This window comes from Arachis ipaensis, chromosome B5 (genome assembly GCF_059453495.1).
Source record: "Arachis ipaensis isolate K30076 ecotype BB chromosome B5, ASM5945349v1, whole genome shotgun sequence".
In the NCBI taxonomy this organism is placed as follows: Eukaryota; Viridiplantae; Streptophyta; class Magnoliopsida; order Fabales; family Fabaceae; genus Arachis; species Arachis ipaensis.
Window position 1 is genome coordinate 4,155,022 of NC_142440.1, and position 69,339 is coordinate 4,224,360.

The window sequence follows — 69,339 nt, forward strand, 5'->3', positions numbered from 1 at the left end:
TAAATATATTTTTTTTGTGTGTTTAACAAAATTTCAGTAGTAAAAATAAAAAAATTAGAAAAATATAAATATTTTTAAAAAATTACAATTTACATTTTTTAAAGGTCTTTTTTACTTAAAAAAAGAAAATATCTTTAATATAATAAATAAACAAAGAAGTACGTTTATATTATTGTACCCAAAATTGTTGAGAAAATTTTGCGTTAGACTTACAGGTAGATGATGAAAAAAGGGTTCTAAGTAAATCCCTAGAAATTTACAATAATGAATTTATAGATACTTTTCTTAATGGTATAGAAGATAGAAGGATAATTATGTCCAATATTATAATTTTTAATGATCTTTAAGCGTAACAATTTATGGATGAAAGACTAAAGAAAAATGAAGAGTAAAGACTTATGGCAAGGAGAAATAATTAGGTGTTTTTGGAGCAGTGTCACGTATAGGAAAAAAAAATAAGATTGGATGACAATGATAAAGATGATGATAATAATATAAAGGTAAAATTGAAAAAGAAAAAGAAAAAGAAAAGGTTAACCATTTGTTGATTATAAAAAAAGGTTAATGATAAAGTCATAAAGGTATTTCAATATCACTCTTGAAATTGAATCAAGTTAAATCTTAGAGTTATTTTGAAAATTTTTCAAAAACAAAAAAAAGAGTTGAAGTTAAATACTTAATAGTCTTAAATAGTGATAATGATGCATAAGAGAAAATAAATATAATTAACTAAAACCAAATTCACGTATTAATAATATGAATATATATCATTGAAGTGACATTTCATATTTCACATTCAATGCAATTTGCAACCATGATAATGTTACAGGATATATCCTTTTGGCTATAGATTACATAGATGATAATGTTAAAGCAAAAAATGAAAGTTACAAACATATGTTCACCTTTGTTCAAGTGTAAAATCAAAATCAGACAAGGTTCCTCTACCACTAGCAAATTTCTTCATGGTGCCCAACGTTGGGGTGGCTGATTCTTTCTCTTCCAATGCAAAAGCTTTCCCACTTTGCTTTGATCCCTCGTTACAATTTCCCTTGGCAATCCACAGCAGAATCTTCTTTTCAGGGCTTAGAACAGAGTCGATATTCTTATGTATCTGGTTTTTTTGTAGGTTCTTCTGGTTCTTGTTTTTGTTCTTGTTCTTCTTCTTGCGCTCAACTTGTCCAATGCATGAGACCTTGGGAGAGGAGGGTTCCTTAGCACTGAAGCTTGTACCCCTTTTGTGGTTTCTTCGAGCTTCCTTCGGAATTATAGAAACTGGCGATCGACGAGGACTCAGACTCGGATTGCCCATTGAGGCTACAGGTTCTTTTGGAAGAAACTTTAAGAATTTGTTCTTAATTTGAGATAGTTTCTCCATTTTTTTTAAAACTGGAATTAGAACTTAGTGCTCCAACTTTCAATGGCACTTATATATAGTGTCATGATGCTAGACAACATAGCAGCACAATATATAGACGTCTAAACAAACAGACAAACAATTATAATAGAGAAATGTTTTTAGAATATCTTAGTCATTTATGTAGAAATAAACTATCTTTAAATTTCGGTCTGACTCCTAATGTCATATATAGTTTAATATAACAAGTCCGGTAATAGCATATTACATAAGAAAAGTGGAGGGGAAATTGGAGAAAGACTGAGAGTATAGTTAGTAACTTTAATATTGAATTATTGATCACATATTCATATTAGAGAAGTGGCGTGCAGTTATAGTAAAGTAATTAAGAGAAATGAAGGCTGCAGATCCTGTTGCCGGCAGCATAAAATATATAGCTTGGATTTTCTCTCATCTATAGAAACGCTCCACTTGTTTGGAGGCAGGAATTTAGGCATAATTAAACAAGATCTACAAGCATGTTATTACATTTTTTAAAATTGTGATGTGTTAGGGAATCGCAATCATATTTCAAAAGCACCATTTTTTTTTCGTGTTGTGTGTTCCTTCTCTTTGTTGTATAGAAAGTCTTGTGAGAATAGGTACAGAAGTCAGAACATCAGAAACGGTAAAAACTCCGATCTAAATCAGACAAATATTAATGTATCTCTTTCCTGTATGCCACTTCATAACATACCACTAATACTCTATTTAATCACCTTCCACTTGTTCTAAGAACAAGTAAAATAACTTGCACGATAGTTACTAAAATGATTATTATGCTTGCAGATAAAGTAGTTTCTTACACGTAAACATTACATTAATTATAACGATTATCATCTTTGTTTGTTCTCGCCATTTTTTCTTTAATCGATGACTTAGATCCACGACACAAGGGCTCTATGGAAAAATATGATCAACTGACATGACAACGGCCACTTGATTCAGTGGAAGATCAGAATCTGATTTATCGCGATCAGACAACGGACATCACTTTGCTTAAAGTCCGTATCTTACATTTGTTACAAACAGATATATTTTACAATGATCCACCATTAAAGGCTTAACATTGAACATGAACTAGAAGTGGTGCAAAGACACCAACAGAAAATAAAGCCAGGCTCAAAATGTTCAATTATAAAAGCAGAATTTGAAATCAGAGTTCCACAAACTGCTGCTAATTCTCAACAGGAAATCTAATACTTTAGGCAAATAAATACTATGAAAACCAAATAGACTTGATCATAGTCATTTCCTTGTTGCCTCGTGTTTCCCCGACCTCCTCATCCTTGGATATTTTTCCAGTGATGCTTGAATTTGCAGCAGTCACGTTCATATCACTATTCACAATTAGCCTTTTTAAATTAGAAAACTAGCAACAAGTTATCATTGATCCAAGGTTTTAAACCATGTTTTGGAAAATTGAAACATGCTTTAGCTAAATGTATTCTTAAACTAATGTCGAACTGGTGGATTTTCTGAATTATCAATAGACAGAAGTATATTTACTCCGCTTCATTTTAGCTGTGACAGTTTACCTCAGCGAGTGCTCCTATCATCCTTGTCACTTGTTTGTGGGGTGTATTGGCTGGTTGATGATGGTGAATAACCAGGTTGACTTGGTGAGTATCCCGTACTGGGGCTGCAAATGATAAAAAAACAGACACAGCAATAACCAACCAAGCTCAGAAATATGGCTCCGGACAATAACCAACCATGTTTGTATAGGTGCATACCTGTATTGTGGAGAGCTTGGGCTATAGTCCGGGCTTGCACCAGAATTATTATATGGGCTACAGAATATGCAAAATTATGAATAAGCCACATTAAGGGTATATACATATACAGAAAATAAAACTTCCCATTGGTTGAGTGGATACTAAGTGAAGTTCACTAACCTGCTGGGGCTGTATGTTGGGCTTGATGGAGAATAAGATGGAGATGTTGGAGAATATGATGGAGATGTTGGGCTGCAAAATATAGTTAATTGTTATGTATTTAGTTGGAGTAAACAGTTGTCACTATAGGATAAAATTTGTTTTAAATGTTTCCATTGCTTGACCAAAAAAAAATGTTTCCATTGAAAAGTTGCTGTCCAGAAAACCAGAACTGAAGTTTCAAGAGAATGACTCACCTGTAGTTTGGAGATGTTGGACTATACGGGCTTGACGGAGACAATCTAGGGCTACTTGGAGAATATGCCAAGGAAGGACTATACTTTGCAGACTGTGGATTGTAACTGGGAGAAGTAGGACTATAACTGGGAGAAGTGGGGCTATAACTAGGTGATGTGGGGCTATAACCAGGAGAGGTGGGGCTGTACGCAGGTGATGTGGGACTGTATGAAGGTGATGTAGGACTGTATGAAGGTGATGTTGGGCTATATGAAGGAGAAGTAGGACTATATGAAGGTGATGTTGGGCTATATGAAGGAGAAGTAGGACTGTATGCAGGGGATGTTGGGCTGTAGGCAGGTGAAGTTGGGCTGTAGGCAGGTGAGGTGGGGCTGTAGCTTGGTGAGGTGGGGCTATAGCTTGGGGAGGTGGGGCTGTAGCTTGGAGAAGTTGGGCTGTAGCTTGGTGAGGTGGGAGAGTATGATGGACTAGTAGGAGAATAAGCTGGACTTGTAGGACTATATCCTGGAGAACTAGGACTATACGTGGGAGAGGTAGGGCTGTAGCCTGGAGAGGTGGGGCTGTAGCCAGGCGAGGTCGGGCTGTAGCCAGGAGAGGTAGGGCTATATCCAGGTGATGATGGACTATATCCCGGTGATGATGGACTGTACCCCGGGGATGAAGTAGGAGAGAAAGCCATTCCACCAACATAAGGTGAAAACTGTGCATCACTAGTTGGTGACAGGCGCAGATTTGGGCTCAACAAATAACTTGGAGACATCAAGCCTTCATGATAGGGAGTTCCAGAAATTGGGGAACGAGCAGGCGTCATGCCAAAATCAAGACCATCCATATAGCTAGGTAGCTGGAGCTCAATAGCATTCTTAAGCATTTCATCATTTAGATACAGAGCACATTCTCCAGTTCCAATAGGGGCAAGCTGACCTAACATAATATTTTCAGTGACTCCCCTCAAGTAATCAGTCTCGGCATATACTGCAGCATCAAGGAGAATGTCAACTGTCTCTTCAAATGAGCATCTCATCATTGGCCCGGTATCATTCCTGTTGATACCATGACGTGTAATAGCCATCAAATGCCCCCGATAAGTCATGGTATCACAAAGAATAGCCAGATGCCTGTAGTTCACATAAGAACCATCAAAAGAAATGACAACACGCAGTTCATCAAGCAGAGCTTTTCGGACTGCCTCAATTCCAAGAACTTCGATAACTTCAATCAAATGGTTGCTTGTGGTCCTCTTGGCATCAACATGCTCATGGCACATCACAGCTAAAAGATTGACACCTTCTGTATCAAGTGCCCATTCCTCATGAGTTTTAAAACCTTCAATCTCGTCAAATTTCTGAACTTTGGTGGGTTTTATAAAAACTTTGTTGATGTCTGGAATGCCACGTAAGGTCATTTCAGTCAGCATGTTGCTTTCTATTTTCTTTAAGAAAACATCATCTTCAGCCGACTCATCCTGAATCTCTCCCTTGGGAGCTTCATCATTCATAATACGGATACGAAGTATAAGCTTTTCAGCATTGTCATCATTAAAAATACATTGCAGATCAGAATCAAATTCAAGGTTAATCTTCTCAGCAATGTCAGCCATACTCAACTTCTTATCCACCATCATTTCACGATTCAGTTCTATGCGAAGCAACCAAGGTGACATTTTATCAAGAGGAACTTCTTCATCGGGCATTTCAAAGTAAGACTTCACAAAATCAACATCTTCTTCAATTATTGTACTCTGGGGGTCTGGATCATACCAAACCTCTGTAGCCTGAGTCACACTCCTAAGAGTAGTATATTCTAAAGCACACTGCACACCCTTGGCCCTTTCTTTAGTCTTGCCAGTCTCGGGATTCAAAAATACCGACAAAGAAGGTGTTTTGATCCTCTTTGCAACATTAATGATTTCCCTTAACCTCGGAACACCAAGTGTAACGTTCTTAGCACTAACACCAGCATAGTGGAAGGTGTTGAGAGTCATCTGAGTAGCAGGCTCACCAATTGATTGCGCTGCTACACAACCAATCATTTCCCCAGAGGCTACAAGTGACTGCAGGAACCTTGATTCTATTTCTCCCACTAGCCACTCAAATGCCTCACGAGAGAGCCTATGTTCTTCCAAAACACGTTTACTAGCAAAAGTGCTGCGGAGCAAAATATTGAACAAGAGGGTAGCATTCTTCTGAGCTTCTTGACTCAAGGGATCTTCACCTGGAACAACCTTAAGTCTCTCTTGTAGCTTATCAATAGCTTCCACGACTTCCATTGGATGCATATCAGAAGGCCTTCGGAAGTCAACCTTGAACATCTTCTGAGCATTCCAGATAAGCCTCCTTAGATTAACAGGTAGTGGCAGAGAACTGTCACCAGTAGTGGCTATCTCAGTTGCAAGTTGAAGTCTATCATTTTCAAGCTTTTGAACTTCAGCCTCAAACACATTGCGAAACTCTCTGATGGTTTTCAAGTCTTCTATAGGCTCTTCTAGCATGTAAGTGGGCCTCCAGTTTTCATCATCAAACTCATACTTAAAGGCCCTCTCAAATTCTGACTTCTTCATTTTCAGTGAATCCAACTTCTGTGTTTCTATCCAAACTGCATCCATACCATCTTCTCCATAAAGAAATTGTATAACATCTCCCAAAGAGTTCCTAACTGTCCCATCATACTTAACCATGATGTCTTCCATAGCCTTCACAAGCCGTCTCTGGATGTACCCAGTTTCAGAAGTCTTCACTGCAGTATCAATAAGACCTTCTCGACCTCCCATGGCATGGAAAAAGAACTCCTGAGGGGTAAGTCCACGGAGATATGAGTTCTCCACAAAGCCACGACTTTCAGGCCCATAATCATCTTTTGTAAAGTGGGGCAGTGTCCGATCTATAAACCCATATGGAATTCTCTTCCCCTCAACATTCTGCTGTCCCACACAAGCAGTCATCTGAGATATATTGATAAAACTTCCTTTGGAGCCTGCTGTGACCATTGCTTTTAGATTATTGCTCTCGGATAAACTTCTTTGTGCACTGTTTCCAGCATCATCTCGAGCTTTATTCAGTGCCTAAAATCATCAACACAACATAAGATTCAAACAAAGCAAATTCACTGACATAGCAAAATGACAGCCAATATAATGGAATTACCTGATTCACTCTATTTTCAAAGGTATCCATCATTGTCCGACCAGGTTCAGGGTCCAGATTTTTTTCTTGAGCCTTCCTAATGAGTTGCTTCACTTCCTCCTTAGCCTTTGATATAGTCTGGTTAATAACCTCCATAGTCGAAGCATCAGCAATTGTATCACCAATTCCCATGCTAAACGCATTCTGCAAAAGCCAGTAGTTTACAAGCCACTGAGTATGGCCAAGAAATTTACGAGCTGCATCAGGGCCAACCTCTTCCCTGTATTCGAGCAGAGAGTCAGTTGCAGGGGAAAAACAAAAAGGAAAGCAATTGAATATGACAGTCTCCCCAGAGCCAAACAAAATTTTCATAAATATAGTTGGAACATTTCATTTTCACCCCTCTTTACAAAAAAGTTGAAAAGGTGCTTATTGATTGTTGTTAAGGTGAATGGGACACATGATATACCACAGCTAGTAATTTCAAAAGGCATATGTATCATTATTGTATGCTGGAGCTGCATACCAGATGACGTGAATTAGACTTCCAGTAGATGTACCAAGTGTCTTTTTGCAAAGAGTTCCAGTAAGTAATTCTCCCTTCTCAATTCTGACCAAGGTATCCCCAGGGGTTATGGATCCCCGTTCACTATCATTGTGCCAGCTTGAAACTCTTGTTAAATTTATTTGTTTAGGAATGATGAGATTGAAAACTTGTTTCCCAGTCCACAATGGCTCTGGCTTCAATATTGTAGGAGTCGGAACTTTCCCATCAAAATCTTCCCACCACATCAAAATGTTCATAAAAACATCCTGTAAAATAAAATCATGTGTCAGACTTCTGAGTTCTGAATAACTTGTACAACAACCACAATACTAAAGTCAATTGCAGCTAAAGAGAAATTCAATGCACATTACCTTTGTGATGAAGGTATCTCTCTTTGTGATTTTTCTGCATCCTAAGAGTGTATCTTGCACAATTCCCATTACAGGCCTGTTTGATTGAGGTGACACAATGCATTTAGGCACCATCATAAGCTCCAACACCTCTGCTCTTGTTTCAAATGACTGAGGAACATGCATATTCATTTCATCCCCATCAAAATCAGCATTATAAGGGGAAGTTACAGACAGATTAAGCCGGAACGTAGAATAAGGCATGATTTTGATTCTATGCCCCATGATAGACATTTTATGAAGACTAGGCTGACGATTGAAGAGAACAAAGTCTCCGTCATTCAAATGACGCTCGACCTGAGACCACAACATCATTATGACTATTAGAACACACATCAAATATTAACCAAAAAAAGCCTAGCATATAAAAAATTCTGTAGTCTATAAACAATACCTTGTACCCAAGCTCTAAATGATGATCACTACTTTTCTTCAAATATCTGAGATCAAGTCTTTGCCCATCATCACGAATGATGTACTTAGCACCAGTTTTTCCAGGTGGAGGATGGGGTCCATACTCAACAAGTTCCTTCAACCTGATTTTCAAGTTTCAAATAGGTTCCCTTATAAAATCCCCAAAATGCTTGAAACACAAGAAAATGGAAAAATATATCCAGATGACAACCTTTCAATGTTATATGGAGTCACAGTCTCAGGATAAGTAAGGTTCAGAGCGATACTCCATGGTACCCCCAATTGATCGATGTTAATGGTTGGATCTGGTGTAATCACTGTTCGGGCAGAAAAATCAACTCTTTTTCCCATCAAGTTTCCTCTAATCCGACCTTCCTTTGCCTTGAGCCTGCTACATATTGATTTGATAGGCCTTCCGGATCTCTGGGTAGCCTGCAAAGTAAAGGAAATCAACATATATGTAACTTCAAGCATTATCAGAAGTTTGAAATCAACTGAGATTAAAGGATGCATATCATGTCACTATTGAAAGGCAATCATACTCTTGGCAACCCAGGCAACTCATTGTCAAAATATGTGGCTATGTGGAACTGCAACAACTGAGCAAACTCAAGTATAATATGGGCAGGTGATCCATTCCTCTCTTGTCTCTTCAAATTCTCATTGTGCCTGATGATCATGGCCAACTGATGGGTCAAATCATCCTGTGGATATCAGAAACAAAAATGTCAGCATTAGAAACACAAGGATAATTGCAGCATAAGATTACAGTTTTCGAAACAAACATTATTGGTCGTACAATCAGTGGCAAGAGATAATTAGATAAAAAGGAGGAATTTGCGAAGACCACATAAAAAGTTGTTTGAAAACACTTGCCTCACTCCTTGAGGATGTGTCCATCATAACAGAAGGTCTCACAGGTGGAGGTGGAATTGGGAGAACTTGTAAAATCATCCAGTCTGGTCGGGCATACTTGGGATCCAAGCCCAATAATTTGCAGTCCTCATCACTTATTCTTTTTAGAACACCAAGAACCTTCAACAATATAACAGTCACCAACTACATAAGTCTCGGGCACCAACAGACACATCATATATTCACAATTTGAATAAATTACCCTTTCTGCAGTAAGAAGCTGCTTCCTTTCCCCAGGTTCAGGAAGCTGTTCCTGATCATCACTCTTCTTCCTTTGAGATTTGTACTCTGCAGTCATCTTCATACCATCGATGGTGATCTTAGGCTGCTGAGCACCACAGCCGCCACGGCTCTTTTTAACCGGCTCGTCTGTGTCGTGACCACCAGCAAGGTCAATCTCGTCACCACCTTCACACTTGCTTTTGTTCTTACAAGCATCCAAAATCTTCTTCAGCTTATTTTTCGGATTCCTAATCTTCGTAGCCTGTTTAAACTTATGGTCATTCTGCACCAAACAAAATATAAGCATCAAACATCATCTTCCCGTACACTCACAATAAAGATAACATTAAACAAACTTTCATATAAACATTCATATCTAATTCCAGCTATTAAACGTCAACAACAGTTCACAATCGAATTGGAACACAGCTTCAGTTAATAAAAGACCTCATCGGCTAAAATCTTGGAGCAGTTGAAGCAAACACAACGCATTATGGAGAGAACCGTCTTCATAAATCCAATGTGAAACATTGGCTTAGCCAGCTCCAAGTGACCGAAATGCCCCGGGCACTCGGCCATACCAGCCGTGCAAGTCTCACACTTCAACTTCTTATCAATGGTTCCAAGGCGAGGGTCGCTCAACCCTCCAACTTTGGGTTTCCCCCTCTCCGTAGTCTCGCCGTGCTCAATTTGCACCACAGACATTTGTCTCTGCAAAAAACAAACCAAGAAAATTTTTAAAAAATATATAATTATAGTAACAACAATATAAGCTCAAAATAAACGCTCTTTTCGATTTCTGAAATTCGCAGAGGAGAAATCAGAGTCAAAGGAAAACAAGTTTACAATCTCGTCGGGGCTGATAATTCCGAACTGAACCCTTCGGACTTTGGCGACCTCCGCCGGAGAATAAGGGAACCGAATATCCATGGCGGTGGTGGGGAATGTGGAATTTGTTGCTTCTAGGGTTTCAGAGGAATTGTTTGCTGATTAAACTTCGAATAGCGATGGTAATGATAATAGTGCAATAGCGCTCAGTCTTTTTCAGTTACTGGGTGTTCAAGGCGCGAATCAGATTTAGAGATCGCTGCGAAAACCCTCTTTCTCTCTCTATTGCAGATCAGAGGATTTCTCCTCGCATGGTAGAGAATGAAATTGGGAGCCCTAGCCCTGTATTTATAGACGGAGGGTCACGGTATCCTACGCGTATTTTCTATCGTGCGCTGCATTGCGCAGTTGACCGACTTTTATGTATCCCTTGTGGGCTACTGGGCTTGTGCAAATGGGTGTGTATAAAATAATTACAAATTTCTTACCAAAAAAAAAAATAATAATTACAAATTTGCAACTAAAACTTTAGTTAAGTAGCTATATATGCCTTGTTTTTTAATAGGCTGTATTTGGATTTAAATCTTAACAATAGTCAAATAATAAATAGAATTTTTTTGTGTGTGGTATATGTGAGTGTATCTTAAAATTAGAAATTGTCCAATTCATTCGTCAAAAAAAAATATTTAAACAAAATATTTTTCGAAAATATTTGGACTTGTATTAATAATTTAAAAATATCAAGAGTCAAATTCAAACTTTACCGTATTTTTATTAAACTTTAACATCAAAATAACAATTACATTCTGATATATTCTCAAATAATTTAATTGAAATAAATTTTGACCTTTTTTAAAATAAGATATGTAAGATACTGATATAGGACTATGATATATTTTAAATGTATGTTTAGACTAGTGATTATACACCAAACATATAATTATGTTCTACATTTCGTAGGAATTATTATGGTTTTTTAAAGGATGGCTAAATAAGATAATAATATCTTGTATATGAGTGTTGAGTCAAAAAGATAAAGCTTGAAAGAATATTTTAATGAATTTTTCATCTTTTTAAATTAAACTGAGATAAATTGACTAAATTTGAAGTATAAAAATAATTACAAATGTTGAAATAAATTAAATTAGATATATATTTACTAATGTCATGTGTAATGAGTTCTTTTTTAACACCTTTTAATAAAAAATGTTCGAGATATTGTTACTTTAACTTGTGTGATTCAACTTTATTTCTTTTATTATTTTAGCTAAAAAACCTTTAAATAAGGAAAATACCTAAAATTATTTCCAGAAAACCGCCCTCAAATTTATTAGTTTGGGTTCAAAAGAAAAGTAATTTTACTAGTAAACTCTCATCATTTTTTTTTGTTTTAGCTCTTACGAAAAAGATTGATAATGTTGCCAAATTGTTTTTTTTTTTAATGAAAAATTGTATTTGTTTTTATTTGTATGTAAACCATTAATTGTATGGTTTTGATAACCAAACAACTTATCCAATTGATAGTTATTTGATTATTAGGGGAATTTACTTATTTAAAATGTTTGGAGAAAAATATTATCAGATTATAACTTTTAAAGATTCAAACGCAAATACAACTTTTGTAATTATATATAAACTGTGATAGGATATTACGGAATAGGTTCCACATAAACTGCTACATCTTGACGCGGTTTAGTGGTTTACGTTGAAAGTGATGCGTAAAAAAATCGCGGCATTCTTTAGCAGTTTCTTCAAAAATTGGATGCCTATAAAATCTGCTTGAGGCAGTAGCGGATTATACATTTGGAGAATTTCAACCTTTTGTAGAAAGAGAAAGTAGTGAGAAGATAGAGAGAAAAAGTTGGAGATAGTTTGAGATTTTTGGAGCAATCTCTTCAAGTGGGACCATGGTGGACGAAGGGCGCTTATACTGACTCGATGGTGTTGCTCACTGTAAATCCCGAGTAATTAGTAAATAATTAACCAATAAATTAATTATTATTTAAATAAATAAAAAAATTAAATTTTATAGTTTTATGGAGTAAAAATAATTAAAATATGAATTTTAACACTAATTTTAAAAATTTTGACATAAAATTGGACCATTAAACCAAACTGATTTGACCGGATCCAAACCGGACCCACGGTCCAACTATATAAGACCATGAATCAGCCTTCTTCCCCATCACATAATGAAATTACGCTGAACTTGGGGTGGGAGTAACAAAGGAGAACCCTAACCTAATTCCAATTTCAAATTCACGTAACTTTCAATTCGGAGCTCCAATTGATGAGCTGTCAGCGGCCACGCGTTCGTCTCGGAGTTCTTTTCATTTTTATCCAAACAAAGTGGTAAAAAATTCTGTATATTATGTCCAGTTTCTTTCTCCCTTTCTAAATTTGCGCTTTAGTGTAAGTATTGAGTGATTTTGGTAATTTTGATAGTTTAGGGGTATTCTAGCGGTGAATAATTGTTGGGTTTTGTCCAATTAATCTGTGGGTAAGGTAAGAAATCATTACTTTCTTTCTAATTTGTCAATTTCATGAGATTATGGTATTGAAGATTTGTATGTATATGGAATTATATGATATTAGGTTGTATATATGTGAAATTGAAATCAAATTGGCGAAGTGGTATACTTGAATTGGAGCTTTTGGTGGTTGGAACCTATAGCACTTGATTTGGAACCTTGGAGGCTTGAATTGAGGTGTTTGAGTTTGGGGAGAAATCGGCTAAGGTATGATTTTGGTTTCTCGTAGATAATATATAATGTTTCGTGAAAACATAGACTAGATGACCATAAGATAAGTTGTATGATATGGAAGATTGAGGTTTAGTGACTCATTGTTGGAAATTGTTGAGTAGGTGGTTGAAATGCATGAAATTATAAAATTTTTATATTTGGTTATTTTATTTTTTATTTAATTCTTGTGTTATTCTATGAAATTATAAAAATTTAGTTAGTTTTGCACTTTAAATTATCTATTTTTTAATTTTATATAACATATATTTATATTTTTATGTATTTATTTATAATTTTATATATTATTTTATTATAATTCGATTATTTTAGTTAATTATTTTTTTTTGTGACTAGAAAATAATAACAAAATAAATAAAACAGAGAAAACAAAGAATAAGGAATTGCTTAAGAAGCAAGACAGTTTCGCTAAATGCTACTCTCAGGTTCCTTCTAAGGCAACGAAAATTTCACTTGGTGAGTATGAGTTCTCATCGCCATCTTTGCCATGATGTCTACTACTTTATTTGCATCTTTCAAAATCAACTGGAGGTTAACACACCATTTTCAAGACATGATGTCCCAGATTTTCAGCACTAAAGGATCAACAAAACTAGAGTTATTATAGAATTTATTGACAAGAGTAAAGACATTCACACAATCTGTTTCACAAATAACATCTCTTTGTCCTAAGTCTCAGGCTAAAAGATACCCTTTTCAAATAGCAAATAACTCTCCTTGCAGAATATTACGACTCTCAATCGTTCCCAAACAGTTTTGTTGTCAACTTCCATTTCAATTTTTGTTAACACGGATAAAACCAACACGATCACCAGTATCAGGATAACTTGCATCACAATTAATCTCTTGAATTGTGGAGTCTTTGTCTATCGAAGGTTGCCTTTCGGATTGTGTAATGCACCTACTACTTTTCAAATGTGCATGCTTTCTATCTTTTCTGATTTGGTAGAAACATTTATGGAGGTATTCATGAATGATTTTTATGTATTTGGTGACACATTCGATACATGCTTGCATCACTTGTCGTTAGTTTTGAAAAGATGCAAAGAGACAAATCTAGTTTTAAATTGAAAAAAATGTCATTTCATGGTCATTGAAGGAATTGTTCTTGAATATCAAATGTCAAGTAAAGGTATAGAGGTCGACAAGACTAAGGTGGAAGTAATTGAAAATTACCACCACCCATAAACCAAAACATATTGAACAAATATAATTCTTTTTAGTTGTTGTGTAATTTTTTTGTGCACTGTTTAAAACACGACTTGCATAATAAATTACGTATAACTTGTCCTTTCTTTGACTTAGAATTGCGCCTATGATATAATCACTAGCATCACACATCAATTCAAAAGGTATAGACCAATCAGGAGGAATAATTATTAGTGAACACACGAGTTTGGCTTTCAAAGATTCAAAAACATGCAAGTATTCTTTATTGAAATTAAAAGGAGCTTCTTTAATTAATAAGTTACTTAATGATTTTACAATTTTTGAAAATTTTTTTTATAAACCTCTTATAAAAGCTTGCATGTTTTAAGAAACTTTTAATTGCTTTTACATTTATGGGTGGTAGTAATTTTTTAATTACTTATACCATAACCTTGTCGACCTCTGTACCTTTACTTGAGATTCAATGTCCAAGAATAATTTCTTTAGTGACCACGAAATGACACTTTTTCTATACCTTTTAAAACTAACGACAAATGATGCAAGTATATGTATCGAATTTGTCACCAAATACAGAAAAATCATCAATAAATACCTTTAAAAACTTTTCTACCATATCAGAAAAAACAGAAAGCATGCACATTTGAAAAGTGATAGGTGAGGTTACACAATCAAAAAGGCATTCTTTGATAGGCGAAGACTTAACAACTTTCCATAGACATCCTTTGAAAAGTTAAACTACTATTGAACTTTTAAATCAATGACTTAGTAATTGGAGTAATTCAATGACCAATTCGATTTTCACAACTTTTTTTTTTGTCTTGGGCTAAGCCCAAAAACCCTACCCGAACTCCAACCCACCTAACCCAAGATCCTAAACTAATTCTTCTCCACATCAACGCCACTGCAATTTGCTGGAATATACTCTCATTGTTATTGTTATCTCCCTTATTGCAACGAACATATTCAAGCTCCTTCTTCCATTTAATTAATAATTTGGATCAAGCATAGGTGCAATTGGGTCAAGTATGAATAGGTCTCTCTATTGGCGTCTCCTCCGCACGAAGGTCCACCACAGAGGAAAGAGGAAAAGCTCACAAGGCCGCAGCCATGCTTCACCGGCGATCTTCTTGCTGTCCATTCTATCAACCTCTAATTTTCTCCGAAATTTTGAATTCCATTTGGGCATTGCGTTGGGCCTGTAAAATCTTTGTTTTGACACTTGCAGCTTCCCTTCATCTCTTTTGATGATTCTTGCTAACTCCTTTGGAGGTCTCACACACCATTGTCGCCCCAAAGCTTTCAAAGAAGCCATTTCTGCCACTTTATGTGCCAGTTCATTACCCTCCCTTGGGGAACTTCTGGCTGGTTGTTTATCAGGTCGAATATGTCATTTAACACTGCATCAATCTCTCAAAGCTTGCTTCTTGATTTAATTGTTTAGACTAGTACTAAATTATCTGTCTCAATTAAACATCTCCCTAATTGCATATTTTTATACAGAATCATGGCGTCCCTCATGGCATGAGCTTCAGCAGCTAATGGAGATATTGTTTTGAAGTTCATTGTAGATCCAGATAGAACCTTGCCATCACAGTTCCTTATCACTGCTGCCGATGCTGCTTGACCAGTTTCTTTATCAAACGCTGCATCAATGCTAATCTTCAACCAACCATCTGGCGGTGGCCTCCAGGTAATTCGTTTCCTGTGTCTGTTATTTACTCCTTCTTTTACCTTTTCTTTCTGCTCTGTTGATTGCCTGAATTCTACTTCTTTGCTGGTCGCCGTAATAATTGTTGTCTTTGGGCTGAGCTGTTTATGCTGAAATATAAAAGAATTCCTACCTTTCCAAATAGACCAACTTATGAAAGCCAAGCTGTTGATCCTACTCTGTGTTCCACACCCATCATCAGCCTTCAATCTATTGACTATTGCTAGTAACCACTTCGTGAAAGATGTGACATTATTAGGGGTGGGAGAACATTGAATCTGGGATCCAAACCACACTGCTCTAGTCCATGGGCATAATAACAGTGCATGTTCCACTGTCTCCTCTGCCTCTTGACAAATGCTACAGGTATGATTTTTGACAATTTTCCTCATAAATAGATTATAATTCACAGCAAAAATATTATGACAAGCCTTCTAAAGAAATATTTTCAATTTCTGTGGAATATGCATTCCTCAAATTGTCTTCCATAACTCCTTCAGATCTGTACTTGATGATGCCTGATTTCGAGCTTGAGTTATCTTCTCTGTCCTTGCTAGATGATACCCCGTTTTCACTGTATATTCTCCGTTCGTCTTATATGGCCAGATCAGACTATCTTGCTTATTTATTAGGCTTATTGGTGTCTTCATGATTCTCTCGCCAACCTTATTAGGAAAGATGTTCTGAATTTTCCTCACATTCCAGCCCTCTCCTTCTAACAGGAGTTCCTTCACCTTTATGTTTCTTTCTCCAATTGGGAGTTCTAATCTCCCACTTCCTTCTATCCAATTCTCGTCCCATACATTCACCTCTGATCCATCACCAATGCTCCAGCAACCTTTCCTTCTCAAAAAGTCTCTCCCTTCCAAAATACTGTTCCAAATCCACGAGGCCTCCTTGCTCCTCTTAGCTTCCCAAAAATTGCTATTCGGAAAATAAAGAGCTTTGAGAATTTTTACCCAAATTTCATCCGGATTATTGATAATTCTCCAAGCTTGTTTAGCCAAATAAGCTAAATTATGTACCTCCAAGTCCTTGAAGCCTAATCCTCTATTAAGTTTTCCTGCCGTTATTTTTTCCAACTTTTCCAGTGTATACCCCTTCCTTTACCTTGATTTGACCACCAACACCTAGCGATTTTTGCACTCAGTCGATTACAAAAATTCTTAGGAAACTTTACTACGCTTATAGCATATGACGGTATTGCCTGTATTACTGCCTTAATTAGCACCTCTTTTCCTGCCTAATTCAAAAGGTTTTCTTTCCAACCCTCAATTTTGTTATCTATTCTCTCTTCTATCCATGCTAAAGCTTGGTTTTTAGATCTTCCCCATTTTGCTAGCAAGCCAAGGTATTTTCCCGGATTTTTCCAAGCTGAAATTTCCAAAATTTCTTCTATGTTTACCTTTGTCTGGATTGGAATAGCATTGCCAAAAGAAATTCCCGACTTCTGAAGATTTATCTTCTGGCCCGAGGCTTCCGTATAACAATTAAGGATTTGAATAATCTGGTAACCTCCTCTTCATTTGCCCCTGCAAAAACAATACAGTCATCTGCAAAAAGTAAATGCGTTAATGAAGGAGCATTAGAAGCTGATTTTATTCCTGAGATAATATTCTTGTTCTGGGCCTCATTCATCAAAATAGTAAACACTTCTGCCGCAATGATAAACAGATAGGGAGATAAAGGATCTCCCTGTCTTAAACCTCTTTGTGAAACTATCTTTTTTGATAATTTTTTATTAATTTTAATCCTATAGTTTGCACTCCTCACACAACTCATTACCAACTTAATCCATTTCACTTCAAAACCAAAAGCTTTGAGCACCTCTTCCAAAAAGCTCCATTCAAGTCTATCGTAAGCCTTATTCATATCAAGTTTAATGGCTAGCATATCGACAACATTTTTTCCTTTCCTATCTATTTTATGAAAAGCCTCTTGTACTATAATAATATTATCCTGAATAAGTCTTCCCCCTACAAAATCACTTTGTATCGGAGATACAATATTTCCTAAAAAACCTCTCAATCTTAACACTAAAATCCTGGATATAATTTTATAAATAAAGTTACAACAACTAATAGGTCTAAGATGATTTAGGTTTTCAGAATTCTTAATTTTAGGGATTAAAATAAGGGTGGTTTCACTAATATCATCCGGCATGACTCCATCATCAAAAAAATTCCTCACCACTTCACAAACATCCCTCTTAATAATATCCCAATGCTTTTGATAAAATCTACCATTGAGGCCATCCGGACCTGGTGCTTTCATACCACCCATACTGAAAACAGCTTTCTTAATCTCCTCATCACTTACATCGTCCATAAGGCATTTATTCATCTCATCTGTTACTCTTTTAGGAATTTTCTTGATGCACTATTCCATGTTCACCTTATCAGAGGCTTTGAATAATCTTGAAAAGTAATCCTCTGCTAAACTCAAAATCTCAGTTTCTCCTTGAATCCATTGCCCTTCATCATTCTTAATTCTGTCAATTCTATTCTTATCTCTTCTTTGAATAGTTGTGGCGTGAAAGAAAGATGTGTTTTTGTCGCCCCACTTAAGCCATTTAAGTCTAGATCTTGCGCCCCAATATTTCTCTTCTTGCATCCACAGTTTACTAATCTTATCCCTAATCTGTGCTATGCTATGTTGCTGATCTTCTGTGAACTCAGAGTTTTGTAACTCCTTTAGCCTCTCCTTTAACTTGATTATTTTCAAATCAGCCCTCGCAAAGATATTTCTGCTCCATTTTTTAAAATCCTCTTTACAATGCCTAATTTTTTGAGTAAAACTATTCCAGTTATATCTTTGTGCACTTATCCTATTCCATCCTTTTTGAATAACTTCTTTACATTCCTCGTGGTCGTCCCAAAACGCTTCATATCTAAAACACTTGTTAACTTTTTTAACTAGATTAAGATTAAGAACTAAAGGACAGTGGTCAGAGCTAATAGTTGGGAGGGCTTCTAAAGTGGCGTGTTGAAACATTTCTCTTCATCTCCAATTGACCAGCGCTCTGTCCAATCTTTCCATAGTTATAAAACCACCTCTAGGATTACTAAACCATGTGAATTTATTCCCCTTTAGATCAAAGTCCATTAAACAGTTAGTGTTAACAAAATTTTTAAACTCTTCCACCTGAGCTTTAGGTTTAGGGTGCAGCCCAATCTTTTCTTCTTGTGTAAGAATATCATTAAAATCACCTAAATAAGCTTGTGGTTCCTTAGGATTAATATTACTCTCAGTTAGTATTTTCCACAACCTCTTTCTATTCCTAAAAATAGGATTACCATACAAAAAGTTACAACTCCAACCATTGCTCGATTTTCACAACTTAGATGTTAAAAAAATTAATTGGGCCATTAATTGTTTGTGAGAATTCTTTTTCTTCTTATGGGCTGGGCGATATCAATTATATTATGGGGTTTTTTGTCATGGATTATACTATGGGTTTTTAAGTCGTACAAAACGGCGAATTTAGTTTATCAAAACACTAGTGGTCTGGATATATTTTTGAAAACTTCCAAGGCGGAATTTTTCTTTTTTTTTTTTAACTTTATCTTTTACTCTTTTTATGAAACTATAAAAACAACCGATTTTATTACTGACCCAATTTTTCAGCTCCAGTCCCTCTTGTCTTCTGCCTCCGTTGAAACTTGAAAGTTGAAACAACAAACTAACACCTCCACCTTCAACCCTTCAACACTCACGCGTTTTCGACTTTTCATCTATCTTTTTCTCTCATGTACAACGCTATTACCTTCCCCTCTTCTTCTTCTTCTTCTCTTTTCAGTCGCACATAAAACCAGCAACAGCAATGGCTTCCACCTACAGCTGCAAGCATTGCGGCACCAACCTCAACCTGAGATCCTTCTACGCCTTCCCACCGGACTTCTACTTCGAGGCCGGCAACAAAGGTTCCGTGTCCTTCTCCGCCGTGGACGCCGCCAAGCTCCGATTCGAGAAAGAGGACAAAATCAAACCTTTCTTCGAAACCCTAAACTACTGGGGCATCCAACGAAAGAGGACCAAGATGATCTGCAACTCTTGCGCCCATCTCCTTGGCTACATCTACGACGACGGCCCTCCACTCACCGATACTCCCGGTCAGTTCCACATGGGTCCCAGCCAGGTCATACCTCGTGCCCCCAGGTACCGCTTCAAGACCAAAGCACTCACCATTCTTCAACATCCCTCTTAACTCTTATCACAACTTTTTTGTATATTATATACTTTATATTTCCATCTTTCATTATCGTGTATACAAAATTAATCATCATTTGCATATGATTGCGTTTATTATACAGTTTATGCTTGGTTTCTGAATTCTGATTGAATGTCAAGTTGGATATGAATTATGTCTGGCTATCATAGTTTTGAGAGAATAATTCTAGATATCCTTTTTTTTTCTTTGGAGATGCATTAACACAGTCCTATGAATTTAGCATCAGACAGAGATTTTTCTTGAATTCTCTTATGACTAGTATGAAATTGACTGTCAAAAAACCATGTTCCCCATGTCCACGATCGTACCAAATCCAAAGCTGCTGCCAAAGAGATGAGTGTGATTTAGAACATTAACTTGAGTATCACCTTGCACAAATGAATCTTGCCATGTTATTTTTTCACATAATATTGTCATATGTGATCTTTTCACTATGAATTCATGTCTTGTAATATGTTTTTTGTCACATGTAATTTCTTACAAGAGCAATGGTACATGGCCATTAAATATTATCATTTTTTGCCAGTACTTAGCCAGCGATCATTTGCACCCATATTTCCAAACATTTTGCATACAAGAAGTATATAATTTGTACTTATATTTATTAGAGTTTTGCACACATCAATCAATACAGTTTGTACCCATGAATCGATATAATTTGCATCTACATTTTTTTAAAATTTACACACATAAATTAGTAAAATGACAATTTAGTGTTTGTGCTGGCCAAAAATACCAAAAATTATTGGTCCCCAAGAGTTTCTCTATTTGAGAAAGTATGGAGAGCCAATAGTTTTAGTGTACAATGTATACAATAGGCTTAAAAAAAAGGTATTTTAAAAATTAAAAATCAGATTTTTAATTAATTATTTAAATTCAGATTTTGAAATTTAAAAAAGTAGGATTAATAGTTAAATTCAAAAAAGTAGGATTAATAGTTAAATTCATTCACACTACATATGCTCCCTACACCCAAATCCTAACAGAGCCGTCACCTTCCATCTGCTACTTACACCCAGTCTGCACCTCATAGTTCCCCTCTCTTCTCATAGTTGGCGGCAACCATCCGGCGATCAGGTAACCCAAACCTCAGCACAGCCGTCCCCCTCCCGAAGCAGCGCCATCCCCCCTTTCGCGGTCAACGACGTCCCACCCTCCGCGCCGCCCCCCTCGCCGTCGGAGTCTCACCGCGAAACATTCTTCTACATTCTTGTCGATTGTATTCTCAATTTCTCATCTTTTGGTTGTTTCTTTCGTTGTGTGCATTTTGGGGTATACAAGATTACTATGAAACTCTAGCGTTCGCGGTAGAATATACAAAGTAAAACAGTTGGTCTTGGGCACCGAAAGGTCGTATTTTATATTTTTATTATATCTTTTATTCTTTTGTTGCCAACCGTTCATTCTGATTTCCATTTTATATTATAGTGGTAAAGCTTGTATAGTGGCAACTAGCATGCGAATAATCAAATTTCTAATGTAAGTGATTTATGAAGGAAAGGAATCCAAAGCACAAATGTTTCTCCTTTTGGGAATAAGAACAAGGAAAAAGAAAAATTGAAATGAAACTGCCAGGAAAATCACAAAACTATATGCATTATTCATTAATGCAAGCTTTTGCACATCCCTGTGTCACAAACCTTGAACAGTTAAGGTTACGGAGTTTTTTTGTCTTGGCAGTCCTATAAATTTCTTGTACATTAAAAACACAAGTCCTCAAATCTAGCATATACATATCTGGAGCTGAGATTCTTTGAACCGAATTATGATAATAACAGATGATGTTAACGTTATCTAAAGAAACTTGTGCAATTCTAATGTTGAAGACTCTGATACTGCGGAGGGATTGGATTCAATTATCTTAATTGTTTTTGGATGCTGGTCAAACCTCAATAAGAAACTTAGATAGTGATCAACCTACGATGTAATATTATAACTATTCTTCTTAGAATATAATTCCATCCCCATCTAATTTATAAAGAGAAATATTAGGTGGTTAACTAAAAACGTTGATTTTGCAGTATTCTCCTCTATTAAATTGATCGTATTTGCCAACAGAGTTGATTTTGCTTTATACGAGTTAATACGAGTTAATACTCAATTTGACCTTTGAAATTTGAAGTCGGATTTAATTTGACCTTGGCCTTTAAGCTAATTTCCGTTAACGACATGTTGATTCGGTAGATTAATTAAATTTCCAAATTGAGTTTGTTATTGTCATCTTTCGTAAGGATATTGGAGAGTCAATTAAGCTTTTAGAAAATTTAATAAGTCTTGGTCACATGAAATCTAGGTAAGGAGTTCAAATCTTAGTAAATTTAAGGTGCAAAATCAACACTCAATTCGCGGAAAGCAGCTCAAGAGTTAACATGGGTTACTATTGTAAATTTTGGAAGCCAAATTAAGTTAATTGTAATTTAGTCACACAAAAAAAGTCAATCATAATTTTAAGAGTCAATCTGAATCTAACTTCAAATTTTAGAGGTCAAATTGAACATTAGGACTTTAACCTAAAGTCCAGTAAAAAAAAACTAAAGTAAATTAGCTCATTCCCAAAGAAAACTTAATTTGGCAAGAAAGTTGATTTCGGTCTTTTCCTCGTAGATTATAAAATAGTGGTTCGAGATGAAATCAGGTAAAATAGTGATTCGATATACTTTAGTTTTTTTACTTTTTCTTTAGATGAAAAAACGATTAGGGAAAGAAACTTAAAGCATTAAGACTTGGAAACTGAATGGTAAATGTCACCCATTCTCAAGAAGAGTATTTAAGTGTGGAATTCACCTCCGATTTAACTCGCTTTCATTGATCTATTTCCCATTCTCATTGAATAGTTGGTCTTGTATTATTAGTAGCATTATCCACTGATTACAATAACCAGAGGTTGGGCCATAATTTCGAATAAAATTTTATTTTCAAGAGTTTAGTTAACAAATTCCCTAAACACTTTTGATAAGAGGTCAAATATGAAAAATTTTGTTGAAAAAAAAAATATTTATTGTATAAATTTTTTTTTATATAAAAATCATCAAAGCTTCTCAAATTGAAAACCTTATCAAATAAATGCTTTTTAACAAAATCCTTACTTTAATTTAATAGTGACTAGTTGCTTATGCTGATCTAAGTACCACAATAATCCATTGAAGATTCCTGATAGGGACGAGGTAACCTCCTTTAGAAGTCACTTCTTTGAGAAATGAAAGCCGCAACAACCATTCCAATTTATTTTTTAATTGAATCTTCGTTGTCCACACGCAACAAGAGGGGTTGCTATATACACAACATTATTGTTATTATTGCATATTCCACTTGACTAAGATATTCCTATTCCACATCCTAGTGTAATCTCTACCACCAGTGTGTGAAAGGTAGGTTTAGATTGTTAGCTAAGATCATAAGATCATGGTTTTAAATGGGAGAATTTTGATGTTGATGATTCATTCTATGATCACCTTTTTTTTTTATAGGAAACAATAAGGTGAATTTATATATAGCAAAGTTTGTTTATAATGAAACAAGGGAAGGAAGAAAGTGATGTAGTTGGATCAAGGACAAAGAGAGTGGTTCCAAGGCCGCCTCCTCCTCCTCCGCTTCCAAAGTTCCGGGGATTCACGAGGCCAAGAGCAGAGGAGAGCGTGACGAACCGAGAGATCGCGAGGTTTTGGAGGCAGAAGCGGATCGAGGAGGAGGATCATCTCCTTGCTGCCATCAAGGCAGCAGCAAGACTTCGAGCTCGAAATCTCTCGGTAAGATCATGACCATCCACATGCTTTTTCCTTTCTTGTTGTATAAGACAACTAAGGAAAAGAGTGATAGAAAATAAATGTTGCAAACAGAATTAATAATGTTATATGACTAAGTTATTTTGATAACCAAATTCAACTAAATTGGTACAATAGCTTATTAGTACAATAAAAACCAGTTGAACAAAAAGAAAAAAGAAAAAAGACGGTTGAATTTAGTTAACAAGTAACTTGTTCACTCTCAATGGAAATTTGTTATAATATATTATGAATTGTGATTGTTCCTTGGTTCTGTTCCTCTGTCTAACCCTGAAGTTTTTGTTTGCCGTTTTATATTGAATTCTTATGACAATGGAGAACAGGAGGAAGATTATCTGAACTTTGAATTGTCCTTGAGGGATGAGAGTGATGAAGGTGACACCAAGGAAAAAATGGTCAAAGGGGTAGTAGTGCCAAATGATTGCAGAAAACTAGGGAAAGACAAGGAAGTGCGTGTTGGAATAAAGGACTGGTCAGTAAATTCCCTCTTACTATGAATTATTTTATAAGATATTTTTTTAAATTTTTTTTTAAGTTAGGAGTGAGACTCAAACTCAAAACTTCTAAGTGAAGATGAAAAGACTATGTGCTATAATTTGTTGGCAAAATATTTTATTAACTTGCTCTGCAATTATTTGCAATTGTTTTGAAATGTGCAGGTGGACAAAAAGCAAGTATGCTTATTTGAACCAACCAGCCATAGATTCCATGGATCCTTCCAAGAAACGAATTTCATCAACTTATGTTCCCAATTGTATGTCTTACAATCCCAAGGCTTTGTACCCTACAGCTATTGGCGCATTTTAAGCCATATAGGTGTCTTAAGATGTATTTCATCGTGATTAATATCATCATTATTGATGTAATGGTAATGTTTCCTTTGTTTTGTTATTAAAATGTCAACGTGTTCATCTTTCAATTCATTTCTACTGTCTAGTGGTTTGAGATTAGGAGAAAAAAAAAAAAGGGAAAGAATCTGGAAACTATGTACATGTAAGTCATTGTATTGTTCTGCTTCCTGGTTATTCACCAGTGATTATTGAATGATGAAGGTCTTGTTACTTATTTAATCGTATTTATTAGAAATTATTGAATGATGAAATTATTAACACGAGGGGCTTATACGTGGGCTAATTTTTTTTGTTATGGAAGTAAAAGTGGTGATATATTTTAATATCGTAATTTTTGGTGTTTTTTAAAACTATAGAAATACATAAATCCCTGGTCCGATTTCTGTATTTAAAATTTTTTAATTTTTTTTTAACACAAATTTCTGGGACCGATTTGTGTACCTCTCAAAAATTCATGGGTTCGATTTGTGTACCTCTAGAAATCGGACGGTCCGATTTCTTCTTCTTTAATTAAACGATCCCACATTTAAGTATAACACCCCAACAATCCACATTTAAGAAAAACACCACTACCACTCCAATATTAAAAATAAAAAATTCATTATATGTGTTCATTTATATATCGTTAGGGGAAATTCTTAGCTACTATAGGTGCAAATTATAACTCTTAAAAAAATAAGACAATTGTTAGTAAAAATCTTAAAAAAATATATATTAATAGTTTTAAATTATCTTTTTAATTTTTTTAATTTATGAAAAAAGATTTTTTTTTATTTTTTCATAATATATTTAATTTTTTTATTAGAAATTTGATTGAATTTTCTTTTCACCTAACGTTACTGTAAAAATCCATATTGTTCATCTTAAAAACTTTAAATTTAAGAATAAAAATATGCTAAAAAAATTAAATAATTTTTTTTTCTTTTCTCTTTGATTTTTTCAAAGCCTTTCGTTTCTATTCTATCCCAACTCAAAAACACATTCTAAATTGCTAGAACGTAGTAAGAATTAACTAAAAATACTAGAATAACTTGTAATTTAACATAAATACCTATAAGTTTTCTTAATAATAAAATTAATAATAATATTAGATATATACTAAAATCAATAACTAAAATAAATTAATAATATAAAATACATATTAAAAATAAATTAAATTATAAATATGATTAATTTTTAGTGTATAGATAATATTTTTGTAAAATTAAACTAGGTTGAAAAGAAAGTAATTTTCCTTTTTTTTTTATTTTTTCTGTGAAAAATCCTAACCAATCAAGTCATCTCATTGATTTTTCATTACGAAAATTATTTTATCATTTTATCCCAAAAGGGGTCAATGATATTTAATATTTAGACAGCTCAACTCCAATTTAATAATGCCACCAAAAATCAAAGTGACATGCAATTTTTTCCAAAATCCAAAAATTTCCCTCACAACAAACAACCTTAGGTAGAAGAAGTACTCAGCTGAATTTTTGAAGCGTAGAAGAAGAAAAATAGAAAAATAAAAATTAAATAGATAAAAAAAAAAAAAACGCCAGCCACCGTTGCTACCACTACAACAACAACCAAGTCATCACTCTTCTTCTTCTTGTCTGAGAGATTCGTTCAAAATTCTTCAGATCTTGTTGTTGTTATTCACAGTATCATCAGATCCAAATCTTGAACCCCGTTTTCAACAATGGCGAAGGGCAAGTACTCTCGCTTGCAGCCTCGGAAGTCATCGTCGTCGACGCTGATGCTCTCGCTGCTTGTGGCCTTCACCTTCGTCGTTCTCATCCTTCTCGCACTCGGAATCCTCTCCATTCCTTCTCCCTCGCGTTCGCGTTTTCCAAAGCCTAACGATCTCACCTCCATCGCTCACAACACTCGAGACAGGTAAATTTCCGTAATTGCCCCTCTCCTATTTCGATTCTCTTTCGTTTCTATCTGAATTTGTTTTCAAATTTTGATTTTTCCCCCTTTTTGTCATTTTTTTCGGTTCTTTTGAGCAGAAGCGGTGGTGCTGAAGATGATAACGGAGAACAGTGGGTTGAAGTCGTTTCCTGGGAGCCTCGAGCTTTTGTTTATCATAATTTCCTGGTCAGTTGAAAACTTTTTCTCTTAATTATAATTGCTTTCTGTTTTCAAGTTCAATTGTGCATGAGATCATGGAAATCGTGTGTGGAACTTTTGTTGTACTAGGAATTAGGATTTGTGAACCAGAAATGAGTTTGCCTTTAACTTTTAATATTCTCTTGCATTTAAGCGAGGTCAAGCAATTGTTGAAAATTGGTGGTATTATGATTTGATCTCTAGTTACTGGTAGCTCATGTTGATGAATCCTCCTTTCTTTTGTTACATTTTCAATTCGAGGATTAGGATAATATATCACCCAAATTGTGTTTCTGTTTTCTTTGGCTGCATGATGATTGATAGCGGCATTCAGATTAGTATGTTACAGTTTGCTTGTGAGCTTTACAAGATGCAATGACATTGTGTTTAAATCCTGGTTGATGTTCATGTTTTTTGGGAGCATTAATTTGATGGATTGTATTGTTTTCACTTTCCAAATACTGAAATTTAGCTTATTAATCTGAGCAGACCAAAGAGGAATGTGATTATCTAATCAGTATTGCAAAGCCACACATGCAAAAATCGACAGTTGTTGATAGCGAAACTGGAAAAAGTAAAGACAGCAGGTTAGAGTTTTCTCCCCTATCTTTCTCTGTTCACTGTCCTTTGATATTGAAAGCTGTCTCCCGAGACTACCCTTGCTCCTCTTCCGTGATGATAGACCTTACCTTTTCGTATTTCTTTTACATTTAGAGTCCGTACAAGCTCCGGAACTTTTCTGGCCAGAGGACGTGATAAGATTGTGAGGAATATTGAGAAAAAAATTGCCGACTTCACTTTCATACCTGTAGGTAAGTACTTTGTGTTTTTGTCTTTCTTATGATATATTCTTGTTTGTTAGAAATGACATGCTACCTTTTTGCCAATTGCTCTGCTATTTCACACATTAAATCCTTACATGAAGTTTTCCCGTTGATATTGGAAACTGATTTCCCATCAAGCAAACAAGATGGAATAATTTTAGTTGACTTTGCAATCTGGTTTTGTGGTCTTTGATCTTAGGTAGTAGCATATTTTTTGTTATATGCTTCTCAAAGCATTACTTATACTATGTCTTGCAATGCAGAGCACGGTGAAGGGCTTCAAGTTCTACATTACGAAGTTGGACAGAAGTATGAACCTCACTATGACTACTTTCAGGATGAATTTAACACTAAGAATGGAGGTCAACGCATTGCAACAGTACTGATGTACCTGTAAGTGTCATCAAGTGGTCTCTTCTTAGTTGTTAGCTTCTATTTATCTTCAACATGAGGATATCTGTTCATGCCGTGTTCCATCTATATTATGATAATACAGTACAGATGTTGAAGAAGGGGGTGAGACAGTGTTCCCGGCTGCCAAGGGGAACTTCAGCTCTGTGCCGTGGTGGAATGAGCTTTCAGATTGTGGTAAAAAAGGACTTTCAATTAAACCAAAGAGGGGGGATGCTTTACTTTTCTGGAGCATGAGGCCGGATGCAACCTTAGATCCATCAAGTCTGCATGGTTAGTTGGTGGTTTTATTTTATTATTAATATGTGTGCTGCTTGATGTTTCAACAAGCTTTCACAAAAGGAGATATATTAACGGAAAGTTTCACTTTGATAATTTTCCAGGCGGTTGTCCGGTGATTAAGGGTAATAAGTGGTCAAGTACCAAATGGATGCGTGTCAGTGAATACAAAGCTTGAATATACATTACTACAGGTATTTATCATCTCTTGTTGTACTGTTAAAAAATAGTATATTACAATTGAGGCTATACATAAAACAACACTGTTATGGGAATAATTTTTGTCACTATTGACTTAGATTGAACTCATAAAACAACTCAGTTTTATGATCTTTGTTTGGTTATTACTTATATAGGGTTCAGTTGTTGGATTGATATGACTTAGAAACAGTGTCAAAACATTTAGTATGTAGAGCTATTTTGCACACCATTAGTCTATTAATTTACACCAACAGCCAATTAGGTGTTATATCATATAGACAAGCAATATCTACTATATAAAACGAAATCACTTTTATCTATGTGGTAACACTTGATTAGATGTAAGTATAAATATTAAGAATTTTATACGGACATCCTAAAAAATTAAACTTTCAAAATTGGAAAACCGGTACTTGTGACTGCATTTCCTTGTTTGCAATGTAAAGTTGTATTCATGACCACTCACTTTGATTGATTTATTGTTCAGGTTTCTAAGAGTCCATCATTCCCATATTGTACTACTTTAAAGGCTGAGCTAAAACTCTGCACGATAATACTTGCGGCCTTGAAGGAAATGCTTATAGATGCCGATGTTTCTGTGATTTTGGATGTTCCGTTGTATCCTCAGCTAACTAATTTTTTCCCCCTACATTTTTCATTTATATTAGTAAAAATATAATAATATAATATAAAAAAGAGTTTATACATGTTACAGTTTGCATTAGGGGTTTTTGGAGAGAAATGTATCAAACCAATAGATGAGACCAGTGTACCTGCTTTTTCCTCAGAGTTCCCTTAACCTTGTGTAGTTATCGTTGTTACAGTTTTACTTGTGTTGTTAATTACCCCTTTACGAGATGCCTTCTCTACATCATTGCACCTTTTCAGTCTAAAAGACTAAAGAGCAGTGTTGAGTTTACCTTTTGAAAATGCTGTCATGATACTGGTAGTTTCCTACCTTTTGTTTTTACGCTTTTAGTTTTTAATATTAGAGAAGTGTGTATTTATGAAAATGAGAGGTGTATCACACAATTGTGGAGAAGAGTTAGAAGAAATTCGGTTAAAAAAAACTTGAGAGTCAGATTTATATTTATGGTTTTGTTTTTTATTTTTTGAAAATCAGAAATCTACGGGTTAGATTTGTGTATCCGTAAAATTCTGTAATAAAATCTGACCTTCAAATTTTTTATTTTCATATTAAGAAAATAACTCAGCTTACCCATAACAGTGAATAACACACTATACTTATCTATCTCTAAAATAATTAGTCTTGTTTTTCTTTTCCAAAAAAAGAAGAAAAAGAAAAGAAAAACAAGTTAGGTTGGTTTATACTTTATAAGATTTATAAGGTTTAAGTTTTTCTATTTGGTTTATTTATTATGCCCAGAAATCATAACTACATGATTGTCTTTTCCCTTTCAATAGGCAAGTATCAATCATTTAATGAATATCTGACACATGTTCCATTAATCTCCTCCACCTGAATATGAATAAGGCCAAACAAAGCAAATGTTGATATTCAGATTAATCACTATATAAATATATAGGAATCTTTCCGGTTATTTGAATATGAATAAGCCAAGGTTAAACGATAACGAAACATATTTGGCAGTCGTACACTCTTACCTGAAGGGCATTGACTAAAATGCAGTTTCATAATAGTTTTAATTATACGAGACAATAAACCAATTTTTTTAAGCTCAACTGCCAAAAAGAGAAATTTTTTAAGGTATTAATTCTTTTACGTTTATTGAATATTACTTTTGAACCTTTCCAATAAATATTTTCAGTGTATTTATTAATTTTTTATGAAAAAAAGGACATTGACGATGACGAATGACTTAGAAAACTAATTACTGTAATTTTTGTTGTCCAAATATTTCCTTGTAAGTAGTGATAAATAAAAGCTCATATCCTTTCCTTTTTTTTTTAAATTTTGTGAGAGCACTCAGCAGTAACAGAACCTAGTAAATATATTTCCAAATATTAAATAAAGTATAACATGAATACAATAAAAAATTTCATTAAATTGTACAGTCGGTCAATTGTTCTATCATTTGCTGATTATAAAGTTTCAAAATTGTTAACTAATAAACCATCTCAGAATTTTTTTTTTTCTGTTTTTTTTTTTGGGTCAGAAACCATCTCTGAATCTGATAACTATTTTATGAACTATAGGATATGTGGATTGTTAGACTTCAGTCTCTAGCACTGCATATTTTTCGAGGCACACAAAAGGTTTATTAACCCCAGACCCCAAAAAAGAAAAAAGGTTTATCAACCCTTCAACTGATGATTCTCTATTTCTCTTGAAAGTAAATGTTCGCCACAACACTCAAACTCTAAAATAAGGAATAAAGACTTCTCCATTCTCAAATAAATATGAGAAATGAAAAGTGACAGCCATTACAACAACCCTTCATCATTCCTTGGTTTATTGATACAACATTTGATAGCAAGGATTTTTTACCACCTTGGAGGAACCTTTATTTAGACAAAGTTAAAAATCAGTGGTGCGACTGTGTGCTACCAATGCCACCAGCCAACATTGTTTCTTCTAACACCCTTAATGTTTAGCATTGATCAAGTTTCTGATCACATATTGCAAGATGCCTCCATGGCTGAAGTAAGCAAGTTCAACCTGCAATGAAGTGGCTAAAACATCAACCAAGAAAACAAAAGAATGATCAAAGAGTTGCAACAAAAAATGGAAGACCAAATATTACCTCTGTATCGAATCTTAGAGTAGTTGCAAACTTCTTCCCATCATCTGTCACCACTGTGACATCTTGACCAGGTCGGATTTCACTTATGTTCGGAAGATCAATCGTGTACCGCTCACGACCAGTCAATCCAAGACTATCGGCATCCTCCCCGGACTTGAAACATAGAGGGATAATACCCATTCCCACCAAATTACTTCGGTGAATCCTTTCAAAGCTTTTTGATATGACAGCTTTCACACCCTGACAAATGAACATGTCATTAAATTAACCATTAAAAAACACATTTTTTTTATAGTAGAATGGAATCTAGGAAGTACCAGTAGCATCGGCCCCTTTGCAGCCCAATCACGGGAACTTCCACTTCCATACTCAGCACCAGCTAAGATAATCATATCATGCCCCTCGCTCTTGTATTTCTGAAAATAGATATGATGATCCAACAAGGTTACAAAGAAGTCAACCAAAACAGGCTTGGGTTAACTACAGTAATCACGAATGAAAAATACACTGGAATTTTTTTTTTGTGCTTTCTTTTGACATTTCCAGTCTAAAGCCAAACTGAATTTACTTTCTCTATTTTTCCCCTTTTTTGGTCTTTCAATATAGATGTAGTGCCCATATAATTTGATAGATTCAGGCAGATTGTCAAGAATGTTTTCCAATCAAAATCAAATCTATCTATCACAGGAATGAGAAGGTATATCACAGAGCATCATTATGATGTAAAAAAACATTGCCTAGTGCACCTACTTAGAAGAAAAATTACCATTGCAGCATCAAAGACTGATAACTTCTCCCCAGAAGGAATATGGATTGTTTTCGGTCCAACTTCTCCATTCAAGAGTTTGTTGACGATGCGAATATTGGCAAAAGTTCCTCGTGCCATCACCTCATCGTTACCACGGCGACTTCCGTAGGAGTTGAAATCTCGTCTGTCAACCCCACGCTCCATAAGGTATTTGGCAGCAGGACTATCTTTATGTATGCTACCAGCTGGAGAGATGTGGTCAGTCGTAATACTATCCCCGAAATTGAGCAAACAGTAAGCATTCTTCACTCCGTGTCCACCGGGTGGAGACATGGTCATGTTCTTAAAGTAAGGTGGCTCATGAATATATGTTGATGAAGGGTCCCAGGAATAAAGAGTGCCAGTGGGAACAGAGAGATTATTCCACATGGGATTGCCCTTGGTGATCGCATTATATGTTTCCCTAAACATATCTGGCAGCACACTTGATTGTACAACCTGAAAATTGGACAAATAAGAACCATCACCTTTATACAATGAATTTGTGCTGATATCCAAAAGTGATAGCTAACACAATAGGCTACTTACACTTGCAATTTCTTCACTGGATGGCCAAATATCCTTGAAGAATATCCTCTCTCCATCCTTGGTTATTCCAATAGGTTCAGTTTCAAAGTCAATGTCAACCTGCAGAATGTGTCCAGTTTAGAAAGTCCAACATAGAAGGAAAGACCTAGTTTGGCATTAAAAGCAGGCCGAACTCAATTTGCAAGAGACATACTGTGCCAGCAAGTGCATAGGCAACAACAAGAGGAGGCGAAGCAAGATAATTAGCCCTTGTTAATGGATGAACTCGGCCCTCAAAGTTCCTATTTCCAGACAAGACAGCTGCAGCTACAATATCTGGAATGTTCAGAAAATCAATGTTTAGGTCACCTAAGATTCCTTGACGAATACAAAGAGAATATCTGCTTACAAAAAAAATGTGTACCATTTTCAGTAATTGCAGAAGCCACAGCTTCATTAATATCCCCTGAATTACCAATGCATGTGGTGCATCCATACCCAACTATATGAAAACCTAGCTGGTTCAAATACTTCTGCAAGCCACTGAAGGTGAAATGTAATAAAAGTGTTTCAGCCACAGTAAGCTTGATGTTATTGCCGGTGTGTCACAGTGTGTCACAGTTAATATACTTCGCATATTCTAAACATACCTCCTCTCTAAATATTTAGTCACAACACCGGAACCTGGAGCAAGACTTGTTTTAATCCATGGCTTCACCTAATAGTCAAAATCAGATTATGAAACAATGGCAATCAATTAGTACCCAACAAATTATCCGGAAAAAAAAAAATGATGGATAAAGAAAAGGAAGAAACTGAAAATATGCAATGTATTCTTAGAAGGGGGAAAAAATCAATAATCACCCTTAAAAACAAAAACAAGCCCAAGACAGTTGCTTAGTTAATTTCAATTTTATTCAGAAAGAGGAAAGAAACAAGAACAAATGATGTACCAAGCCTGCAATTCCAGGACAACCACCATGTGCTTTTACTGCTGAAGTCATTTGTTTGGGGGGATAGGGAGTGCAATTTGGGTGCATTCAACAATATTAAAAAAAGATATAAAAGCAATCATACAATAAACATATAATCCTGATCATGTAGCCCAACTATAGTACATGCATATGATTATCAAGTTAAATCTTAAAACTTCATGACACAGGTAACAAAAAAGCAGAGACATTGACAAACCTCCAATCCCAAGTCACATGCTTTCTTTGCAACCAGTGCAGCTCCAAGCATTACATAAGGGTTTGAGGTATTTGTACAGCTGGTGATAGCAGCTATAACAACATCCCCATGCCTAAGATGTGCTTTTGTCCCATTGAATGTGAACTCTGCAACCTTATTTTGAGATTCTGTTGGTATGGCAAAACCCTGTAACAGTGAAATATACAGATCAAAAGACCATAAAAATAAATAAAGGCAAAAAAAAAAAATCAAAAGAAGATAACTAGGATGAGTATATAATCATACAAACTATTGATCTGTATATAGCTGTTGACAAAATTATATCCATGGTTCAAGCAGCATACCTTAAACCCAACTTTATTGTTGAGGCAGGCATGCCAATCTACCTTCATTTCTTTCAAAGGGACACGATCATGAGGCCTGAAAAGATTTAAAGCAATGATTAAACTATGTAAAAACTAGAAGCTGAAAACATGATTTTATTTTAGTGGGAATTATGTCAGCTCCCTATTAATTTACACTTACTATAAAAGCCTTTCCACACGTATGTCTTTTTATATCCCCAAAATAACCAAAATTAACTCCAAACTGTGATCAGACGTTACACATTTGTTGAAGTATCTTATGGAATTCTGGTCAATTTTAAACATCGATTCAGCTGCACAAATTGAATGTTTCTTCGCTTTTTCTCAATATATAGTTGAACAAGGGAATGAATGACACTTTCAGCAAATCATGATAGAATTTTGGAAGCATGTGTGTTTGAGAAAGACAGAAGTGTTATGTAGGTTTTCAAAATAGAGTGGAGGCATGTGTATAAAATGCATACAATAACGGCAGGAGCATTTTACCCTTATATTTAACTGGAAAACATGATTACACATTACCTCTTTGGACCTGAGACACAAGGTTCTACATCCTCAAGTTTGAGCTCCAAATATGATGAGTACACTCTCTCCACTTGAGGCTGCATGAAATAAAAATCACAAGTCAAACGAAGGCCCTTCCAAACCACTGAGGCATAACTATTCCAAAAAACACATGCAGGAAGCATAGTACCTCATTGTAGTCCACAAACATCTTATTGGCTCGTAAATAGGATTCTATCATGGAAACCTGTAAGGGAGATATGTAAGCAAATGTAGACAACAAAAGTAGCATGATGTAAGTGTTAACTTACAGTTTCATCACTTCTTCCTGTCAACTTCAGATATTGCAAAGTGACATGATCAACAGGAAAGAAGCCCATGGTTGCACCATATTCAGGAGACATGTTTGCTATGGTGGCACGATCAGCCAAAGGTAGCTCACTCATGCCTTCCCCTGCATAACAAAGGTAAAAAAAAACAATTATTTAAGGGAAGATTAATCAGGCAGGCAGGTCGTGCAATGAAGGAACAAGAAAAAAATCATAGCATCGTTTGCATAAGTTAACACTTGCCGTAGAACTCCACAAACTTGCCAACAACCCCGTGTTTCCTTAGCATTTGAGTAACAGTCAACACCAAATCAGTAGCCGTCACGCCACTTCGTAGTTTTCCTAATAATTTAAATCCAACAACACCTGGTAGGACCATGCTCATGGGCTGCAAAGACATTGAGAGATAAATAAATAATCTAATATCTTAACACCCAAATAATCAATTAACATGCTTGCTGCAAATAATCTACAGAAAAATGTATTGAATATACTCAATAAATTAACTCCTTCGCGCTACTATTTAAAAGAATTTCATGGATTTCCGTAACAAATGACAAATCTACATTTTCTTTTACCTGGCCGAGCATAGCAGCTTCTGCTTCAATTCCACCAACTCCCCACCCAGCAACACCCAAGCCATCAATCATAGTTGTGTGCGAATCAGTTCCCACAACACTGTCTGGATAAAGCACACCATTCGTGTTGAACACCACTCTACCGAGGTATTCTAAATTGACCTACACAAATTGAGTTGTAAAATTTAATTTAGGAGACAAACTATTATAAACTGCATTCAGAATCATGCGAGTTCTCCTTGCCGCAGAAATAAAAATCTTCAAGAGAGTAAATGTTACAGAATTAGGTCAAATATACATCTATACCAGTGGGGATTTGAATGAGGCACTGACCTGGTGAACTATTCCTGATCCGGGAGGAACAACAAGCATGTTATTGAATGCAGTGGAACCCCACTTGAGGAAACCAAATCTTTCCTTGTTCCTCTGAAATTCAAGTTCCATATTTGCCTGAACAGCATTTTCTGATCTCGCAACATCAACCTGAACTGAGTGATCAATGACAAGATCTACTGGTACCTGAAGGGAAACAATTATAAGATAATTAGAGATGAGGTACCTAGATACATAACAGAAAAAAATCAATATTAGTCTCAACCAATTAATGTGCTCAAGCATACTGCTTACCAAGGGATTAATTCTATTAGAATCGCCACCAAGCTTGTTCATTGCGTCTCGCATGCAAGCAAGATCAACAACAGCAGGCACACCAGTAAAATCCTGATATTGACATGAAAAGCTCATTGAATACCACAAAAAGTTTGCTCAATTCAAATACTAATAAAAACAACATCCATTATATCTTCATGGCTTCACGGTACTTACCTGCAGCAGCACTCTAGCCGGCTTGAATGGAATTTCCACCTGTTTGGGAGCAGAATTCTCCCAATCAATAATTTTTTCAACGTCATGCTTCTTAACTTGAAACTCATCACAGTTACGAATCGCAGATTCCAAAAGTATCCTGATAGAGTAAGGAAGTTTATCTACGAGGCAAACACAAAAAAACAGTCACCATCAAATTCTGTAATCACTCGAAATCAGATTTCAAGTAATCAATCATCAAATGATATCACTACATTACGTCTCACACTTTGATTTCTTCCCTCCAGATCCAATCCAATTAACAACAATAAAACAACAACGGATCTCATAGAAGACGAATCATTGAATCCAGATTTCTCTTTTTAATATTAGTTAGTAATAACATCTACCGAGACCGTAATCCCTAAAAATAACAATAACAAGTGCTAAGTTTTCAACATACTGCGTCATTTCCAATCAAGGAAAAAAAAATATATCAGCGAAAATTGGAAAAACAAAAAACTAACCAATTCTTGGATCATTAAGAGCTGGCAAGCTAAAGTAGCTTCCGAAGTCACCAGCACCACCAGGCTTCTGAAGCGTCTTCAGAATGCTCTGGAAGGGGTTTGCAGTCGCCGCTGCAACAACGAACGAACCAATCAAATTTGTAAAAACGAAAAGAAAAGAAATACATGAAAAGAATGAATGATAAGAAGTGAAAGTGAAGGAGTATGTATGGTGTTACCCATAGGCCCTGAATGTAGCTATGAGATTATGGATCGATCAAACAAGAGAGGGAGAGGGAGTAGGTGAGGCGAGAAGAGAAGACAGATATGATAAAGAGAAGGGAAACAAAGTGGAGCGTGCTATTCTGGTATTGTCCTAATATAAAAAATAAAAAGAAAATAAAAAACTTAAATTAGTGTGTATAAATTAAATAGATTATATTTAAATTATTTGTTTACTATTGATTTGATTATTTTAACTATTTTCATAATTTATTATTTAATTAAAATAATTAAAAAGTATAAAGATTCTGTTTTGTTAATTTAAGTATTGGATGTGCTTGAGAATTCGAGATCCGTTGATGTGTCATATGTTATGAGCGTATATTCAACTATTCAAGCTTGATCCTCCTTCCCTCGCACGTAATATTCTTACTCGCTTCTTCCTCCATATTCCATATTCACCACGTCAAATCAAATCAAAATGAAAAATATCTCGTAGTTTTAAACAAAGATTTTTATTGTTTGGGTTTTTTCTACCTAATAAGTTTGTGAATTTGTCGATTATACAAAAATAGAAGTTTTATACAAGAAAATTACGTTTTGGAGGACTTCACTATTCTTTAAAATATTAGATTCTATTACTTTCGTTTTCATTTTTATTAATTTTTTAGATTTTGAATTTTATATATTTTAAAAAATACAGACAAATTAGTTCTTGACTTCATTTATTCCATATTTGAAAAAAAAATATTTATTAACAAATATTATTATAAATAATTCTACTAAAGTTAAAAATTTTTAAAAATTATAAAAAAATGACTTTTTTATTGAAATAAATAACATTATTTCCTGAAATACGCCCTCTTAAAAATTGTTATGTAAATGCGCAGCACCATCTCTCGGCTACCACCCACAAAATGGATTTAGCCTTCACCTCAAGTCAGGCACCCACAAATTGGACCAGGGTGCCATGATGTGAAAAGCGCCCAAGAAATGGGCATTTAAGGCAGGACACCCACGAAATGGGCCATTTTCTCGACGTTACCACCACCACTGTCGCCCATGTTACGCTTTTCTAATCAAACCACAACATGAAATTATTAACTAAAACACATTTTTTTTTCCCCTCTCCTCCACGGTCTATGATTTTCATCCCTCTCTTCCATCGATTTTCATTTCATGCTGCACTTGGGACTTTTTTATTAAAATAAGTAAAAAAAATCATTATTTCCTCAAATACGCATGCATGAAAATAATTTCCGGAATACGCAGGTCCATATCATGGCACACTCTAAAGGCAGCAGCAGCGAGATGGGCATCTCAGCTTGGGTGACCGCGAATTGGACCAAGGCGTACCTGGCACACGCGAAGTGGACCATGTCCTATGCGGCGACCACGAAATAAATGCTCACTACAATGGCGGCAGCAACAAAATGGTATTGATGTCTAGTGAAGGCTGCAATTCTCCAGTGCAACAGTTCCTGTACATGCATGCATTGGGTGCATGGGGTGGCAAGCTTGGGGTTGATGCATTGGTGTGTATATAAAGGGCAGATGGGTAAGGGAACAAGTACTTCATGCAATGAAAAATAGTGGTAGGGAGTGTTAGGAGTTACAAACCGTGGAAAAGATTAAGGAAAAAAAGTGTCTTTTGCCTAATATTTTTGTATTGTGGTGTGAATAGAAAAGAGTGTAACATGGGCGACGATGGTGGTATGAAAGAAAATCTTAATCGGTTAGACGAAATTCATATTGCTGCTCATTTAATTCATAAGGTTAGTTGCAGTGATCATGTGTGGTTAATTTTGTTATTAGTCTCGATGATTATTTAATATTTGCTACTGTAAATATAATTGTGGTATTCTGGTTTCGTTGTTGCAGCCCCTGACTCCGCATGGCACACTTGTTGATGTTTTCACGTCCGATCCGGCGGATCCAACCATGGATCTGAGGTGGCAGAGACTTGAACCATATTTACGACAAGCAGGATTCTATTATGTGTCATTAATAAAGCGTTTTGAGTATGACAATCCGCTGATAAGTGCATTTGTCGAACGATGGTGTCCCGAGACGCACACATTTTACCTCCCGTGGGGTGAGTGTACCATAACACTAGAGGATGTGGCAATGCAGTTAGGGTTACCCATTGATGGCGAGCCTGTTAGTGGTACCCTAAGGTCATGGAGCAAGTTTCACCAGAGAGATATATATGGCAATGGTGCGAAGAGCTACTTGGTGATGTTCCACCCGGACATGTAGCTCCAACGAAGTACACACATAGCTCCAACGAGTAGATACTTCCAATGCTCCGATGACAAGAAAATATCATCGAAACTTGTTGGTCAGATTTAATCTGCATTTTCTGATATGCAAACGAGTTGGCAATTGCAACTGACATTCTGTAAGTCAACTTCGTGATTTCCTTCTTTTCCACTAAACCGATATACATCAGGATCACGTTCTTCAGCCCTTCCAAAGACGTTTGTGGCAGGATCATTATCCACAGTGGATCATCACAAACAAATGTAACACCTTCAGATGTAACAGAAATTTCTCCATTAGGATATACGACAACGTACACATTTTAAGTGGCCATAGACACAACAAAATAGCATCTACAGAATTTTAGAAAGAAAGGAAACACATAGAGATAGGAGAGAGTTGCTTGAGATGAATGTTTCGGCGAGACACCAAAAATTTCTAACCATGCTTGCAAATTGTCTTCCACACCCATTTACATAGCGAATTCCTGGCTCCATTTCGTGTGGAGTACAACTACTATGGGTCACTTTTGCGTCTGGCCCGGCAGAATTGTCCATCTAGTCCAATTCGCGTGTACCACCAACGTATTAGCCCAATTCACGGGCGGTGAGCTAGAGATGCCCATTTCGTGGGCGCTGACCTTGACTTGGAATTCTGGCCCATTTCGTGGATGATTGCCATAACATGAACCTGCGTATTCTGGAAAATATTTTCATGCATGTGTATTTGAGGAAATGATGATTTTTCTTTACTTATTTTAATAAAAAAGTCCTGCACTTAGTCCCCTCCCCTCCCCCCTTTTATATACACACCAAGTTACTTGCCCCTACCATGCCACAATATGTACCCAATGCATGCTTGTACCGGACTGCAACAACCTGAAACTTGCAACCTTCACCACAAATCTGCACCATTTCGTTGCTGCCGCCATGGTCTTGGTCATTTCATGGGTTTCACAACAGATGTGGCCCAACTCGTGGATGCCAGAAGCGGGATGCTCCATTTCGCATGTGCCACACTTGATGTCGCCATTTCGCTGCTGCGTCCAATGATGTGCAGTCCTCCATTTCGTGGGTGGCAGGATTGAAATGGTGGTCAACGCTTCTCTTGTCAGGTTTGGATCCATTTCGTGGGGGGCATCTATGAAATGGTTGCTAAACCCATTTCATGGGTGGTGGCCGATAGTTGGTGCTGCGCATTTAGGTAACAATTTTCAAAGGTGCGTATTTAGAGAAATAATATTTTTTGTTTATTTAGGGAAGTAATGTTTTTTGTTTATGTATTTTCAGGGGTGCATATGTTATAATTTATAAATATATTCATATGTATATTGTTCATATCTTGACCTAACAAATAAAAGTCAGGTCCAATAAGAAAAAAAGATCTACTAATAAAGTGACCCTTCACGATAAGTTCGACCTTAAGAGGTCGGATATCAACAAAGAAATTCAGCTCTATTCAATCTAACGAGTAACTGTCTTCTAGGATTGTCAAACGGGCCAGTCCGTCCCATTTAGGCCTAACCCGTTAAACCCGTGGGTTAAATGGGCTGGACCGTTTACACTCACTTCATTCGCGAGCCATAATTTTTCAGCCCAGACGGTTTATGGTAAGCCTTATGGGTTAAACGGGCCAGCCTGTTTATTCTTTTATTTTATTTTTTGAAAAATATTTTGATAAAAAATACCACTTTTAGGTCAAAAACCTTTAAAAAATAATTTTTTTTTAGTTGATAGGTCGGATTTTCGGATCGGATCAGGAGAAATATCGGCTATAAATGTTTTTTTTTTAAACAAATGTAAAAAAAATAAACGGGCCACCCATTTAGCCCATGAGCTAGCCCGTTTAGCCCGTCATTTTTTTCCGGGTTAATTGGGCTCAACCCGTTTAGCCCAAAATTTAAACGGACTTAATTTTAGAGGCAAAATCTGCCATTTTAAATGGGTAAATGGGGCTGGCCCGATGGGTTTGACCCATTTTGACGGCCCTACTATCTCCCGATACTCCCAAGATAAAAAAATAGTTATCTATCAGAAAAGATAGAACTACTCCAACAAAGGTAGTTATCAATTCTACTATAAATACACTGGCACCCCAGGTATAACTCAGGTTCTAATCTACTAAAAACTTACCTAAAGCCCTTGTTAACTTAAATATCGGAGTCTCTTGCAGGTACCACCCCCACCTCCTTACAAGGAACTCGAACAAGCGGTGCCTTGGCACCAAAGAGATCGGACACTACCACATTAAGAGATCTGAACCTCACATTCAGGCTTAAATCAACGTTTCGGTCTTTCGGATAACCCTCGAAACATATATTAATAAATAAAATATTTAGTTTAAAAAAAATCTAATTTTACCTTAGTCCTGACGAAACGGAACAGACTATCCATTTTGCCACGCTTAAGAGGCTATTGGCTAGCGGCAAACCCTTAAATGGAACTCAAATCCGCGACGGATTAATCCTTAACCTGTCGGATTGCGGGATATCGTGGACAAAAAAAAAAAAAAAAAAAAAAGGAGGCTAAAGGTGATGACTGATGAGCGTTGACTAAAATGAGCTCGTTTCAATGTTTTGGTTGATCTACGGGGCTCAGTCCATGAGCCCATATAAATGCTTGTATAAGGCCAAGTTCTGTATTTTTAATTTTAGGCCCTAGCTCTGTATAAAAAGATACCTAAGCCTTAAAAAAATTTCTTATAGCCCAACAAAAAAAGGGGGGAAAATATCGTTTAATTTGTAATTAATTTTTTTTTTCTTTTGAACTTATATCCTAGTTCAATACAAAATAAAAAAAAATCATTTATTATATTTTCTTCAACACTAAATAAAGTAAAATATGAATATTTTCAGTATCTTAAAATCTTATACAAAATGTTCTTTCATTTAGTAATTAGGTGGACCTATTAAAAGCTCGAATCATTTTGAAAATTTTATTTAGGGTACAATTCAGGAGGACATAAAAGTAACGAATAAAAAAAAAAAAGAAATGGGGACAAAAATATAAATTAGAATAACTTTTTTGGACATAAATATATTTTTTATTTTGAAATTCAAATTATATGCAAGTACTAGAAGAAGGAAAAGCTAGACTAGACCTATAAAAAGGTATATTAATTTAAAACAACGGAAATTTAACTTACCATGGTTTCCTTCTCTTTATTTTTAATATAATTAAATAGTTTTCTATATATATTGTTAGTTTGTAAAAAATATATGCATCCATTCAATTATGTATTGTCATATGATCTTGTTATATTTTACATTCATCATATCAACAATTATTCAAAAAATAGATATGATTGATTAACGTTATAAAGTTATTTATATTGTCAACTAATTAAAATAAACTTTTATATTCTTAAATAATTATGTTACTATTTATTATAATTATTATCCAACAATTAATTATGTTCCACTCAATTATAAAATTCATTTTCTATAATATTTATAACATTTTCTTAAAAACTAAAACAGCTGTTATAAACAAGATCATTTAAGAGTGAAAATAAAAAATATTGCATAACTTTAAAATAAAAAAATATTAGTTAATAGATAGATTAATAATATTCTTTCTTATCTCTGTTTTTTTATTAAAGAAAAAAGAGACACCAATAGATAAAAAACTAAGATTTGATTTAGTAATTAATTAATTAGTTAGTTTTATAAAATATATTGTTGTTATTTATTGAATTTTTATTGATCTAATTTATGTAATTATTTTTCTAATTTTAGTATTAAGTCCAATTTAATAAGACAATTGTTGTTGTATGTTAATATTAATAAAATACATTTTATTTTAAACGAACATAAATCTCAAAAGAATTATCTATAATTTAAGTTATAGAAATTTTAGTTACTGTATCCAAAATTCGTACAATAATACAAAATCAATATAAACAAATATATTCATATTATTGTACATATTTGAGTATGTTGCCTAGGGATGGCAAAACTCCCCGAGACGCGGGGATCCCTGCGGGGACTGCCCCGAATAGAGATCCGATTGTGGGAAATTTTTTTTGTGGGGATGGGGACGGGGGACAAAATTCTCCCAAGGCAGGCGCAGGGACCCGAGTGGGATCCCTGCCCCATCCTCGCTAATCCCCGAAGTTCATAAATTTACTGAATTGTCCTTAATAGTTTATTTCTCATATATGTTTTTTAGTCATTTCACACACACAGATATATACATATATATAGAAACTCAAAACTCCTAATCCTCATTTGCATAACTCTTTTTCAATTCAGAAATCCCTAACACTGTCCATGCAGCCACCCTCTCGCCGCTCTACTTTCTCACCGCATCGTCACACCTCATCGTGCCATGATCCTCACCGCGTCGTGCTCTTTATTTGCGGCGTTCTTTTCCGTAACTTTGTCGTCGTGTCCATTCTCCTCTCTATTGCCGCGTCTCTCACCTTGTCCACTTCTCTATCCTTTGGCTCGCCGTTGCGTTCCCCTACTGCGTTATTTCGAAAGAAATCACCATCTTGTCGTTTAGATTTTTTTATATAAAATCTTGTTATTTTTGATAGAATGGATACTTACACCACTATTCATATGGAAATTAATAATTAGTTAGAACTATCAAATATATGGGGAATAGAGTCCCCGCAGAGAATAGGGTCCTGTGAAAAATGGGAATGGGAAGCAATATTCCCCCACGGCGGAAAATGGAGAAGGGACGGGGAGTAAATTTGGGGGCGAGAATGGAGAGTAGAGAGGCATCCCCGCCCCCGTCCTGCCCCATTAACATCCCTAATATTGGCAAAGACTTTTATATGACCATATTCGGATACTGAGTATCCGATCTATGTACAATTACACAGTTACATGATATTGTATTTCTTTTTTTTTTTAATTATCATATCTTAGATATACAATACTCAGTCTATATACTTAAAATTTAATATTTTTTTTAACTGTGTATCCAAAATGTGTAATGATATTTAAAATCGTAATTCATCTACACATTACACATTTCAATAAATATTATATTTTATTAATTTAAATAAAAAATAACATATAATTTCAGGATTGAATTTATCTCGAATTTGAAGATTGATAAAATAAAAAATAATAATAATTTAATTATTAAATTAAATTAAAATATTAGGATTTATAATTTTATATATAATGTAAGTTATGAAATGAATTTTTATTTTTTATGTTTTAAAATTTTTAATTTTAGATAATTTTTTCTGCTATCCTGTTTCGGAAGTGAAAAGACAACCCCGTCCATGAGATGGTGGCGAATTGTGGCTCCTGTGATGAGTTACTCTTCTTGGTCAATTGTGTCCAGCAACCGTTGACTTTTATAGTAGAGGTTACGTTGAATCTTTTAATTGTTCGATTCATCTCTTTCATTCCCCATAGAAAATTTACCTACATTTTAACATTTCAATTTTATTGGTCATCATTGTCGTCCATTTTAATGAGATGTTGAATATTGAATTATTCATTTTTAAAAAATAATTGGTTGAATAAAATAAATTTTATTATGAGTAAAACAAATACGACGCACTGAGCATTTCTGTAGAAAGTGGAAACATACATTTTCAACTAAAATTAATTATTCATAAGCTGATGATGACTGGAAAATACGAGATACATAGAGATTAGAGCACTCATGTCCATGAATATTCAAATTTGGTTAAACATTTATGTATTTATATAAAAAATTGTTAATAACCTATTTATTATATAGAATAATAATGGGGAGTCTTAATTCATTTTTTAAATTATTTTCAAATACTTAAATGAGAATAAATTTAAATATATGTGTTATTTTTTAAAAATATAAAAAATAAAACATTACAACTTTTTTATTTAAAAATTAAATAGATAAAAGGAATGAACTATGACTCCTAATCATTTTTTCTATCCTTTTATTATCTTCTGTTTCAAAATCAAACTACAACTACTCTGTATACTAACTACTCATGATCCAATAATAGGTAGTAATTAGGGCTGGAAGTCGAGGTCACAAAAATTGAGTATGGTTCACTATTCAATTCATTTGTTAAGGAGTTTATTTCTTAAATTCAAGCTCGACTCACAAAAAATTCACGAAGTGGCTCAAACTCATAAGATAACTTAAATAATATGAACATAATATATAATTATATATCAGTAAATTATAATTTATATATTTTAAAAAACTATTTAAAAAATTAATTTTATATATTATTTATCGATCAATTATAAATTTTTTATTTATATCTTACATTAAAATTATATATAAAAAATAAATATAAAATTTTAAATAATTAAAAATATTAATATATATGTAAAATTATATATTACTATTATATATAATATTAAAAATATAGATTAAATATACATAATAAGATATGCGTGTGTATATATATATAATTGAGCGCAGTCGACTCACGAGTTAATTAAGCTCAACTCATTTTATTTATAAGTTCAATTTTAGGTTCAAGCTCGACTCACCAACTCACGAGTTTGGTTTATTGAGTTATTAATGAGTTGAGTTCGAATTGGCTCGTGAGTTAGCTTAACTCACTTTCAGCCTAGTAACAATATTTAAAGGACCTATGCAAAAAAAAAAAATATTTATTAAAAATATTCTTAAAAAAAAATATTAAAAAATAATATTTTTTGTTATTTTTTATTAAATATATAAATTTTTTTATCATTATTCTTGTTTCTTTAACAAGTGGCAGCTAATTCCCATTATTAAGTAGGGAAGCAATAGCTTTGATGGCACCGGCGGCCATAGATGCAAGCTTGCAATATAATACGAGGAGTGTTAAGGATTCAGCGTGATGTTTAGTTATTAATTAGCTATCATTAATATTTTAATGGTATAAAATGACATTTAATGATATATGATTAATTATTTTTTTTTTTTGATATTAAATACTGACCAAATTTTAACAAAAGTGCTAGCCTCTTAGACTTTCTCATATAATATTTCATGATATTTACATCCGTTAGTTGCTTTAAAATGCATAGAATTAGCTTGATTGTAGACTTATTGCTTGTATTAAAATACATGGAATTATGTTTAAATATAACGAAAATTTCAAGTAGCAGGCCATGATATAGATTGAAATGACAATATTATATTCTCCAGGGAACAAAATTAAATTCACATCATGGACTTAAATGACAATATATATTATATTATCCAGGGAAGAAGAAAATTAGTATCATTTAATTTGTTCTTCTGCAAGCAGCCAAGCACTGAAGATTTATTTATTAATTAACGATATTTTTTTGCTATATTATTAGTATATGGTGGTATATATTCAATCTTATCCGCAAAAACTTTAAGATATGGCCAAATTGAGATTGACCAATGCAGAGAATAACACCTAAGTTTAGGGGAAGTGAAAATCCACAGACACAGACATTGACATTATACAAGTTTGGATTATTCTAAATGTCTAATCATGTTTTTATTCCTTTAGACAGGAAGATTATTATACGGTGAAACTTCAGGTGCAGTCGACTTTATATAAAATTGATAGTTGAGAGTTGTTAAATAAAAATTTAGTCAAATCAGTAAAATAATCTAAAGGCTCTTAATTATCAACTTCACGTGAAAGTCGACTGCACCTGAATTTCCACCTTTATTATATGCTTGGAAAAACTTTTCATATATATCTTTCCATTAGGTGTAGTTGTTTTGGACTTTAATGCCTTACACAATGCAACCACCAACAAGCATATACCACGGCAGAAGTAGGCCTATTTAAATTCACCTGAATCTCTCAACGAATATTCAAGTATATATATACACCTACAAAACTATTATTAAGGATATTCTCTCATTATTAATATAAAATATTTAATTTGTTTACTACTGTCAACAAATTAAATTAAAGAATCTATTGTCTGGAAAAGATGTACAAAAATGAAACTCATTATTCGACAATAATAATAGTGACATACATCAAGTAGCAAACACTGTGTGTATATATATATATATATGTTCACATAAATAATCAATTCTATATAATTTATTTAAACCAATTGTTTGTCTCGTAAAAACGTATGTACATGAGTTGAGTTTCATCTTACGTAAGCCATTTCTTGAAAATTTGATTCATATAATAATTAAATTAATTAGGTCCATCGGGCTGGTTAGACGAGATCTTATCTTTTATGCATAGAACGGGAGTGCAATATTATATCGCTTTTGGTTGATACATCCTTAGTCATATATATATATAATCCTCACGTTTAGTAATGAACATTCAAAGTATTTAACTATTTATATTTTCAGGTAAAATTATATTTATTTAGAAAAATAGAACGACAAGCTAAACATAAACTTTAATTATTTGTTAGTCATAGAGTTCTATAAAAATAAAATATTTATTTTAATGCTTAGATAAATTTTAGCTAGGTAGAAGTACATAATTAGCTTTACTATATCTAATAATTACGACTTTAATTAATTAATATTTTTGGCTTGCGAGCACCTAGTTGCAGTACATGGTTTTAATATATTTATGGTGAAGTTTAGAAGTATTTCTCAAATATTAACCAATAATAGACCAAGCTCATCACGTTGCATGTCTTGCAATTCACGATGGACGTTAGAAATAAAGTACTACGGAAAGTTTTTACGTATACCGGTACACTGGTATTTCAGTAATTTTAAAGGTGGAAACTCAGGTGCAGTAGACTTCACGTGAAGTTGATATTTGAGAACCGTTAAATGATTTGACTGATTTGACTAAATTTCCATCTAACGGCTCTCAAGTATCAACTTCAGGTGAAGTCGACTTCACCTAAGTTTTTACTAATTTTAAATCGTTAATCTTAATTATATATATTTTTTATAAATAAATTACGATTTGTACCATAAAAGATATAGATGCCGACAAATATACCCATATAAGAATAAAACGACAATTATAACCTTCCGTGTGCCAAGATTACCCGGACGTTGGTTACACAATTAGTCCGTTAGGGTATTCTTGGGTATAATTGTCGTTTTATTCTTATATGGATATATTTGTCCGCGTTTGTATCTTTTACAAATGATAATTTATTTTATTTTTTATAATTAAAATCAACAATTAAAAATGACTGAAACACTGATATACCGTACACTTGAACATTTTCTTATACTATAACGTTTATAGCTAGCACCATTTAAATACAGCTAGCAATATGCATTTCACTATCAGTTAATAATCGTGTAAAACCCCATAACGCATTTATCATGTTGCATGTGGTTTGTTTTTGTATCAATCAAATCTAGATCTAGCTAGTCATCAAATTGAAGAAACATTTATTTTGTTTCTCATTGTTTTAATTAGTTTTGCAAAAGATAACATGACCTAAAAAAGGCACATTGTCCATTACCTAGCTACTATACTCATTATGCAAACATAAAAAGTAGTCAACTGTTTATCCGTCAGAATAAATTTTTCTCCACCTTCATCACTACTCTTCTTTCTATTATTTTTTTGCCTCACTTTAATAGTTGAATGAATCTTGAGGCATTTTATAATTAAAGTTCATGAATTAAATAAAGGCGTTGAGGAGGGAGATGATGAATAATAATGCATGGACCTCACTTACCAGCATAGTAGCATTGATGTAGCAACATGGATTGGGTTCAGTGCTACATAGTACATACTATAGTATTATTGTACGTATTATTTATTTATTTATATAATTTTGTTTTTATATCTATTTGAGAGATCAAGTGAACTTTGAAGTTGAAGAAGATGGAGCTAAGAAATATAAATATGTTAAAAGTATAACTTAATTAATGATTTCAAATTAAGCATCTAAAAATTTATACACAATTTTAATATATAAATAACATTTTTCTTATCAATATATTATTATCATATAATCGATATATATTATTGAAAGAATTTTAAGTATACCAAGTATACTAGTGTTTTAATAATTTTAATTGCTAATCTCAATTATAAAAAATATATAATATATATCAATTAAAAATAACGATTAATATTACTAAAACACTGATATTTCAGATCCATTCACTACAACAATATAAATTATTTTTTGGGATTATATGTGTCAAAAAAAATTAAAATTCGTCAAAAAATAAATTTTGACACTATTTTAATTATGGAAATATGTTAATAAAAATTTTGTCAAAAATAGTATTTTTAACATATAAGTAATTGTAAAAAAAGTTTAAATCTTATTTTGATAAATATTGGCCGTCAAAAATAATTTGTTAGAAAAATTTGAGAATATATTTTTTATGATATTTATTAACCGTCAAAAATACTATTTATTTTGACACTTATTGACCATAAAAAATTATCAACAAAAATTTTCAACAAAGAATAAGATGAGATTTTAAAACTGAAGAATAAACTGAGATTTTGAAGATGAAAAATGGTAGTATGATCCCAAACTGAGAGCAGCGTGATGTCAAATTTGACAGAACTCAATAAAAAAAAGAATAGTAGAATAAATTAAAAATAAATAAATATCAAAATTAAAGAATAATTTTTTACAATCAAATTATTTATCAAACAAAAAAAATATAAAAAATTTGACAATTATAATATTTATCAAAAATATATATTAATTTTTATATTTAATTATAATATTAAAGAAAACTTGTTAAAATAACTCTTTTTTCTCGTAGTAATTTAAAAACGTCTTTATATTATTATATATGTTATATTATGCCCATAATCCCTTCCACCATAAAGTCTCTGGCAATCCACCTACTGTCCCCATCATACGAAGATATTTTGCACCAAAACAATAAGTAAAGGAATACCTACAAAATTGAACTCTAGCTACTAATTGCTTGCACATATATAATAATATATTATATAATCACTCACCTCAACCAATAGTTAATAATTAACTATATATATAGAAACTGTCACCGAACAAAATATTTCTAAACTGCGGGTCAGCTCAGGTGTTGGTCAGAAAGTCCTGGCCAATCAACCCTTGTTAAGCCTAAGCTTTACAAAATTAAATAGAACATTCTAAGCTAACTTTGAATGATTAATCCTTCATCAGTATAAAAAAATAGAAAGCATTCTATAGTTGTTATTTAACAAAATATAGTTTTACTTTAAATAAGATTTACATCTCATCTAATAATATTAATAAAATTATAAAAGAATAAAAAAGATAAGATAAAAATTTGTTATTGTATATTATTGTTGTATATTATTGGAGAATAATGCTATTTATTTATACTAATTATAAAATTGACTTTAAAATTTAAAATAAATTAAAACAACCAAAATCTATAAATGATTTTGTTAAAAAAAGATAAGCACAGCTAATTTAAAATAAGATAAACATAACAAATTTTGTTTCTAATAAAAAAAGATAAGATAATAATTAAAAATAAAATAAAAATTTAATAAATATAATGATAAATGCCATATAAATTAAAATAATATTTTATATCATATATCTAACATAAAAAAGTACTAGAGGACCAAAAAATTTTATGATTTATAGTCATTAATTAACTATTATTAATATTTTTAATAATATGAAATTACATCTAATAATATAAAATTATTTAATTTTTTTTACTAATTAAATACTTGCTAAATTTTAATAAAAATACTGCCCTTAAACTTTCTCATCTAACATAGGGCTTGTTTGGGTGAGCTTTTAAAGAAAGATCTTTTTTGAGTTATCTTTTTTTAAAAGATCTTATGAAAAAATAAAAGTAATTTTATATTTGGGTATCTTATGTAAAAAGATCTTTTTATCTATCAATTATGTTTGGATATAACAATATAAAAGTATTTTTTTGTTTATTTATTACATGAAAAACATCTTTTTTTTAAAAAAAAATCTTTTAAAAAAAGATGTAAATTACAACTTCTCAAAAAAGATGTTTTTCTGATTTTTTTAATACTTTTATTTTTACTACTAAATATTTGTTAAACACATTAAAAAATAAAAAAATATCTTTTTTTCATTAAAAAAAGATCTTATTTTATCAAAATAATAGCGCATAAACAAACACATATTCGATTAATACCTGCACATAACATTTTTCCTCCAAGAAATAACGAATTCACATTGGAAACTCCCACTTAGAACGCGTGAACCATGGAAAATGAGTGACATGAGAAAAAAATAAAAATCAAAGAAAGACTAAATTCTTGTGATTATGTATGTATGTGTACGGCTATAATTAAGAGAGCTTGAATTGTGATAAATCTTGCACCCATTTGTCAAAAAAGACCACCTTTGCCTCCTTCTCGTGCCATATATTCTGAAAACGAATTTTATTTTTTATAATACATGCTGTTAATATAAATATTTTTTAATTAATTCAACAATATATAAAATTGATAGCAACCTTATAAGAACAAAAAAATAAAAAAAGGGATCGCGTTAAGGCAGAGAAGCTTTAAATGCGAGTTGGTTGATAGCAGTTTCTTCTTACGGACTAAGCAATAAGCATTGTTGCCATTGCGCGTCTTTCATTAACATTTATTTTCTTCTTATGTTTATTATTTATTTTTTATTTATTATATTTATATTTATAAATAAATTTGGACTTCTATTTGTTCCTTAAACCCAATTCTCAGAAATCAAACACCACCGCACAAAAAAGAAACTTTTTTGTTTCTTTCTTCTTCTTCTTCTTCTTCCCCTTTCGTTTGTTTCTACAGAGATGGAGTTTGTGCCAAATCCGTGTCCTCTGAGGTCCTCTCTGTTCGGTTCATTCGGGGATCTCGTCGAGAGGATCAAGCAAATTGGAACCCTCGCTGTTTCTGCCGTCATTGGCAACATCTTCTCTGCGATCTTGACCTTCTGCTTCGCATTAGGTTAAATCCATTCTCCTAATCGGTTTTTTCAATTTATGCATTTTGTCGAACACTTGATCTGCTTCTTTGTTTTCCAAGTTTTCCAACTTCTGGTTTTGTCAAATTGCCACCTTTTTTTTGGTTTTGTTTTGAATGATAAACATGGAGGTGTGGTGGGGTTTGGTTTAGTTTTTTCTGATTTTGTCAATGTCATTGTTTGGTGCTGTAAGACGTTGTTTTGAATTTTGCAACTTTTTTTTTTCTTTTTTGGTGTGTTTTTGTTAAAAAGACATGAAATGAAACTTTGGGATGCGTTTCATCTGTTTGTTTGTTGGCTTGTTTCCATCTTCTAAAAACATACTAAAGTTTTGTCCTTTGATTTTGTTTAATTATTTTTAATTGAACTTTGGGTTTGTCATGTGCTTGTTCTAAGGCCAGAACAGAAACTCTAAATGGCTTTGGTTTCTTTCTGTTTTTGGTATCTGCAGTTGGGACTTTGTTGGGGGCTATGACTGGAGCTTTGATAGGACAAGAGACTGAGAGTGGCTTCATTAGAGGTGCTGCTGTTGGTGCCATCTCAGGAGCTGTTTTCTCCATTGAAGTCTTTGAATCCTCTCTTGTTCTTTGGCAATCTGATGAGTCTGGAATTGGGTGTCTCTTGTACCTGGTGAGTGAGCAAACTCAGCTTTCATTCATGTGCCTTGTTCAAATTTCAAAATGTGATTTTGAAGCTTTATCATGTGCCTACATGATTGCATAGTTTCTGTTTTGTGAGGCCGTGTCTCTGTTCGTCTTTGGTAAGTGTCTCGGTACAAAAATATAAAGACACCAAGACATGACAAGAAAGAAAGATCGGTCTCAGTTTTTGGTGGACACTAGACATTAAATTGGACAAATTTTTTCTTCATTACAAGAAGTTTACCTATTTTTCTTATGTGTCTTCTTTTCCAAATAGATTTGGTGTCTTCAAGTATCTATCTATTTTTGTCGACAATTACGAAACAGGCCTAAATTTTTATTTTATCATTTTCTTTGGAATGTTGTGTTAGCCTAACAATCGATTGTGTTTTATGCAGATTGATGTTATTGCTAGCTTAGTGAGTGGGAGACTTGTTCGTGAGAGGATAGGTCCAGCAATGTTGAGTGCAGTTCAGAGTCAGGTAATTTAATTTGCATTGCATAAAAAACTTCAAAGGATTATTTACTATTTACATTGATGAATTGGGAAATTTTGCTTGTGTATTCACTTGTCTTTGCTGAGACCTCTTACTCTTTCTTCTTATCTTAATCTCAGATGGGTGCTGTTGAAACCGGTTTTGATGAAGTTCAAAACATCTTTGACACTGGTGGTTCAAAAGGCTTATCTGGAGATTTGGTCGAAAAAATCCCAATAATAAAAATTACTAGCGACAACAATGTTGATGCTTCTGGTGAAAGAGTGTCTTGTTCAGTTTGCCTCCAGGTTTGTTAATTGTAGTTTTCCTTTGTTAATACCATTTATTTAGATTATGTATATTTTGATATAAAGGTTACTACTTATTCATTATTAGAATATCTAGTCAATTTGGACAAAGTGACATTAAAATTTTGAAACAAAAGTACTATTAACCTTGTGTATTTTGATACTTAAACAAGTTACAATTCTGTATTTGTATATGCAGGACTTTCAGCTGGGAGAGTCAGTTAGAAGCTTGCCCCATTGTCATCACATGTTTCACCTACCCTGCATAGACAAGTGGCTGTTTAGACATGGTTCTTGTCCATTATGCAGAAGGGATCTGTAATTTTTGTATATGTCACATACCGTAAAAAAGGTTCTTTCTTTTTGTTTATGTATTTTTCCCTCCCTTTTTGTTTATATGCTTATTTAATTCTAGTTCTAGGACTAATACTCGGTTAAATCTAGTGGGGGCTATTGCAGTTATGAGTAGTATCATCATTGTACTAAACTAGTGTAAAGAAAATTTTGAGATAAATTTTACCTTTTTGTACATGAATGAGTGGATTATCCTTCCTTTTAAGTCCTTCCTTCTTCTTTTTCCTGTTCTGTTATACATTTAATTTCCAAAACAGTGAACATTGATGAGTTGAATGTAATTTAACCAGTAATTTAAACCTTGGTCCTTGGCAGGGTTTAAGGAGTTTCCCTTTGTTTGTATTCAATATATCCATATGAGGAAATGGTGCAAAGTGGTGGTTGGTTCCTTGGCCCCATAATGAATGAAAATTGTTAGTACAGTCAAATTGAGTTACAATGATGATCAATGGATATGCATATAATAATTAATTAATGACCCATCATTTGCTTGTGAACATTTTTGTTTTTATGTGTAGAGCAATTTAGTTTTGCTGATTCTGATTATATACACCCTATTGATCTTTTTTTTTGTCAATTTAGCATAAGATTTTAAATTTATTTACATTTTTGGACAAAGATTGTATACATTAGAAGTTTATGTTCATAATATTCATTACATACTGGTTTTTGCTTGACTTCACAAGCAGCTCTTACTGTACTACAAAACCAAACCAGACAAGTGCAATCATGGCCTGTGGTACAAGTTCTATATTCATTTTTTGTCTTTGCCTCGTTATTATTATTTCTACCCTTTTTTTCAAAGAATAGTAAATTACATAAATTTTGTTTTATATAGGTTTGTATTTTTTATTTTCTTTATATTTGTATTATGAATAGGAGTAAGGATTATTACGATCATGTGTATTAAAAGCCATAGTGTTCAGAATCAGACCAAATTGATCGGTTCAATCGGAAACCAATCAAATTGATTTGGTTCAAACAAAAAATTAGTTGACAAAGAATTCGTTAAGGGAGCCACTCAGATAAAGATATTTAAAACGTCTTTTTTTTTTAAAATATTTTTTATTAATTAAAGTTTAAAGATATTTTTTATTAATTAAAGTTTAATATATATAATCAATTAAATCATATTATTTTTATTAAAATTAAGACAGATAGATTAATTTGATTGAAAAAATAGTGAATCAAATGAACCGGTTTAAATTAATATTATTTTTTATAAAAAATGATTATAATATCTTTATTATAGAAAATGATTAAAATTCTCTAATTATATATATATATATATATATATATATATATATTAATTTTAAAAATTCTAAATTCTAAACATATAACGATAGAGAAGCAAAGGGTTAGAATTTAGAATTTTTAAAATTAATATATATAATAGGAGTATTTTAGTTATTTTTTATAATATGGGTATTATAGTAATTTTCTATAAAAAAAATATTAATTTAGATCAGTTTAAGATTTGATTTATTATTTTTTTGGTTAGATTAATTTGTTTGGTCTAATTTTGACAAAAATAATATAATTTAATCGGATTATATGTGTTAAATTTTAATTACTAAAAAACATCTTTAAAAAAAGACGTTTTAAACGTCTTTATCTGAGTGACTCCCATTGGTTAAATAATCGAAAAGCTGGTTAAATAACCAATTAGTAAGTCGAATTAGTACGAATTTTTAGTAATTAACTGATGTAAAATAATAAAATACATTTTTTTAAAAATTATATATTTTATTATATCTGATTCAATTTTTCGATTGAACTTTTTGTTCCGGGGCTTACCTAGAACCGGACGGTGGTTGGGCTTGTTTGAGGCCCAAGCGCTGGAGGAGCGTGGTCTCCGACTTGGTTTACATCTGGGAGCCGCCTCCGAGTTGTGTGTTCCAAGAGATGGGGGGTGGTACCTGCAAAGATACTCCGATGCCTAAGTCAGCATGGGGTTAAGCAGGCTTAGAATGTATTGGAACTTAGAGATACCTGAGGGGTGTCAGGGTATTTATAGTGGTGATCCAATAACCACCGTTGGAGTAGTGCCACCTTTTTAGGTGGATAACCGTTCCTTTTATCTAGGAATTGTTGGGATATGGCTTCTAGAAGTGGGTTGAGAGATTTTAGGGGCAGTTACTTATTTTAATAAGCGTTATCTGCCAGCTATCTCTTGAGCCCGACTTCTTTGGGAAGAAGTCTGTGTTGAGTCCGACCTCTTCTAAAGAGGTCGGTGAATAACGAAGGCCAATCTTTGGATTGGGCCTTTTGGTGTATTTGGACCTGGGCCTTAGTGTTGGGCCAGTGTATTAACAGTGCCCCTACTCGAGTTCAATCTCTTTTTCTTAAGAGTTGGATTCGAGTATTTGAACTCGGGTTTGTAGGCTCTGTATAATTGGTTTTAGCACATCTTACTTAACCAAAGAATATTTCTTATCCTAGTTTCGTACAACTCGTTCAATTCGAGTTGTTTTGAGGATACATGACTTGTTTTAATACAAATCACCTTTCTGAAACTTATTCTGATTTCTTACGACTTGTTTTGATACAAATCGTTTATTTCAAAACTCGTAATTATTTTTTAGTATAACCTCATCTAGCTCATTCGATGCGAGTAGTTTTAAGGTCTTACGATTTGTTTCATTTCAAATCGTTTAATTAAAACGTGGCTATTTCTTGATCTAATTTCATACAACTCATTTAAATTTGAGCTGTTTTTTTAGGACTTCACAACTTGTTTCAAGTACAAATTGTTTATTTTGAGTCCTTTTAAAGTATCAGATCATTTTTATAACCATCGGACTTCGTTGCTTTATCCATTATGCCCCTGCTCGAGGTCGAGCTTTATGGAGTCGGACTCGAGCAATCAAGCAGAAAGGATTTTCGAATGAAGCCTTTTTTTGTTGAACTCATTCATTCTGAGTTTTCTAGATAACTTGTTTTTTATACAAGTCACTTTTTTGAAGCACAACTCGTTATATATCAAGTTGTTTTGCGCAATTTGTTTTAATACAAATTACTTAGATCATATGGTTATTTTTTACTTGATTTGTTCAACTCATGGGCTTGAGTTGTTTTAAATCATCAAGCCGTATTATAACCATTGGATACCAATTTGTACCTCGTCGCTTTATCCGAGCGACCATTGAAAAGATCAGCTCGTGATTTTTGCACTTTGTCGAGCATAAATTGGCGCCTTAGGTGAAGGGATTATATGCTTATTCCCTCCCCTTTCTAGTTTTTACAAGGTTGTCATCCTTGTGTGTGGTACAACTCGTTTTATCCAAGTTATTTTGGAGGATAGTTTTTACGTTTCGATTTTAGTCAAAAACGTTTACAATCCTTCCTTTTTAACTCGTTTCTATACGAGTCATTTGGTTGAAGTGATTTGTAGTGCCCCTACTCGAGCCCAATTTCTTTTTAAGAGTTGGGGTCGAGTATTTAACTCAGGACCGTAGCCGACCTGATAAGGAACCGACGTGATGTTTCAGAACTGACGTGTTTTTTTTTTAAAACTTCTCAACAGTCGCGTCTAATCAAACGTCGCGTCCGTTAGGGATTTGTGTATTCATACGCGGGAATCAGTGACATTGGGAACGGTGCCTCTCTTTAAATGACGGCTTCCGTTTTTACCATTGTGCCCCCAACGTTTTTATAAATACTTTTCCTCTCTTTCCTTGCTTCGTTTCTGAAAACTTTCACACTTCCTCTCCTCTGTTCGGAAGAAGCTCTTGTTCGAAAGAATTCACCTTTCTCTGTTTGTTGTGCGCATGCTTTTCTGTTTTAGGTTTCGAAAAAACCTTTTTGATCTTTGTTTTGAAAAACCTTTTTCTTGGCTGACTGTCCCTTTCTTTAAGTTAAGTTTTCCTTAACAACTCGGGACAGCCTTTTGCCTTAGTGCTTTCAAAAGGTTTCTTGATCTTTTTTTGGTATTCCTTATACTCAATTTTTGATTTATTGAGCTCTTATGATTTAGGTTATTTTTGCGATGCGTTTCCTTGTTTCTCGGTTTTCCCGACTTGTAAGTCAGATAATTTCCGAGTTTATTACGATCGACTTTTATAACCTCTTTACACCGACTTGTACCTCGTCGTTTTATCCTGACGACCATCTAGGTCGGTTCATGGGATTTTCACGCTTTGTCGAGCTTAAGTCGGCGCGTTTCGTAGAAAGAAAGAAAAACGAGAAGGAATTTATAAGAGATAAAAGATCTTTATTTATTTGCGAAGGTATTTTTACTGCTACTAAGGGTTTTTCACTATCTATGATCCCTTAGTCTCTACTGTGATGCCTCGTTAAAACCCCCCCCCCCCTTCAGAGAAAACCCTTTCCTTTTGGGGAAAAAAATCATGAAGTTGGGAAATGGGTATACCAGGGAGTAGAGTTCGCTTTAACCTTTTCCTAAGATCTCAGTAATCTTGTGGGGTCCTATCCTTTTTGTTGTCAGCTTTCATTCGCCCGAACTCAGTAGCCTGATATTTTTTCTTATCAAGATGAGGTTTTTTGCGGCGAATCTCGTAGCCATCCTTTGTCTCAAGAGCTCTTTCCTTATTTGAGTTTGCTCTCAGATTTCTGGAAGGGGGTCACGTTCTTCTTTCGTGCTGTAGCATCATTGTAGAATGTTGTCTTTGGTTAATAATTTTGGACTTGGCTCTCATAATAAGCCAGTGCCCCTACTCGAGGTCGAGCTTCATAAAGTCGGACTCGAGTATTCAGTCATGTCATTCTTGAATCTTACTATTTGTTGCTATGTGACTTTTACAAGTTATTTTGGACTCTCTTTTTGGGAGGTCGAATAACTTGTTTTATACTTGTTGTGTGTTAATCTAGTAAGGTCGGATACTTATCTCTTGGCTTGAGGAGGCATTCTTATAATAAATCACCATCCTTTTTCAATTTGTTTTAAACAAATTGTTGCGAGGTCAGGTTTACATCCTCTTCGTGTTGATGTTTGATTATGATCACGCTGTCCTTAAGTTATTTGTGCAATTCGTTTTAGGTTTGCCCCTTGCCAGCTTGATTTAGTACAAGTGGCTTAATGAGGTCGGACCACGATTTGCATTTATAACTTCTTACACCACTTTGGATCTCGTCACTTCAAGTCAGAAAAAGTGTGCATTAGGAAGTAAGGTGCGCTTTCTAGCTGTAGTATCCCTTTTGTTGTAGATATAGCACAATCTAGGTAGATTGTTTTCGAGTAAGTCGAGTATGTTGTAGTAGTTCTTTTTCAAGTCTTAAGTGACTTTGTTGGGATCTCTTCATTTTTCGTCTGATTTTGGCCCGATGTCATTTTGGATCAAGACGAGGTTGTCGGTTGAGAAATTTCTTCGTATGACCTTCTTATGGCCATTTATGCTTGGGATCTGGTTCTCGAAGTCGTACCTCAAGAAAGAGGTCGGACTTTTCTTTGTAAGCTCTAAGCCTATCCGACCTTATTATAAAGTCGGACCTTTAAAAGAGGTCGGACTTTTCTTCATGAGCTCTAAAAGAGGTCGGATTTTCCTTTATAAACTCAGAGATTTTGACCTCATTGTGGTCTGACCTTTAAAAGAGGTCGGAATTTCTTCATAAGCTCTAAAAGAAGTCAAATTTTTATTTGTAGACCTGAATCCTCAGAAGAGGTCAAATTATCTTCATAAGCTTGGATTCTTAAAAGAGGTCGGATTTTTCTTTCTAAGCATCAGAAAGAGGTTGGACTTTCTTTCTAAGTTTGGAGGTTTTCGTCCTCATTGTAGACTCTGATCTTTAAAAGAAGTCGGAATCTCTTTCTGATATTCTTCGAGGTTTTCGACCTCATTGTAGAGTTGATCGTGAAAGAGGTCGGATCTTTTACAGACTCTAGAAAGAGATCGGATTCTTCTGAGCAATGAGGTTTTAGAGCTCATTGTAGAGTCTAACCTTTAAAAGAGGTCGGACTTTCTTCGTGGGATCTAAAAGAAGTCGGATTTTTCTTTATTAGTCTGGAGGTTTTTGACCTTATTGTAGAGTTTGACCTTTAAAAGAGGTCGGACTTTTCCTTCATGAACTTTGCAAGAGGTCGGATTTTCTTTTTGAGCTCCAAGCTTATTCGACCTCGTTGTAAAGTCTGACCTTTAAAAGAGGTCGGACTTTTCCTCATGAGCTCTCTAAAAGAGGTCGGATTTTCTTTGTGAGCTCCCAACTCATCCAACCTTGTTGTCAAGTCTGACCTTTAAAAGAGGTCGGACTTTTCTTCATGAGCTCTCTAAAAGAGGTCGGATTTTCTTTGTGAGCTCTCAACTCATCCGACCTTGTTGTCAAGTCTGACCTTTAAAAGAGGTCGGACTTTTCTTCATGAGCTCTCTAAAAGAGGTCGGATTTTCTTTGTGAGCTCCCAGCTCATCCGACCTTTGAAGAGGAGTCTGACCATCATCCCCTCCAATGAAGACTGGGCCTTTATCACCCCGACTTTCTTTTTTCTTTGGATCGGATTCCAGTTTTCTTCCTGGAAGGCATCCATCTTTATTGGTGTGCAAACAACATCAAATTCTACCACAGGAATATTTCTTTCCATATCCATTGACAGTGATGTAATTTGTGAGCAACCAACGAAAGATGTACCATGAGAATTTTTTGTGTTATTCACTGTTGTAATTGACATGTGAATCCACTGAAGAAAAAACTGGATTCATCACTCCGTTGTCGGATTGGGTTGCATTCAAATTGGCTGATGTTGTGTATTTGGAACATGCAACTGCTCTATTTCATGAGTGGGTATCATGGATTTTTCCGAGATTGTAAGTTGGCACAGATGTCATTGTCCATCCTATTTCACGAAGAGGTTGGGATTAATCACGTTCCCTTTTCCTCTTTTTTTTTTTTTTTTTTTCACGTAACTTCTTTTGCCAATTGAATTTTCTGAATTGAAAATTCTTTTATTCAATTGGCTTTCGAGTTCATTTTTTTTCACGTAACTTCTTTTGCCAATTGAATTTTCTAAATTGAAAATTCTTTTATTCAATTGGCTTTCGAGCTCATTTTTTTTTCCACGTAACTTCTTTTGCCAAATATTCAATTGGCTTTCGAGTTTGTCTTTTTTTTCTTCACGTAACTTCTTTTGCCAATTGAATTTTCTGAATTGAAAATTCTTTTATTCAATTGGCTTTCGAGTTCCTTTTTTTTTCACGTAACTTCTTTTGCCAATTGAATTTTCTGAATTGAAAATTCTTTTATTCAATTGGCTTTCGAGTTCGTCTTGGTTTGCTTTCTACAATGGCCTTGGGACGGTGCTTTCTTCTCTTTTGTTTAATCCAATTTAACTGTAGAAGTAGAATCATCATCCCTATTTGATAACCTCTGCCCATTGGGAGAAGTTTTTACGGAATTTCTGGTATCCATAGAAACTGTATTCCAGCTTCTTTTTAACATGCTTGCATCTTATTCATGTCGAGTGGTTGTCTGACTATGTTGTTGATCATCCGCCATTATCAAGAGTTGAGCTCCAGGTTCCCGGCAACGGCGCCAATGTTCCGGGGCTTACCTAGAACCGGACGGTGGTTGGGCTTGTTTGAGGCCCAAGCGCTGGAGGAGCGTGGTCTCCGACTTGGTTTACGTCTGGGAGCCGCCTCCGAGTTGTGTGTTCCAAGAGATGGGGGGTGGTACCTGCAAAGATACTCCGATGCCTAAGTCAGCATGGGGTTAAGCAGGCTTAGAATGTATTGGAACTTAGAGATACCTGAGGGGTGTCAGGGTATTTATAGTGGTGATCCAATAACCACCGTTGGAGTAGTGCCACCTTTTTAGGTGGATAACCGTTTCTTTTATCTAGGAATTGTTGGGATATGACTTCTAGAAGTGGATTGAGAGATTTTAGGGGCAGTTACTTATTTTAATAAGCGTTATCTGCCAGCTATCTCTTGAGCCCGACTTCTTTGGGAAGAAGTCTGTGTTGAGTCCGACCTCTTCTAAAGAGGTCGGTGAATAACGAAGGCCAATCTTTGGATTGGGCCTTTTGGTGTATTTGGACCTGGGCCTTAGTGTTGGGCCAGTGTATTAACACTTTTAAACTTTTGAATTTTTATTACCAGTTCAACAATTGATTTGATTTTCAAAATCTTATTAAAAATAATATATATGATTAAGCAAAAACTTAAAAATCATTACTCAACATAAAAGGAAACGAGGACAAATCATCACAAGAATGGGCTTGACCAACAAAAAACAGAACAAATGGAAGTCTTTCACAACTAATTAAGGTTATATTAAATCTTGATTGAAAAGACTAGATTCATTATTATGGGAATGAAGTGGATGTAATCCATTCCATCAGATTTTCCTAACGAACCTGTACCTAAGCTTAGATTCCCAAGTCTAAACGTCTTCTGATTTTAATTCCATTCAATGAAAACAACCCAGACTACTTGTTACTTCTTAATTTGACCAAAACCCAAAGACATGGACAATTTGATAGGGAATTTTTTGGTCATCATGTCAATTATCTTGGGGATAAGTTTTGAGTAAACCTTAAGAAAAGTGCTAACGTAGTAATGTTTCTTAAAAGATCAATTTAATAATAATACTCTAATTAAGGATAATGGTTACCTGAGTGCTTCTAATTTCCAAATAAATATATCTTGATTGTTTATTTTCACTACTCTCTACTAATACTATAAGTTTTTGTTTCTTAACTAATTAATGTGTTAAAAGTACTTAAATTTATGTATTGACGGTGGAAAATAATCAGGTGCTATTATATAAATATAAGTGGTTAATTTTCCCACTATTATATGAAATAAATTTTTACTACTTTTGCAACACCTCTTAAATAGATGTTAGCATAATTGAGTTTTATACATTGTTTATATATAGAAATTATAGTAAAGTATCAATTTAGTTTAAAAAATTTATGACAGTGACAATCCTCAAGAAAAAGATTAATAAGGTATGATTCTCCTAAAGATAAACAATGTTTAACAAAATGCTCCAAAATATAAACAAAAAAAATATATAAAATACTTTATCAAATATTGTTCATTTTTCCTGAACGAAAAAAAAATTGCTCATTTTTCAAAATTATGAGCGCCTTTTCCTTTAAAAACTAAACTGTGGACTAAAATTAAGGTTTACTCATAAAATTAAGACAACAATTTATATGCAATTGACTTATATGTAAAATTGATAGTTAAAAATTATCAGATAACATTTTAATCAAACATATAAAATAATTTAATGATTATCAATAATTAACTTCACATAAAACCAATTGCATGTAAATCTGATAACAACTATGATCCACACTTAAAAAAGAAAAAAGAAAAAAAAAGTGGTAGTTAGAGCATCTCCAATAAAATGTTTTTAGAATATTACTTTTGATATTTTCAAGAAGTGAATTGATTTATACTTAAATTCTGCATTGAAGTTGATTTATGAAATAATGAAATCGGTATCACCTTAGAGATACGGCATTACCTTGATGGAGAACTAGTAAAATTTTGTCATTCGTATAAGGTTTAATTATTCTGTTGGTCCTATAGTTTTGCAAAATTTTCAATTAGGTTCCTATACTTTTTTCCTTTTAATTGGGTCCCTGCACCAAATTTTTTTTTAATTAGGTCCCTCTTGGCAGTAATTGGCTTAATTTTATAAGGACTCAACTAAAATAAAAATTTGGTGCAGGGATCCAAATAAAAGGAAAAAAAATGTAGGAATCCAATTAAAAAAAATTTGGTGCAATGACTCAATTAAAAGAAAAAAAAAAGTGCAGGGACCTAATTAAAAATTTCACGAAACTATAGGAACCAACAGAATAATTAAACATTCGTATAATTATGTTGATGAAATAATTTAAAATAGGTTTAATTACTCTGTTGGTCCTATAGTTTCGCGAAATTTTCAATTAGGTCCCTATACTTTTTTTCCTTTTAATTGAGTCCTTACACCAATTTTTTTTTAATTAGGTCCCTGTACTTTTTTCTCCTTTTATTTAGGTCCCTATACTAATTCTTTTTTTTTTAGTTGGATCCTTATAAAATTAAGCCAATTACTACTAAGAGGAACTTAATTGAAAAAAAAATTAGTGCAGGGACCCAATTAAAAAAAAAAAAATATAGGGACCTAATTAAAAATTTCATAAAAATATAGAGACTAACAAAGTAATTAAACCTTTAAAATAATACAAAATTCTAATTGAACTAATACTAAGCATTGAAGGAACAAATTTCACTTTTAATTTCAAAGCACTATTTATAATGTATAATCTACAAATATTCTTATAAAATTCAAAATAAAATAAAATTAGAACTAACATTAGTGATTAGGAAGCAAACAATTTATTTGGACTGAAACTTGGTAGAGCTGAAATGCATGGTATAGTACAAGGGGATAGTGAAGTGTAGCATATCACATTGTGAAGAATCACCAACCCTAGAAACGTTACCATTATTTATTTCATCTGCCACATTAAATAGTTGCGTCCTTTCATAAACCAAATTGGCATCTGAATCTCAATGCACAACACAGACGCTGCCTCATAATAATATGAAATACTCCATACTAACCATAAACTTTGTTTGGTAGGTGAAACCATGGACCCATACAAATACAACATCCAAATTAGTAAAAGGTACTGCCTAGTGGCTACTATCATAATTGGAAATTAAAAAAGGAAAATTGTTAATATTGTTGAGCTTTATTTATACACACACATCTTTATAGATTCATCATGGCCACCAAAAAATTGACAAACATAACACACCAATTGTCATCAGTGTTTTAGTAATGATATTATTATTATTATTTTTTTTTGGTTTCCCACGTTATTCCCCAACTCGATAGGTCAAGGACTAATCCGTCGCGGATCTGAGCTCCATTTAAGGGTCTGCCGCTGGCCAATGGGTTGCTGCATGCACAAGGCGGGATTCAAATCCCCGACACTTGCTTAAGCGGACGAGTGAGCTGACCACTCGACCAACCCAAGTTGGTTTTTTAGTAATGATATTATGTTACCTTTATATCGGACATGGGCAACCTTATATCATGTGATACTAACTTCACACTTCACATAATCACATGCATGTGGCTTATATGTGGTTAAAGTTTCATCAATACTTATTGATGAGGTACTAACAAACCCTAAAGTTAGATGGTCCATTATCGTTGGAGTAAATTATGCACCCACATCTTTTTAAATTTGGTGAAATTTAACTTGATTTTCATCTATTTCTGAAACTATAAATTGACATTTTTCAAAACTTAGATAATTATACATCCAATATTTGCTATTTTTAACATTGAACATCACTGTAAATATAATAACTAGATAGTAAATATTTTCACTCATTTTTTTGATAATGTTATTACATGATTATATATTAAGTAATTGTACAAGAACAAGTTTAACAACCTGTGTCATGTACGGAATAAAATTAAATTTATTAAATTAAAACTAACATATTAATTATATAAATTATAACTTTCTAAATATAAAAAATAAATATATAAATGCAAATATAATTATTTGACCAAAAAAATGATAACATGATATATATATTATTGCAATAAACATGAGTTATGAATATAAATTTTTATATAAAGGCCAAATAATATAATACATTATTCTAATTTCAACTATTGAATTATAATAAACTATTTTAATTAGGATGAATTTATTCTTAAATTACAATATCATACGCTTATATCATCTTAGTAACTCATTTCGTAATTTCTAATAAAATTTTTAAAATACTTAGATTACATAATTTACGATAATAATAATAACATAACATATCATGACTTTTCAACTAAAAAAAAATATATTTATTAAAGTATTAAATAATAAAATAATTTTTTTATCTTTATCATTAATTAGTAAATTTTTTATTAAATTTTATGACATTAACCATAGTTTTGTAAACCGCTAACAGCAAGTTGTGATTACGTAATTAATTAATTGGATCCACAAATAATTTAATAACCTAAATTGGCTTTGTTTTTATTCAACTGTAACACACTAAATATGACAAACGATGGTGAAAATGAGATATTTTTTTCTTTTGTGGGTCATGAACAAATTAATTACTGAAACGTGTCAAAGAAAGTACTCTTAGATGGGACTTGAGCTGTGGGATTGATCTTGTGTGATAAAGTTAAAAAGGACAAAACTTAAATTAAGTAGGGTTGCAAGTTGATAGAAACAGTGTTAGATCGATTAAATTGACCATATCACGTTCAAGCACTATCGAATTTCTGACACAATATTAATACGTTTTAATTCATATGAAGGTAGTTAACTCGGTTAATAATATCTATCCATCAATTAATGCTATCAATATAACCATTCAATTTCACACTCAATGCACATGCTGGCTGCTGTCAAAACTCAAAACAACAAAATAAATGTTTGTTTTTGGTATGTGTTACCGAATTTTCAAAGATGTATAGTAAACAAATAAAAATATATATATCAAGTATGTGTATATATATATTATCTCAAATATTTTTTTCAACAAAATAATTAGTTATAATAATTTAATATTGGTTTAATCATTCTGTTGGTCCTTATAGTTTTATCAAATTTATAATTAGATTTTTATATTTTTTTTTTCTTTAAATTGGATCTCTATATTATTTTTAATTTTATACTTAAGTCATTCCTAGTATAAAAAATATCAGAATTAATTGCATATTTTTTTTTTTTACAAATTAAAGGTATTCATAATTAAAAATTTAACTAAATTTTTGACCCCATGTGTTTTAGGAGGAATATCCTGTTAATTCTAACGTTTTTTACATAAAAATGACCTAATTACAAAATTAAAAGTAATGTAGGATCTAATAAAAAGAAAAAAAGTATAGGAACCTAATTAAAAATTTGATAAATTATAAAGACTAACAAAGTAATTAAACCTTCAATATTTCATAGCAAAATAATTAAACTTATCATGACAAAATAATTAAATTTTTTTATGAATACCAACTACATATTTTATAATATAATTGAATTTTTGGTGTCTATGTAAAATAATTTTTAAACTTCACTTACTAAAAAAAGTCTTGTATTTTTTTATTAACTATTAAATAAATTTAGTTCTTTATTTTATTATATGTTATATGAATAACTCGGTAATTAGGTTTACGAGATTTTTTTTAATTAAACGTACTACATGTATTTTTATAAAAAAAAGATTAATAACAAATTATTTTCTAAAAAATATTGCACTTCTTACTAGACCTAAAATGCACTAGCATTTGATGTATATCACATGACTGTTTTAATTTTTGTGTTAGTATTTTTATTTTTATGATTTAATTAAAAAAAGTAAAATAAATGATAAAATTTTATTATTTTACTGTTTTTTCGTAAAAAATTATACAAAATGAGAACTACTAAAAATAAAAAACGGTAAACATTTTTTCCCAAACCAAGCGTGTCCTAACTAATCAAGATTACGGAATATATATCAAGGCCCATATAATTATTATTTATTCAATTTTTTTTTTTTTTTTACAAGAATGATTGTGCCAAACTGCCAATTAGGTAGGAACATCGAATCTAAATAACAAATACGGAAATAATGTCGCTGATCTACGTTAGATTTGATGTATCATATACATACCACATTTATTAGTCAGTTTGATCCTATACAAATAGAAAATAAATAATTAAAATATTACTTGACCAATATTGTTTTAATGTATTTGTCTTATACTTGAGTTAATACTAACTAATTTTTCAATTTTTCATTAAAAGTGTTAATCTCTTACTATATTTTCTATAAATAAATAATTAATTGTTATTATTATAGTTGTGCTTTACTTCTGCTCTTATTATTTAAATTTTTTAATGTCAAATTTATCAATATTTAGATCATATTATAGAATTAAAAAAGTTAAATCAACTTCATAAAAATTGTGTCATTACCAATTCAACTTGTGCTATGCGTAGCTGTTCGTTTGCGAAGAAATCATGTGTTTTGTGAGGTTTTGGTCCAAATTGTGAGTGCCTTTCAAAAAACGCAATACTTTGTGTTTAAGGGCGTTTTGGTTTGACTGTGTGTATTATGTTCATACTTGACCTTTCTCAAGGATCATAGTAATTTTTAATTTGTATCTTGCTCCTCAATTAGTAGTTTTGTGAATTATATCTATTGTGTTTATCACAAAATGTATTGGATCCAATATTATGTTTAGTTTAAGACAAATTAAATATGGAGATTGAAAGATAAATTTAAAATTTAAAAAATTAAATGAGTGTATTTTTTAAAAGAAACGTTATTAAAATTTTTTTGTTTCCAAAAAATTTAGTTTCTTGTGTCCTCACTTTTTAGAGGTATTGAAAGAATTAAAATTTTGTATTTTGAAACTGAACTTTTAATTTCAATCTTTGATTACTAAATATAATGCCGAATCCCAATTTCTCAGTCTTTTAATTTCAATCCTAGTCTCTTAAAAAACAAATGCTACCAAAGTACTAATGTATTAGGTCAAATATATATTGAAATGATGCATTTTGTATCTCATTGATTTAGTTTCTTACAACAACATTTAAGCATATCACATTAGTACATCCACTACCACAAAAATAGAATATAGCGGCGAATAATTAGCGGTTGTTTTGTCAACTACCACTATCTGCTAGTTTTCTAGCGATTTTAGCCGTAAACGCTAGAAGAGTAGCTATTTGACTTAGTTTTGCGCGACTTTTAAAGAAATCGCTGCTAATCTAACTTTTTTTTTGGAGATACTTCAATCTTCTATTTTCTTAATCTCATTTTTTGTGTTTCCACTTTGATGTCACTAACTCCATCAGAGACACCATTTTCCCTCTTTTCTCTCTTTAGAAAAACATCCCTAAACATGCTAACCTTCACCTTTTCCCTCGAGGTACTATCGACGATATTCAACTTGCTCAGACGAAAATGATGATATCGGATTCTCTATTTTGTTTTGTCTGTCAAATTTGCTTGCCATCTCCTCCTACATTGTGTGAGATTTGAATATTCTCCAGCTATATAAATTCTTGCCTCCGTCGCCTCCAACCTTCATCGACACACCCATCACAGGTTCAAATATGTTTTAGCTATTTTTCCACGTCTGCATCTTCTGATTCAGATTTTTTGCCAAAACTCCACGTCAGAATAATGTTTTACAGTAACCAAAACAAAAAAAATAATATATATATACATTTTATAGGGAACCAAAAACTTATCCAAGCTATAAATTATCATGAGAAACATTTAAAATTAATGTAAAATGAATATCCAAAATATAATAAAAAGAAACATCCAAAACGTAACAAAAATAAAACATTCAAAATCTAATAAAAAAATCTAAATTTATTTTAAAAAATTTAAAACCTTGCAAAATGACACACAGTACAAGAAAAACGCTAAATAATGTCGGATTTATCGTCAGATTTATCGTTAGACGTTAGCAGTGAGTTTACCAACGAATTTTGGTTTCCAATGATAAATCTGCCAGTAATATTTGAAAGGAAAAAGAATATCCAAAAAACAAAAAAAAAATATTTAAAATTATTAAAAAAGCATCAAAAACCTATAAAAAAAAGTATCCAAATATAAAAAAAAAATATCTAAAACATATTTAAAATCTAAGAGAAAGAAACATCTAAAACTAATTAAAAGAATCAACCAAAACCTAAAAAAAAGAAAAGAAAAAAAACGTGCA

General features: G+C 33.3%; 7 protein-coding genes across 7 annotated transcripts; 4 read left to right on the plus strand and 3 right to left on the minus strand.

The window, feature by feature from the left end:
- Positions 1 to 851: 851 nt before the first annotated feature.
- On the minus strand, positions 852 to 1,378 carry LOC107639982 (uncharacterized protein At1g76070-like). The gene has a single exon (XM_016343536.3). It carries the CDS (start codon positions 1,376 to 1,378, stop codon positions 902 to 904), a length of 477 nt encoding a protein of 158 aa, XP_016199022.1. The 3' UTR covers positions 852 to 901.
- A 961-nt stretch (positions 1,379 to 2,339) lies between these two features.
- LOC107642539 (DNA-directed RNA polymerase II subunit RPB1) lies at positions 2,340 to 10,319 on the minus strand. Its single transcript, XM_016345933.3, has 15 exons — positions 10,008 to 10,319; positions 9,609 to 9,872; positions 9,142 to 9,444; positions 8,901 to 9,059; positions 8,567 to 8,728; positions 8,236 to 8,456; positions 8,005 to 8,146; positions 7,572 to 7,907; positions 7,180 to 7,466; positions 6,675 to 6,933; positions 3,531 to 6,592; positions 3,295 to 3,366; positions 3,133 to 3,189; positions 2,935 to 3,038; positions 2,340 to 2,736 (listed from the first exon to the last, which is right to left on the minus strand). Exons 1-14 carry the CDS (start codon positions 10,089 to 10,091, stop codon positions 2,936 to 2,938), a joined length of 5,511 nt encoding a protein of 1,836 aa, XP_016201419.1. The 5' UTR covers positions 10,092 to 10,319; the 3' UTR covers positions 2,340 to 2,736; position 2,935.
- Positions 10,320 to 19,307: 8,988 nt separating this feature from the next.
- Positions 19,308 to 20,023, plus strand: LOC107642543 (methionine-S-oxide reductase). Its single transcript, XM_016345937.3, has one exon. It carries the CDS (start codon positions 19,453 to 19,455, stop codon positions 19,834 to 19,836), a length of 384 nt encoding a protein of 127 aa, XP_016201423.1. The 5' UTR covers positions 19,308 to 19,452; the 3' UTR covers positions 19,837 to 20,023.
- A 2,989-nt stretch (positions 20,024 to 23,012) lies between these two features.
- On the plus strand, positions 23,013 to 24,707 carry LOC107642542 (Big1). The gene is made up of 4 exons (XM_088488070.1): positions 23,013 to 23,228; positions 23,328 to 23,606; positions 23,966 to 24,114; positions 24,302 to 24,707. Exons 2-4 carry the CDS (start codon positions 23,370 to 23,372, stop codon positions 24,447 to 24,449), a joined length of 534 nt encoding a protein of 177 aa, XP_088344196.1. The 5' UTR covers positions 23,013 to 23,228; positions 23,328 to 23,369; the 3' UTR covers positions 24,450 to 24,707.
- Positions 24,708 to 25,846: 1,139 nt separating this feature from the next.
- Positions 25,847 to 29,410, plus strand: LOC107642541 (putative prolyl 4-hydroxylase 3). The gene is made up of 8 exons (XM_016345935.3): positions 25,847 to 26,371; positions 26,488 to 26,575; positions 27,077 to 27,174; positions 27,302 to 27,399; positions 27,675 to 27,804; positions 27,908 to 28,095; positions 28,206 to 28,295; positions 28,790 to 29,410. The coding sequence occupies exons 1-7, from the start codon at positions 26,175 to 26,177 to the stop codon at positions 28,277 to 28,279; spliced, it is 873 nt and encodes a 290-aa protein (XP_016201421.1). The 5' UTR covers positions 25,847 to 26,174; the 3' UTR covers positions 28,280 to 28,295; positions 28,790 to 29,410.
- A 1,165-nt stretch (positions 29,411 to 30,575) lies between these two features.
- LOC107642540 (aconitase 1) lies at positions 30,576 to 37,003 on the minus strand. Its single transcript, XM_016345934.3, has 20 exons — positions 36,860 to 37,003; positions 36,642 to 36,752; positions 36,136 to 36,296; positions 35,938 to 36,030; positions 35,644 to 35,829; positions 35,311 to 35,472; positions 34,976 to 35,120; positions 34,715 to 34,857; positions 34,594 to 34,650; positions 34,422 to 34,501; positions 33,879 to 33,954; positions 33,535 to 33,720; positions 32,994 to 33,061; positions 32,768 to 32,886; positions 32,558 to 32,679; positions 32,365 to 32,463; positions 31,795 to 32,274; positions 31,346 to 31,444; positions 31,029 to 31,268; positions 30,576 to 30,943 (listed from the first exon to the last, which is right to left on the minus strand). The coding sequence occupies exons 1-20, from the start codon at positions 36,861 to 36,863 to the stop codon at positions 30,869 to 30,871; spliced, it is 2,706 nt and encodes a 901-aa protein (XP_016201420.1). The 5' UTR covers positions 36,864 to 37,003; the 3' UTR covers positions 30,576 to 30,868.
- A 14,459-nt stretch (positions 37,004 to 51,462) lies between these two features.
- LOC107642544 (NEP1-interacting protein 1) lies at positions 51,463 to 53,899 on the plus strand. Its single transcript, XM_088488397.1, has 5 exons — positions 51,463 to 51,902; positions 52,370 to 52,548; positions 52,958 to 53,041; positions 53,176 to 53,343; positions 53,543 to 53,899. Exons 1-5 carry the CDS (start codon positions 51,749 to 51,751, stop codon positions 53,663 to 53,665), a joined length of 708 nt encoding a protein of 235 aa, XP_088344523.1. The 5' UTR covers positions 51,463 to 51,748; the 3' UTR covers positions 53,666 to 53,899.
- Positions 53,900 to 69,339: the final 15,440 nt, after the last annotated feature.

Excerpts from the sequence above, each read along its gene's own strand:
- LOC107642543 (XM_016345937.3), top strand. The coding sequence starts at position 19,453 with ATGGCTTCCACCTACAGCTGCAAGCATTGCGGCACCAACCTCAACCTG.
- LOC107642544 (XM_088488397.1), top strand. The coding sequence starts at position 51,749 with ATGGAGTTTGTGCCAAATCCGTGTCCTCTGAGGTCCTCTCTGTTCGGT. Across the intron at positions 52,549-52,957 it reads TTGGGTGTCTCTTGTACCTG|ATTGATGTTATTGCTAGCTT; the intron begins GTGAGTGAGCAA and ends TGTTTTATGCAG. Across the intron at positions 53,042-53,175 it reads TGAGTGCAGTTCAGAGTCAG|ATGGGTGCTGTTGAAACCGG; the intron begins GTAATTTAATTT and ends TCTTAATCTCAG.
- LOC107642540 (XM_016345934.3), bottom strand. Across the intron at positions 33,721-33,878 it reads ACAATAAAGTTGGGTTTAAG|GGTTTTGCCATACCAACAGA; the intron begins GTATGCTGCTTG and ends TCACTGTTACAG. Across the intron at positions 33,062-33,534 it reads CATGTGACTTGGGATTGGAG|GTGAAGCCATGGATTAAAAC; the intron begins GTTTGTCAATGT and ends TTTGACTATTAG.
- LOC107642539 (XM_016345933.3), bottom strand. The coding sequence starts at position 10,091 with ATGGATATTCGGTTCCCTTATTCTCCGGCGGAGGTCGCCAAAGTCCGA. Across the intron at positions 9,445-9,608 it reads CCAAGATTTTAGCCGATGAG|AATGACCATAAGTTTAAACA; the intron begins GTCTTTTATTAA and ends TGTTTGGTGCAG. Across the intron at positions 9,060-9,141 it reads AGCTTCTTACTGCAGAAAGG|GTTCTTGGTGTTCTAAAAAG; the intron begins GTAATTTATTCA and ends ATATTGTTGAAG.
- LOC107642541 (XM_016345935.3), top strand. The coding sequence starts at position 26,175 with ATGGCGAAGGGCAAGTACTCTCGCTTGCAGCCTCGGAAGTCATCGTCG. Across the intron at positions 26,372-26,487 it reads GCTCACAACACTCGAGACAG|AAGCGGTGGTGCTGAAGATG; the intron begins GTAAATTTCCGT and ends TCTTTTGAGCAG. Across the intron at positions 28,096-28,205 it reads AGATCCATCAAGTCTGCATG|GCGGTTGTCCGGTGATTAAG; the intron begins GTTAGTTGGTGG and ends ATAATTTTCCAG.
- LOC107639982 (XM_016343536.3), bottom strand. The coding sequence starts at position 1,378 with ATGGAGAAACTATCTCAAATTAAGAACAAATTCTTAAAGTTTCTTCCA.
- LOC107642542 (XM_088488070.1), top strand. The coding sequence starts at position 23,370 with ATGAAACAAGGGAAGGAAGAAAGTGATGTAGTTGGATCAAGGACAAAG. Across the intron at positions 23,607-23,965 it reads TTCGAGCTCGAAATCTCTCG|GAGGAAGATTATCTGAACTT; the intron begins GTAAGATCATGA and ends AATGGAGAACAG. Across the intron at positions 24,115-24,301 it reads CGTGTTGGAATAAAGGACTG|GTGGACAAAAAGCAAGTATG; the intron begins GTCAGTAAATTC and ends TGAAATGTGCAG.